The sequence below is a fragment of the Rhea pennata genome, unplaced genomic scaffold (genome assembly GCF_028389875.1).
Source record: "Rhea pennata isolate bPtePen1 unplaced genomic scaffold, bPtePen1.pri scaffold_32, whole genome shotgun sequence".
Taxonomy (NCBI): Eukaryota; Metazoa; Chordata; class Aves; order Rheiformes; family Rheidae; genus Rhea; species Rhea pennata.
The window spans coordinates 609,718-668,261 of record NW_026907679.1 but is presented as its reverse complement, the minus strand read 5'-3'; the positions used below and the strand labels follow the sequence as shown (position 1 = coordinate 668,261).

Below are 58,544 nucleotides of genomic sequence, written 5' to 3'. Positions count from 1 at the left end.
GGGGGTCCCTCACAGGAGTGGTGCCCTCCGGTGGGGCCTGGGCTCCCATCACAGAGAGGATTGGGGACGGTCTGACTGCAGTGGCAGCCAAAGCAGAGCCCCAGGAAAGGTGCAAGCTGAGCAGAAGGACCTGGGAAGGCCCCGGGGGCAGAGGAATGCCAAGGGGTGAGGACACGGCAAGTGTGGGAAGGCCATGACTTGCAGGTAGGAAGGATGTTTCTCCAGTCTCCCACCCAGAGGAACATGATGGTGACTGAGCGAGCCTGGCTTTCTGGTGGCAAGGTGTGGTGGGGAAGGAGCAACCCTCCAGGAGCACATGCTGCTGGCTGCCGTGGCTGCGTGCCAAGCACTGCCTTGAGCTGCCTTCAGTGTGCTGGGGGAAGTGGCTGAGGGGGCCAAGCAGGCCCAGAGCAGGTTTGCCTGCTGAGGTGAGGACCAACAGTGCCTTCTTCCTTCTGCCAGAGCCATGAGGAGAGCTCCGAGATACCTGTGTGGCTGGATCTTCCACCAGCTGGCAAGGCTGCTGAGCGGGGAGGACCAGTTTCGCGAGAGGCCCGCCATGGCTTTCTTTGTGGAGGTGAGCCTCATGGCAAGCGGTGCCTCTCTGGAGGTGCCGCTGAATGCTCTCTGCTCACACTGTGCGCGTGCCTGGTGGGTGATGTTGGTGAATGGAGCTGGGGCAATGCACGCGCTCTTGTTAGCAGCCCTGGCCTTGGCTCATTTCTGCTGGGCGACCACTCACAAGCACTTGCCCTTTGGGCCTCCTTTGTGGCAGCTCTCTGGGTTCAAGTGCTCCTCCAAGGGCTGAGGACAAGAGGCTGCAGAGGGCTCCGAGGCCGTGGGGCGGAGGCGAGCAGTGCGTGCAGTGTGCTGAGAGGCCCAGGACTGGGAGCAGGGCCTGCGGGTGTCTCCACAGTGGCCCCTACCCGTGGTGTGAGCCGTGTCAGGGGCTGGTGCCCTTGGCCTGAATGTTGGGTGGGACGCAGGGCTGCACGCTACAGCCAGTGCTGGTGGCTCTGCCAGTCCGTCAGTGCTGTATGCATTTCAGCTGCTGGAAGGCCTTGACCTTGCCGAGATGGATGATGCCGCGCTGCCGCTCCTCTGGCGCTACATGCAGACTGAGGGCCTGGAGCTGCGCAGACTGGTATTCAGAGGCCTCCTGAGCCTGCTGAAGAGGCCCGAGATGGTGAGCAGGGGGGCAGCTGGGTGAAGCCATGGTGGCAGGCTGGGGCTTGGCAGGTAGTGCTGGGTCATGGAGTGGCCTGGCCTTTGCTGGCACTCGGGAGGTGTGCTAGCTGCTCCCAAGTCCCCGCTGCCCTCTTGATGTGCCCCAAGTCTTTCATGGCAGCCCCTGGGCTGTGCTGCACAGGCAGAAAGGCACCAATGGCCCTCGGGAAGAGCTCCGCTGTGCCAGGCGGAGATCCAGGCCCAGCAGCATCAAGCCCCTTCCAAACGGCCTCCATTGGGGGAACGCTGCAGCCAGAGCCCTGCTGGGAGAGGGACGATGAGGCAGATCACAGGGTTGGGCTAATGCAGTCGGCTGCTGCTGGTGCTGGAGGCAGGAGCCTTGCTCCCTAGAGAAGCCCTAGTGTGCTCGGAGGCCCCTTGGAGATCTCTGCCCTGCACTGCAGCCTCTGTGCCCAAGCTGTGGCTGTGTGCAGAGCCCTGGCCCTGGCCTCTGAGCCCTGATGGGAAATCAGACCCCAGAGCACTTGTGGCCAGGGGACTCTGGCCTTGCTTCACAAAAGGAAGTTGTGTCTTTCCCACAGGCAAGGAAAATGCAGAGCCTGCTCCCAGACATGGTGGAGTGGCTGCAGGCTGCCCGCAGGGACGTGCGTGCAGGAAGCTTGCTGTTGCTGAGAAACATCCTCAGCTACCTGGACCAGAAGGGCTCCAACCCCATCGCTCTGCAGCTGGCGGAGAGGCTTCTGCCACACTTTGATGACGTAAGGCTGGTGGGAGAGGCAGGGGCTCTCTGGCGTGTGGGTGGGTCTGTAGACGTGGCTCTGGATGCTGTGTGTCCTTCTGCATGTGTACCCACTGGCCAGTGTATTGGCACCTCCACAGTTGTGCTGCCTCTGCAGAGGCTTGTCCCCAGCTCGGAGCCCTGGCCAGGGAGGGGGACAGTTGTGCCTGCAGAAGACGAGGCCTCGCAAAGGAAAACCTTCTTCTCATGCCTGGCTCCTGCAGTCGTTGCTGAGGCCTCCGCTGCTCTCCTTCCTTCCTCACGGAGCTGCAGCACAGTGCGAGAGCTCTCCATGCTGCTCTTCAAGGACCTGATGGAGATTGTGGTGGGGAAGAACAAGCAGAGGATGAAGCAGCCTGTGCAGAGGAGCCTGGTCCCACTGTTCCTGCACGTGAGTGAGCAGAACCAGAGAGCGGCCCAGGTATGGAGCAGTGCTTTGGGGAAGGGATGCTGACATGACCTGGGGGAGGCCTGAGCACCATGGCAGGGGCTGCAGACAAGTGTGCCTCTGAGTGCATGTGAGCGGGAGGTCCAATTTGCTGAGTCGCCAAGGACAAGGCAGAGATGCCGCTGCCTTCAGCAGGGAGGGGCAGCCCTGGTCCTAAGCCCCACTGTAGGCTGGGACATGCTCCAAGGCTGGCCAAGATGAGGGGGAGGCATGGTGTCTTGTCCTGGCTATGGTGGCATCTGCCGGTCTCTGCTGCTCTGCAGGCCGCTCAGAAAGCCCTTGTCAGTGCTGCACAGCTCCTCAAGTGGGAGGAGCTCAAGCAACTGGCCAGGACAGGGGAGATACGGAAGATTGGGGAGTACCTGGTAAGGACAAGGCCAAAGTCCCAGGGCCCTGACCGGACGAAGCCTGCCCCGCTGCCCAGTGTGCAGGGCACACAGCTGTGCCCCTCACCCACTGCTGCAGCCCAGAGCCCCAGCCGCCTCGGGCTCTGCTCCAGGCCCCTCTGCCCTTGCTGTCCCCCCTGGGATGCTGAAGGAGCCCCTGGCTTGGCTGTCCTTGTCAGAAGGCTTGCGGGGGGATCTCAGCATCCCTAGGCCACCAGGGGTCATGAGGAGGAAGGAAGAGAAGGCCGGTCGTGGGAGGAGGGTCAAGCCTGACTCCCCAGGGAGTCTAGGTGCCAACCCACGACCTTGCGGTGTCTCCAGGTGCTGAGGGACAGGAGCAGAGCGGAGCAATACCTGCACCAGAGCCTGCCATACTTGGAGAAGCCTGAGGCATCCTTGCGGGAGGAAGCCATGAGGTTCCTTGGTGAGCCACTACCCCAGTCGCATCCCTGACCGTGCAGGTGGGCTGAGAGGAGGTTCTGCAGTGCCTCACAGCATGCCTGCATCCTGCACCCCGGGGACCACGCTGAGGCCAGCCTTGCACAAGGGGAGGAGGATGAGTGGGCAGGCTGGCAAGGCCAGATGGGAGCTGTGCTGCTGGGGTCTTGGTGGGGAGTATGAGGGCTGACAGGAGGTGTTTGCCTAGGGCTCATGGGGCAGCAAATGAAGCAGAGGAAGGAGAAGGTGGAGCAGATCTGCAATGGTGAGAGAGAGCAGCTGTGGCAGGAGGCCCTGGCAGGGAGGAGGAGGGAGCCCAGGAAGGGAGCTCCAGTTGCTGGCCCTGCCATAAGCCAGGCAGGTGTGGTCTGCCTCTTTGGGGGAGAGGAGGTGAGTATTTGTGGGTCACCTGGGGTATTCCTTACCAGCAACTTGCAGCTGATCCCTTTGTCCCACGTGCTGCCTGCCCAGCCTGGGAAGGGCTGGGTGGGACGGGCCCTGTTTGGGCAGGATATCAGGGATGTCTGCAACTGTGGGAGTCTGTTATGTGCTGTGATCTTTTCTGTCTCAGCCCTCCAGCCCCTGGAAGCTGATGCTGAACCCTCCGTCCGTTGCCTGGTGACACAGACCGTGCTGAACCTGAGAACTGCCCGGGAGCGGTCGCCACCAAGGTTCAGCTTTGGAGCACTGGGTCACTGGCTCCAGAGAGCATGGCAGAGGTGTCACCCGTCTGCCAGGAGGTGACTCTTTTTGAGCAGCACTGCCACAGCTGTGCCAGTGCCGTGGGGCTGCGCACCGCAGACACGCAAGTGTGCTGGAAGGTCTGGGCCATGGCTGGTGTCTCCCGCAGCACAGGACAGCTCGACAACTCTAAGCACATCCTGGCCCATTAGTGTTCTACCACTTCCCCTCCTTGCTCTGCTTTCCTCAAAGATAAAGTCCTGTTTCTTCAGCCCATGTGTGTGTAATTTTTTTTGGAGCGAGAGAAAGGCAAGGGGGAAGAGGGCAGTTGCTCTGCTGGACCAGGAAAAACAAGGGCAAGAGGGAGAAGCTCTGTAGCCTCTACAGACACCCGCTGTCCTCAGGCCTTGCATCTGCTGTGCAAGGGCCGGGCTGGTGTTTGCCATGCAGCTCTCTTTCTATCACCACTGCCCACCCTGCGCCGTCCCTTGGAATTGCTTCTTTCCTCTGCTCTCCCTCTTCCCCATGACTATGTGCTTCTATTTTCCCTTGAAAGACCTCAAAAGCCAGGAGCCATCAGCTTTGATTCACTGGGGCGCCCCGTAATCCACAGCTGCTGGCGCTGGGGCCATGTGTGACCAAGTCCCTTTCAGCGAATTCAGTGCTGCAGAACAGTCCCTTCACTGTCAACCAGCCATAGGAGCTGCTCAGGGACACGGAGCAGTTCAGTCCAGCTTCCCCAGCAGCAATCCCACCACGGCCCCTGCACACTGCAGGCTCACACCGGAAGCACCTGGGTGCTGTGGAACTGTGCACCGGGTTCTCTCTTGGCCGTCCAGCCGCACTGTTAGCTGTCGACCATCCTGTTCCTGGCTGAGGCCATCTGGTCTGTTGTGTACCTGTGGTCTGGCATGGCTCGACCGGAGAGTGAATGAAGCCTGGGAAGGATGAAAGCCAGCAAGACGCACAGCTGTGGTGTGCACTCAGACTCACCACGAGCTGGCCGGTGGACCCAGCAACCCATCCAGCAGCAGGGAGGCCCCCGAGGCCAACAGCCAGGGAGAACCTCGATCACCTTGGTGCAGCTCCTCTGCTGGCACATCACAGCCATCCCCACTGTTTTCTGACTTCCATCTGCCCATATTCTTTTTGCTTTTTCCCCTCCAATTTACCCGCTTTCCTCATTTTCCATTTCGATGTTTCTCCACCTTCCACTTTCTTTTGGTGCTCTTCACCATTTTCCACAGCTTTCTGCACTTCTTGCTTTGCACCATCTCTTTTCTGCCGTGCCTGCATCATCTGTCGCTGCTCTCCCTCCTTTTCTGCCATTTCTACCATTTCTGCTTTCCCTTTTTCCATCTTTTTTCCCCCTTTCAACCTTTTTCTGTGTCCTCTTTCTTCCATTCTTTCTCTGGTTTACACTTTTTTCCTTTTTTTTTTTAATTTCCCACAGTTTTCATATAGAGATTTTTGCATTTTCCACATTTCTTTCTTTTTTATTTATATTTTTTTCCAAAGATTTCTGCTGCTGTTGGACACTTTGGGCAATTATTTTTTTTTGGGGGGGGTGTGAATTTTCCTCTATTTCTTGCGTTTTGTCCCATTTGAAGTGTTTTCAGGTTTTCCCCTTTTTTTGATTTTCTGCCACTTCTCAGTTTTTCCATTTTTTATTTTTTTGCATTTTCTGACATCTCTGGCTTAACCATTTTAACCATTTTTAACCATTTTAAGTGTATTTGGTGTTCCATTTTCTTCATGTTATCCATCCTTTCTGTTTTCTCCATCTTCTTCTGTGATTTCCACCATTTTCCTTTCCTTTTCGGAATTTTCTGCTGTTTAGTCAGTCCCTGATGCTTTCAGTTGTTCTTCGAATTTTTCACTTTTTTTTCCCTTTTCTGGTGTTTCTGTTTTCTGCCATTTTTACTCCTCTAAGTCCTTTCCATCGTGTTCTCCTTTTTTCTGCCCGTTTTCATCAACTCTTTTTCTATCACCTTCTTATTTTTGCTTTTTTTCAGCAATTCTGTGCATTTTCTTCCTTGTTTTTTTGGTACATTCTCCCCTGCTTTCCACCATTTATTCTCTTTTCCACTCAATTCCACTTGGAGTTTGTTTGTGTGTGTGTGTGTGTGTGTGTGTGTGTGTGTTTGTGTGTGTTCCTTGTTGCTTTAGGTGTTTTCCATTATTTTGGAGGCCAGGTTTTGGTAGGTTTTGCATTTTCTGCCATTCCTTGCGTATTACGATGTTTTCTGAATTTTTCTGTCATGTGCCAGCATTTTCTGCATTTTGCTTTTTTTGCATTTTTGCCTTTTTTTTGCGTTTTCAGTCATTATGCTTTCTGCAGTTTTCCAGGTATGTTTTTTTCCATCATTTTATGCTGTTTTCAACCCTTCTTTTCCCCCGCATTAACCATCTTTCTTGCATTTACCACTGTCTTATCATTCTTTAGCATTTTCTGCTCTTTTCCTCTGGTTTATGATCATTCCTTCTCTTTTTCATGTGCTTTTCACACTTGTGTTGCTTTTCTTTCCATTCTGTGTCATTGCATCCACCTTTTTTCTGTTTTTTTTAAAACATTTTCTGATCTTCTGTATGCATACTCAGCCTTCAGTTGAATATATTGGGGTTTTTAAATCTCTCTTTCTCTTTTACTTCATTTGCTATTGTTTTCTCTCAAGCTCTCTCTACTTTCACTTTTTACATTTTCAACTTTTTGGCATTCTTCTACTGTTTTCTGCTATTTGTGCATTCTCTGTGGGGTTTTTTAGTAGCTTTTATTTTGTGGGAGACATTGTGCTGAAGTTTTTTTATTTTTTTAATGGGATTTTTGGCATTTATTTTGCAGGTGATTTTGTAGTATTTTTGCATTTTCCACTGCTTTGGGGGTTTCATCCCAATTTCCATCATTTTCCCTGTTTTCTGCCTCTTTATGTATTTTTCCATTGCTTTTGCCTCGTCTTCCAATATTTTCCACCTTTTCCACTGTTCCTCACCGCTTCCTGCTGTTTTCCACAAGTTGCTGAACTCACAGAGGTAACAGCTGAAGTACGTAAAGATGGAAATCCTACCTAAACTTGGGACTGGGAATCTTGCACAATTCATGGAGAGAATACGGTCTTCTCTGGTTGGAGTCGTTCGTTCAGGATTGAGAGCCGTTGCAAACGCCCGTTTCCCCTTTTCTGCTCTCATCTGGTGCAAGTCCTGTTTGTGGAGACCTGGGCGATGGACTCCTACTTGCCTCCGTTTCCTGCAGCTGCCTTGGGCTGTTTTCTGCTGCAGCTGGTGAGGTGTGGTGGTACCACCAGTGGTCTCCTTGGGTGAACATCTCCCCGGTCCTTTGCATTTGGAGAGGACGGTCATTGCTGGCAGCTGGTGGCACGGAGAGCCCTGGGGTAGGGCAGGAGCTCTGTGGTCCCTGGCTCATCCTTTGGGATCAGCTCCACGGAGCAGCATCTCCTTCAGCCCAAGGATCTCAATGTCCCATGAAATGTCTTGGAAATGCGTTTCTTTTCTTTCCTTTCTTCTCCCTTTTTTTTTTTTTTTTTGGGGGGGGGAGGGAACCGGCTCACGTTGCCTCCAAGCTTCTTCTAGCAGCAGCCATGCCCACCAAGGGCTGCCAAGATGAAACCGCACTCAATATGCTCTCGGTCGCTGAGATGAGGTCTCCGCTAATCTGCTCATCTTCATCCCACTGCTTACATGCAAAAAAATCCCCTCGTTTAACTGCAATTTTAAATCCGATATGAAAACACTATAATGCAGCAAAGATTTGAGGAAGTTTCCATGACTCACGGTCCTTAGGATTTTGGAAAAGCACTGGTCTTACCTGAGTAGAAATGATTTATTCCCTTTTTTTTTGTTCCCACCTGCTTCGAGCTTTCCACCAAAGACCAAACACGCGTCGCAGAACGAGCTTTCCCCCATGCTTAAAAAGCAGCCTCTCACCTAGGGATTAATGTTGCATTTTAGCATTTCGCTAAATCCCCTCTAGATTAAATTAAACCGTGCTCTCCAAAGGGGAAGCAGCCACCGAGCCCTGCTGGCAGTGACCGAGAGGACGTTTCCCAGATGCGTTAGAAGGATAAAAATGATCCGTTCTCTTTTTGATCGTTGGAAGGCGCCAGTGAGGAGCAGCAAAAGTCAAGATTTCTATGGTTTTTTTTTTAAGTTTTGTTGCTAGCGATAAGGTGCCTCTTAGCTGGGAGCACAAGAAGAACCCAGAGCAGCTTCTTGTTCCACAGTTTAAGCAATAGAAACTTGTTGCCGATTCAATATTTTATTTGACATGATCAACCAGATCCAGCCACGAGTCTCAGTTCTACCACTGCCCCTTGAGGGACCCAGGCGTCCGGGTGCCCCTTCTCACTCCCCGCTCTCCCCCACACAGAGGGGACCCAGGCGTCCGGGGCTCCCACGCTGAACTCCCCTCAACCCCACTCCCCTGGATGAGTGAGGGGCCCAGGCGTCTGAGGTGCCCAGGAGTCCAGGCAACGCAAGAAGTCCAGGACAACCCAGTTCTCCAAGGGACTCAGGCGTCCGGGAGGGTCCCAGGCATCCGGGCATGCCGCCCCGCCCCTCCCCTGCACTCGTACAGAGGACCCAGGTGTCTGTGGCCAGCAGCGCCACACCCTTCCCCCCCTCCCCACACCTCCTCGGACGCTGGGCCCCCCGCTAGGCTTCCAATAATTACTTTACTTTAACATCTTTAATTACAGACAGTAAAATGGGGGCCAGGCCAGGGGGGCAGCTCCTGAGCCAGTGCCCCCTAGATGGTCCCTCCTGCCCCTCACTCCAATTGGTGGGGCGCCCCCACTGCCCCAGTGCCCCCCAGCAGTTGGGGAGGGAATAAATATAATCCAGCATATTAAAAGCCACCGGGGGAGGGGAGACACCCGAGGGGGGGGGCTGTCACCCTCCGGGAGTGTTGTGACCTCGAGGGGGTGTTGTCATCTCGGGGGGGGTGTCACATCATGCCCAGCTGCAGCAGGGTTTTGGCGTACATCATGGGTTGATGTTGGGGTGAAGCTGTGGGGGAGAGCGGCATTTGCACAGAGCGGGGGTAAATACTGCCCCCCTCCCACGGCAAACAACCATCCCTGGGGCAAATAAACACCCAGATCTCGCTGTCCTAGGGGAAGGGGGAGAAATAGGCTGCTGCCCCCCACCCCGAGTGCTGCAGGTTTGGGGGGGCCTTCTGGAGGGTTGGGGGGCTACAAAGGGGGTTTTATGGGCCCTCATGGGGGTGGTTGGGACCCTGGGGTAGGGGGGAGTTGGGTGATCCTGGGGGGGCTCCAGGGGTTTGGAGGGGGGCTCCTGGGAGGGTTTGGGGTCCCAGGGGGCTTGGTGTGGCCCGGGGAGATCTGGAAGGTCTCGGGCAGGTGGGGTCCCAAAGGGGGATCAGGTGGGCCAGGGGGTTGACAGCACCTGCGGGGGATTGGAGTTCCTGGGTGCAGGGGGTGGTGAGGTTGGGGGATCCAAGGGGGGTTTGGGGAATCCCAGTGGGGGTTTGGGGGACTCCTGGGTTCCAGGGGGGTTTGGGATCTCCTGGACTGGGGGGGGGGGAAATCCCAGGGGAAGCTGAGGGGCCCTGGGGGATGGGGAATCCCAGGGGTAGTTGAGGGGCACTGGGGGGGATCAGTGGGGGAGACTTAGGGAGTTCCCAGGTGGTTTTAGGGGCCATGGGTGCATTTGGGGGCTCAGGGGAGCATTGGGGGATCCCAGGGTGGTTTTATGGGTCCCTTGGGGGTCTGGGGGTCCCGGGGGAGGTTTTGTGGGGCCTCTTTGGGAGGCAGGGTAATTTGCAGGAGCCCCAGGGTGTTTTAGGGGTGTCCCTGGGGCAGTTTGGGGTCGCCAGGGGGCAATTTGAGGTAGGTCCCAGTCTCACCACTGCCGTGAACTGGGGGAACTGGGGCCGCAGGTTGCTGCCACGCTGGTGGATGTAGCAGCCCTTTTTGCCCATTTGGTTGCTGCGGGGACACGTCAGGGAAAGTGGGGATTCGCCGGGGGATACTGGGTGATGTGGGGACACGAGGGAGGTATGGGGACACCCGGGGCCAGCGCTCAGGGACACCTGGGGACATGGAGGACTTGTGCACGGAGACAGCTGGCGTGTCTTCTGCAGGTGGCCCTGCAGCCACATGGGGACACCGAGGCTCGGGGACACCCACGGACAGGGCGGAGGGGACTCCCAGGCACTCATGATGTGGCCCGCACCTGGCACAGGGACACTTAGGGACAGGGCTGAAGGGACCCTGAGGCACAGGGACACCAGAGACCAACACTTGCAGGCACTGGGGACCATGGCAAGGAGACATTGGCACATGGAGGACATTGAGGACAAGGGGTGACACTGACACCAAAGCTCGGGGACACTGCAGACAACAGGGGATGAGCATGGGGCAACAGAGACACCCCAGGGAGGACACTGAGCCTTGGGGATGAGCACAGTATGACACCAACACCCAGGGGTCTTTCCATTGAGTCACTACTGCCTATCCAGCCTTTCTCTCTCCATTCTGTACAAAGCTGCTACCATCTGTACATAGCTCCACATCCAGGTTCTGCAAAGGTTCATCCTTTAAATCAGGCCGGCTAGAATATACTTGCTCTATAGTGGCCAAACAGTCATGTTGTACCTCTTTTTGCTCTTCACCAGGTAGCAGAGTAAAGGATTTAAGGTCAATACCACCTTTAAGGTAATATCTCGTTCCAATAACACAGTATGATATTTTACCAGTCTGCTCGGGGAAATCCAATGATGCCCCTTTTGATTTAAAATTGCTGATATAGCATGTGCTACAAAAACAGTTAAGGGCTGTCCCAGAGTCAATTTGCGGGCCTCTTATATTAATAAGATGGTGGCTGCTACAGCCTGGAGGCAGGCCGGCCATCCTTTACTTATTTCGCCTAATTGTTTAGAAAAATATGCCACCGGTCTTTTCCAGCTCTCAGGCATTTGGGTCATTACTCCTGAGGCCACCTGCTGCTGCTCATGCACATACAATTGAAAGGGTTTAGCCATATCTGGGAGTCCCAGTGCTGGAGCTTCCATCAATTTCTTTTTTATTTCATCGAAACTAGCACGGCATTCTGGGGTCCACTCTAACCATTCTCCTGGACCCTTTAGGGCTGCATATAAAGGTTTAGTTATCAGCCCAAAATTAGGGATCCATATACGGCAAAATCCTGCCATTCCCAAGAATCCCCTCAGCTGTCTTTTTGTGCGGGGTACTGCAATTTGGCATATAGCCTCTTTTCTTTCCGCTCCTAGTGTACATTGTCCTTTTGATATTTTAGACCCAAAGGGGGTCTAGGGAGGCCTCCTCCTGGCCTCCCTCCCCTTCCACCTCTTCCTCCTCTGTTACCTCTTCTGCTTCCCCTGCCCCTGCCTTGGAATTCATTCCTCTGGACAGCTGCCAGGAGAGAAGCCTGTAGTTTCATTCCATTTTGTGTTTCTCTTGTTCTCTTTTCATCTCGATTATTCTATACCTTATGTGCTATTTCTATCAGCTGTGAAATAGACATTCCCCCAGCTCCATCCACCTTCTGTAGCTTCTTTCTAATATCCTGAGCTGACTGGCCAATGAAGAGCATATCAAACAGCCTTTGATTCGCTTCCTCATTTGGATCCAGGTCTGTCCATGTTCTGGCTGTTTCGCATAATCTTTCATAAAAGGCCGAGGGATTTTCTTCAGGCCCTTGCGTTACTTCATACAATTTTGACACATTCTTTGGTCTCGGAACCCCGTACCGAACCCCATATAAAATTAGCTGTTGATACTGCCTCAAGAGCTCCCTACCCCCGCTCCTATTTGGATCCCACTCGGGATCCTTTCTGGTGGGTAAATAGACCTCACGATCCCCCTTTCTGTCCCTTCTCTCACCCTCTTCTTTTGCCTTAGCAATTACCAGCCTCTTTTCCTCTCCTGTCAGGAAAGTATTCAACAGCGCCTGCACATCTCCCCAGTTAGGATTATGAGTTATCACAATAGTCTCCAAAAGTTGATGCAGCTTCTCAGGATTTTCCCTATATGATCCAATAGACTGCTTCCAGTTTAGTAAATCCGAGGTTGTAAAAGGAACATGTACAAATACTGGCAGCCCTCCTGGTCCCACTGCTTGTCTCAAAGGAGCCTGTATAACAGGTTGTTTCCATCTCCTAGTTTGGCCAGAAACAGGGCTGGATTCTTCACTTTCTAGCGGGGGGGCGATGCTTCAGCTGAGGTGGAATCGTTTCCACAAGAGGTGGCCACTGTCAGTACTTGTACATCCTCCTGCTCCTCTCCATTCAGAATTTGTCTGTTAGAACAATACCCGCTCTCTTCCTTCTTTCCTACTGCAACCATTACAGATTCCTCTCCACTTACAAGTTCACATTCCCTTTGAATTTCTGGGTCCTTATATAGTGACATAAAAGCCTCCACATAGGGTATTTCATCCCACTTCCCCTTCCGGCAACAAAACAGCAGTAACTGTAATATAGTGTTATGGTTCAAGGTCCCATTTTTTGGCCATTGCTCATCACATTCCAGCTTATACATTGGTCACCATTGATTACAACATCTTTTCATTCTTTTTTTTGTCATCCGATCGCCTCCAAAAATATCCCAGTGTTACAAAATACACCCCAATGGCTACAGGGAGGAATCCTGGATTGGCTTGATCCCATGTCAATTACCTAGAAATACCAACCTTATTTTTTCCCGTACCTTTATGCACACTCAGCTCTGACCCCTCTGGTCAATTTAAGGCAACCCTTGCCAAGCATCTACGGGTGACATAATCCAACATAATCTTCCACGGAAGTAAGTAAATTTTATACTCACCAATCCAAAGACTGACACACACACCCCTTTCACCCTGGCACAAATCTCTCTGGTTGGTGTTGCACCTTTGAGTCTCTTGTCGTCCCGACTTTGGAGGGAGGTGGGAGGACTCTCCGATCAACAGGTCGGTGCGCGCGGGAGCTCGATCTGATCCAGTCCGCTGTCGGGAACGGCAAGATGATCTGGGCAAGGCCTTCTGGCAAGTCCCACCTGGGTCACCAAACTATTGTCCCAAAATCTGGGTTCTGTTACCCGGTGTGCAAGCAACCAATAGACACACAGGGTCAAGATATTTGTTTATTTCATTTCTGCACAGAGATGGGTGCTAGGTGGTAAATCCACAAAGCTAGCACACCTTCTCCCCCTCTCAGTCTTGATTTATACACACTTTTCAGCTAGTATTTTATACAAATCTTTATATTGGTTACAGTTTCATTACATCAGGTAACTGCTCTGTGCTTGTGCTTTCACATTCTTGTTAATTAGCATAGGAAGCGAAGAAGAGGCGGTAACATCATTATCATGTCATTTCCATCTCATTCTTCATTTAGGGGTGTGAAGTCTAATATGTTAATAAGCCTTAATGAACCTAAGGTCACTTCTGGGTTATTCTGCTGTTTTTGTCTTACCTGCCCTTCACATTCTTCAAAGCGCTGTGGTTTCATCAAGGTTATTTAGCCGGAGCTGGTTATCCTTTGCAGTACTGTTTTTCTCTCCCCCTTGTCCTTGAGCCTTGTTAACTATTTGCAAGGTTTTTCTCACAGTATTTCTCTAACACCACCTGCTGCTCCTGCAAATTCACTCCAAGGTCAACAGCACAGACACAAAGGACTTTGGCCCCTTCTCTGCTGGAGCCCCCCTGCCCCCTCTCACAACTGCTTGATTTTGCCTGTCTTCACAGCATTTCCTGATTCTCTCTGCAGTGGACACGGAGGATTTCTTCTGCTACTCAAGACCTGTGGCAACAGTCTGGGAGCTGATGAGTCAGCAGGTGTCACCGCTTGCACGCAAGAGTGGACCTCCTGGATAGCACAGCCCCGATCCCAGCAGCATGCGCTGGTGCCTCCCACCAGTGGGCAACCTCTGGGGCGCCTACGGCTTGAGGCACCACACTGCAGGGCTGTGACGGAATGGAGTGATGAGAGATGAGATGGCACTGCAGAAACTCTCACTGCTGGTGGAACAGTGGGGAACTGAGTGATCGAAAGGAAGCCAAGGCAGTTGTAGGCAAGACTGAATCCTGACTGGATCAACAGATGATTGGGCTTGCAATTGGTTTAAGCTGTGACTTCTGGGGAGAACAACAGTGCGAACTATGAAAGATTAATGCCACCCTCCAAGGTGTGGACCCTGCTCTGGGCAGTGGGACTTCCCCCAAGATTCCACCCAGTGAGAAGTGGATGCCCGCACTGTGATTCCCCCGTGACCGATGGGGCATCTTAATTCAGCCAGCTGGGAACAGGAAATTTGTCCTTTGGCTTCTAATGGGTCTGCAATCATGTATGTGGGATGCTTCACTTATATTTCTTTATTAATCATGGACTACTGCGGCAGCAAGGTACTCCCCAATTAAGGGAGGGCCCTGTGGCAGCTTACAGGGAGTTTATACAGGATGCCTTTATCCAGAGAATGTTACTTTTTTAAAAAAATAACAACACCTACTATTTCATTAGTCAGGGACAGGAGTACATAATACTCTTACCAACTTCCCTGCTTTGGTGGCTGTAAACTATGTCTTTATTTTAAAATGTTCTCTCTGCCTAGGACCTAACATCTGTGTCTTCTTAAGAAACACCTGCTGCAGGACATGAGTTCCAACAAGGACATGCATTTTGCTCTACTAACTCATCACAAAGGTATAACCCTAGACATCCCCGTGTGCATAAAACCTGCAGAGAGAACAGAAGTTGCATTGTGCCTACAGCCCCAATCCCGTGGGGCTGCAGCAAGGAGAAACTCCAACAGGAGAACCAAACTGGCAAAGAGCTGGGCAGAGACGGGCCTGAAATGGCCCGATGCATTACCTCTACCCAGGAGAACGGATACTACTTGGGAACTACTATAGAACTACAGGAATTAACCAACCCCCCAGAGCTTTACCTTCTCTGGAGCGCTTTGTGCCTTATTTATCATATTCCTCACTTGATGGAAGCCTAAATGCTAAGCTCTTCAGAATGCTCAGACTGTTTTGTTTTTTGGTTTTTGTTTTGAGTATTGGCCTTAGTAATTGTGTAGGTGTTGGTTCAGTTTGACTCAGGCTGTGCAAACATTGTTGTGGGAAAGGAGAGAACGAGGCAGAATACAAGCAGGGGGCCGAAGAATGATGCTGAATATATTAAAGGAAGAAGGAAAGGAAGAATTGCCTGGACTAGCAGTGTCAGAATTTAATTCCTGGAGAAGAATCCTCCCTTTGAAGTGCTGGCAGCTTCAGCAGGTACCTGGAGCTACAGACCTCTGGCTTTGCTTGGTTCAGGTGGGGAAAATGTGGGGCTGTCTTCAGCCACAAATCTCCCAGGGGGCCTTTTCCAGTGAACCAGCACTCCTAAAGGAAGGGGGGAAAAAAGGCACAGTGAGAGCTGAGAAGAGCACGTGACCTCCAGAGCCATGACTTCTGCCTGGGAAGGCAACTAAGGCCTCTCTCAGCAGCTTGTTCCACCCATCAGCCAATGAGCCATGCTGCCAAAACCTCTCAGTGAGCAGGAGAGGCAAGGCCAATTCAGATTCAGCACACGTTGACCCTGGCCTCCCAGAGCTGCCTTAAGGAGCAGGGAAAGATTCCACTTCACCACCACTCTGCCAAGCAGAGATGCTGCAAAGGAGCAGCTGCAGGGCATACTGCTTCCTCACGTACCAGTCCAGCCCCGCTTGGCAGAGAGGGATCACAGCTGTCTATCTTCCTCTTGAGCAGGGCTAAGAGCACCTACCAGCTCTCACAGGACTTTGAGCACATGCCCCTGAAGCTCTTGGGTTGCTCTGTCTGGGGCTGCCTGCCACAGTACAGTGCGGCCCACCTTCTGCTACAGCAGGCTCAACTTCTGCCCAGGAAGCAACTCAAAGGCACAGGTGAGCAACTTACAGTGCTCATCTCCAGCCAAGTCTTCTCCAGCAGGTTGCCATGGTCTTCACAGGCTTGGAGGCCCTGGTTGAGGCACAGCAGGCTCTGCTCTTCATTCCCCAGCATCAGGAAAATGTAGGCTTTCAGGTGGTAGACTCTGGGGTAGAAGACGGGGCTTGTGGAGCACCGAGAGAAAACCTCTTCGGCGAGCTGCCGAGAAAACAACAGAGAGGTACATCAGGACAAGTCAGAGAGCCCAGCGATGGCTTGGCACAGAGAAGGGCGCCAAATCCCCAAAGAGGAAAACCAGCCACAAAGAAAGGAGGAGTGCACAGCTAGCAAGGCTGAGGTACCACACAGATCTCTCCTGAGCCCTAACACCTCCTATGGAGCAGGCATTTCAGCCGGGCTCACTAGCTCATGGCTGAGCAAGGCTCTTCTCCTCTCCTGTTTGGGCCAAGCAGTCCCACACGGGAATTCTCACGCGCCCAGGAAGACTGCCTTCACCTGACTGCCTTCTCGTCCCCCTCCTGCTGACACCTCTGTTACAGGAGTCTTTAGCCATGTTGCTCCCTAAGCCGCTACCCTCTGGCACTACCCTGACTCCATCCTGTTGTGGCTGCTTCTACCTGCACAGGTCAACCCACTGCTGCTAGCAACACAGCTTTCCCCAGAGGGCCCTTGCAGCATGCCCCTCCCCTTCCTCCGCATCCCTCACCCTTAGAGCCCTGCGGCAGCTCTCACGGGCCCTCCACGAGCCGTGCTCCATGTCCTTTTTCAGCACCAGGCTATGGCACTCCAGGAGCCGGCTGCACGCTTGGCTGGCCACAAGGCAGGCGCCAGTGCTCTTCAGCAGCCTCTTGGCCTTTTCAAAGGGCTTCTGGAAGTTGTCCCACTGCCCAAGCCTTGCAAACCTACATTGTCCAGAGGAAAACAGGAAACACATACAAACACACACTCAGGCACATTTTGTAGAGATGAGCAAGTAATCAAAAGGTCTCCTAGGCCATAGGCTCCAGCCCCAACCTGGCTTCCAGAGGCAATGCATCCTCTAGGACAAGGAAGCTACTGGGGGAGTGATGGTGGGCTGAACCGCAGCGTGTTGTAGCTGCTCCTGATAAGCATCACTGAGAGCACTGCATTGTAATCAGGCAGCAGTAGCTCAATTCCTTCTCTCCCGCGTGAACTTGGTGTTCTCGTCTCCCTGCTACATCACAGCTGAGAAGGAATCTACTGCTGTCCCTCCCGACAGGGTCCTCTCCGCTCCCCTTCCCTCCAGTTTGCTTGACCTGCTTATAAACGTGTGCGCATGCGTGTCTGTGAGCCAGCGGCACTCAGCACTCCCCCACAGTGATGAGCGAGACCACAGGGAAACTGCAAGGACTGGAACCCAGTCCCTTGCAGGCACCGAGGAGACACAAGCCATGCTAGGCAGGAGACTGGGACAATGGCTGTCTTCTCCCACAAACACAGCATTGCTCCAGGCCCTCATGCCCTCCCCGAGCCAAGCTCTTGCACTTAGGCACCATTCAGCCTGCATCGCTTTCCTGCGCTGAGAGAGAGCCACACCAGTCCGTCCCCAACATTCAAGGGGAAAAGGAAGGCTGTGGCTGAATGCCGCCAAGGCATCCTTCCCTGGCAGGGCTCCACAGCAGCACAACCTGGGGCTCCTTGCCACCTTGCTCATCCTGTGTGGCCCCCTGGCCCCTTTCACCACCGTGCTCCAGAAGCAGCTGCCTTGGTGGACATGGGATGGGGGCATGTGATGAACGCAGAGCTCCCCCTTTCCCGGCCACAACCACTGCCTGGGCCTCTCCCCGCTCAAAGCAAGTCTCCAACTTACCAAAGAGCCAGGGACGAATACAGTCCAAGCAGGATGCTGCTCTGCGCCTGGAGAAGGCAGTTGGCTTCGTTCTGCTCCACGAACCTCCTGCACTCTTCAAAGGACTTATACTGCCACCCTGCAATACAAATGTCTCTCAGAGAAGCAGCGAAGCAGCACCTCCCTCCCTGGCCTCACTGTGCCTCAGGCATTCAGAGTAGCAGAAAGCTCCAGCACAGGCAACAAAGTTCTTGGCAGGCAAAGCACTCACAGAGCAACAAACCTCACAGGAAGCAGGCAAGGGCTGCACTTCTACCCTAGCTCCTCAGGGCTGTTCAAGTGCACGGAACTGCCCTTGAACGCAAGGGCAGAGAGCATCAGGAAGGAAACAAGAGAACTCCCAACTCCCCTGACACCACGTCTTGCCCTTGAGAAATCTGCAGCTTTCTAGCACTGCACAAAGGCACGCTGCCACTGAGCAGCAAGGACAGCGACCCCAGAGCACAGGCTCTTAGGAGCCTCCTGCTCAGGCACATGCCAGCACTGCTAGCCCTGCTTCCTGGGGAGCCAGAGCACAGTGAGGCGGAGAAGAGCTTTCAGAAGGGGCAATCTCAAAACACAGCTAGGAAAGAGCATAACTAAAAGCACTGTCAAATTACTCTTGGCTCCCATGTTAGAAACGCAAAAGGGAAAAAAAATAACGAGGATGCAGGCGAAGAGAGAAACGCGCACAGCGGAAAGCTCTGTGGAGGAAATATAAGGATTGCTGGAGGCTCTGGGGTCATTGTTCCACCAGGAGAAAAACTGCTTTGGCCAGCACAACTGTTTCCGTGTTTCCAGAGGACAGGGAGACCTGGCAGAACTCTTGTATTGTCTACTCTAGTCTCTGGAAGTCTTGTACTGACGGTGCACTTCTGCTTGTGCTGGGAGGGCTCTGCCTGTTTACACCTTGCACAAAGCCCCCAGCTCTGGCCCACAGGTCCAGGGGGGCAGCCTTGCCTGCCCAGCAAACAGGTTCTCGGGGGCCCTCCTCACTGAGCACTTACCAGCATCAAGCAAGAGGTCTAAGCAGCAGCAGAAGAAGCATGCCTGCCCAACGATCTCATCTGCTCCAGACACCTGTTTCTCTAGCCTGCGCAGCACTACCTCACATTCCGGGTACCTGGGGAGGAACACAACGAGCCTCCAGGGAGCCTCTCCACGGGCTGGGAGCCCAGGCAGCACCTCCAGACACTTCCCACTCCCCTTCCCAGCACCTCTCTCTCCCTCGTTTTCCCTTCTTTGCTCTTCCTCCCAACTCCGTCCCACTTCCTCCAGCAGGCTTGTTCTCACCCAAAGGTCCCTGACCCCTGACACTGCGCAACCCCAACTCTCTCCAGCACCGGGATTACCTCATCTGCAGAAAGAGTGCCGTGAAGAGGGTCCTGAGAACCACGTAGCCCAGGTCAGGCTTCTGCAGCTCCATGCAGAGCCTCTCAGCACGATAGCCTGGGAAGAGGACAAGCAGACTTGCACCGGCTCTCTCGGCAGAGATGCCTTCTTGCAGGCGGCGGGGGCAGTACCTACCTACGTCGACGGACAGAGGCAGATTTCCCAGGCTGAGGGTCAGATGGGACAGGGCCTGGGCAAAGCTGGCCATGTTTAATACCCCTCCTCCAAAGAGCTGCACCTCAGCGCTAAGCTGCATGGCCGCCCGCCCGTATTGCAGCCACTCTTCCCGGCAGCCCAGGTTCTGGCAGCACAGCGCATATTCCAGGTAGGACAAGAGGACCTAGAAGGGTCCAAACACGACAATGCACACGACTGTCTCTCTAGGGCAATTCCCTGGCCTGGAGGGGACAGGCCACAACCCAGCTGCCAGCTTCTCTCTTCTCTTCCACTCTCACAGCGCGCACCCATACGACCAACTCTTCTTCCTACTGCCACTGCTAACTGCAGCCGTGCCAAGACAGGGGCCCCCGGCCTTGCACACCAGCATTATCAAGAGCCACGAGGAAACTACAGAATACACACAGTGGTGCTGCCTTAAAGCCAGAACCACCTCCATGCTCACAATTAGGACACAAATCCAACGCGAGGGACTACCAAAAGCAGCAGCAACCCACACCCTCTGGAAGTTCATCCAGAAAAGGGCAGGCACACGTCCATCTTTGGGCTCTTCTTGCCGGGGGCAGGCCCTGCTGGTACTCTTGCCAGGCCAGGGAAAAGGAGCCGTGTCAGGGATGGGTCTGCTGCTGCAGAGAGAAGGCACTCACGTGACTGGCATCCTCGGACTCCTCGGCCGTGTTCACCTTCATGAGTGCTGCCAGGCGGGAGAGCCTCCGACTGCCGGAGGCGCTCTCCAGGCTGAAGAGCTGCCGCAGTAAGGACAGGCAGTGGCTTTGCCGGAACAGCCAGGGGAGCCTCTGCCTCCTGCCACACAAGGGAAACTGCTGGGCCACAGCCACTAGGCGCACTGTGCCAAGTCCCACGGGATGGGGGAAGCAGGGGGATGGAGGAGACGGCTGCACCTCCTTGCAGAAGGGCAGCTGACGCAGGCACGGCCGCAGCGATACAAGCGGCAGAACCAAGGAGTACCACCCAGGAAACGTGACTGCAAAAGATGGTGTCTTGGCACTACAGCCTAGGCAGGCCAAGCAAAGCTGGCCACCGGGAGGAAAAGGGGCCTTGCACGGGAGGCCTGCGCCTGGCTACAGCCTCTGAGCTTCCTCCCTCTCACAGCTCATCTCCGCTTACGCCAACAGGCCCACCTCCTGCTCCTGCCAGCACACTCCCTTCCCCTCTCCACACTCTGCTCCCCACTAACACCACCTGCTCTCACCAACACCGTCTCCCATGCCAACACCCCAGTAGCTGCCCAATACAACCCACAGCTGTTCCACCCATTAGCCTCCTGCTCCCTCAGCAGCTTTCCCTCTGCCTAGAGGAGCCTTTGCTTTCCCTTCTGCTTCTTACCCTGCCTCCTGAGGAACGGAGGAGTCTCTGTTCTTCTTGTGAGAGGCATGCTCTGACTTTTCCAGCACAAGCTGCAAGGCGGCGCCAGTGGAGGTCGTGGGGAATTTCCTCTTCAGAAGGCTCAATGCCTTCCTGATCATTGTCTTCGCCAGCTCCGTTTGTCCCATATGGTAGCAGACCTGCACAGCAAAAGGGCTTTCAAGGCAGTCCCGTTTGGCACAAAAGCTCACCCCCAGTCCGTCAAGCAGCCCCAGGCACAGCTGGGAATCCTGAGCCTCCCAGCTACTGGGAACGCTAAGAACAAGGATACTGGGAAGGCTCCCAAAGGGCTCCGATTCAGCACATAACCAATTGCATGTCTCTGGTGGAATCAAGGCCAGGACCTCAGCTGGTTTGGGCCAGGGGGCAAAGGGGCCCCAGGAAAGCAGGCTGAGAGCAGTTGTAGTGAGGTGGGCCAGAGAGAGCCTGTCCCACCCCACCCTACCCCACAGGAAAGCATTCAACTCCACCCACCGGGGGAGCCCACCAAAACCACCCTGTCACCTTACCTCTCCTTTGAGGCTCAGCAAAGTGGCTTCTTCAAAGCAAGCAAGCGCGTTTCCCTTCTTAGCCACCAAGGTCCTCAGCACTTCTGCTTTCTTCAGGTTCCGGAAGGCCTTTGAACAAGCACACAGAGAGCAGCTGAGCATCGCTGCCAAGCCTGTCCCCAGCCCCAGCACTCCCAGGTGCCTCCAGCATCTTGCTGAGGAGGCCTGCACCCACCCCTGGTGATGCCCACCCAAGCATAGTCACGCTGCCTCTCACACCACGCGCACAAACACTCCTTTGCACCACCTCCTGGGAGGTGCACCTTGCACCAAGGGGCTGCTTCACGGCCCTGTCTCTCTTGCCACAGGAGAGGCAAACAGGAGGCAAACGCTGGGTCTCCCTCCCACCAATTCATCCCCAAGTCCCACAAAGGCAAGCCCCCAGGCAGGCCCTATTGCAGTGGGGAAATGTGCTTGCTCAGGGCAAGGCACTTGAGAGGACTCCACGGGCAGTGGGCTCTGGCAAGCACGGCAACTCACCAGGTAGTTGTCGGAGACGTGCAAGTAGGCAGCCGCACCCTCCAGTAGATAATAAAAGGCTCTGGCGTCATTGCCCACTGCCATGTAGTGCTGAGCCAAGGGCACAAGCACCAAGTCCACAATGGCCTTGCAGCTGCAGGAACACTCCACACCCTGCGTCCACTGGGTCTTGCTGGGCACCTTGGGCATCCATTCGGTCTTAGCCAGAAACTGCTTTGCCGCTCTGGAGACAAGATCACGGAGAAAGAAGACACCAAAGCACACACCAGCGTCACCAACACCGCTCCTTCAGCCTACGTTAAAGACACGTTCTAGCACAGCACGAGGCCACACGCACGAAGGCACCGCACGGGAGCTGTGGGTTGCACAGCCTTCCCAGGCGTGCTGAGGGAGCTCGCTCAGTCCTTCTTTCTACCCCACACAACAGTGACCTGCACCCAGAGTTCCCTGGGCCCTCACAGCTTACAACTGACACCACTGACTCCGGAGCGGGCTGCAGCCCCCCATCATTGCTATGACTTCCCCCATGCTCCTTCCTCCCTTCCGCTCTCGCCTTCTCTCCTCCCTCAAGACCTTTGGCTCTCCCCGCACGGCAAGCAAAGCCAGGACAACTCACTCACACAGCACACTTTGGCAAGATTTGTTCCCTGACACTGTGGGCACATTGACCAGTAAATGCTGGGCACTCTGAGGAGCCCTGGGGCCCCAGAGCACAGGCACAGTGGACTCAGGCAGGGCAGAACCGGCACGAGAAGCAACAGCTCCCCTTTTCAGCAATGGCAAGCCATTCCGTTGGCCATAGCTGTAACAAAGCAGCAGGAGCAGCGATCCTGTTGGTGCCTTTGCTGCCCCGGCTCTGGAGGAACACTGCTCTTTTAGGCAGGCAGGGAGACCAGCTGGCATTTCTGTCCCCTTCCACAAGCCACCCTGCCTCCAGGGGCTGCTTTGCCCCTGCACAGCTTGCAACACTGCTCTCTAACAGCTAGAAAGCCAGGGCTGCTCCACTCCAAATCACCATCAGCACTGGGATCCCACTGGTTTTCCCAAAGATACGCATCCCCATGGCCATCTCAACCCAGCTGCCTCTCACAGGCCTGCTCTTGCCAATGCTAGACTCACAACGGGCAGTTCAAGCTGGCAACTCCGCTTATCTCCTCTGCACACCCTCACCCCACTGCCCCCAAAAATCATCTTCAAAACCTTGGCTCCTCACCGAAAAATCTCCTCCAAGAAGCTCTTCTCTTTCGATACACCACTTGAAGCATCTGCAAAGAAAGCATGGCATTAAACACCTCCTCACTGCACATGCCATAGAGCTGCTTCTTGCCATTCTGTAGCACCAAGGGAGGAAGAGCAGAGCCAAAGGCACTGGCGGCAGCTCCCTCTCCAGCTCCTTCCCTGACATCTGCCTTCCATGTGGGGCTCGACTCCAGACTTAACCCAGCTTCACCAAGTGTACTAGACACACCAGTTAATACACCTCAGCCTGCTGAGCCATGCGTGCACCTCTGCCAGGAGATGGGCTGCCCTCCCGTAATTCTGGGAAAATGCAGGTGGACACGCAAGGGGAGAAAGGTGCTACGCTGTGGACACATCATCGCTCTCATTGTGGAGCTGTGCTCAGTGGAGAAATGAACTAGTCCTACAACAGTATCCGCCTTGCACTGGAAGCATCCCCACGCTTGCGTGAAACAAGTGTGCAGTAGGAGTGGGCAGGTCCCAGGCTCCAGAGCAGGGCACACAGCATACCCGTAGAGGCGGGGAGCTCGTCCGACTTCATCTCCTCGCTGGTCGCCAGGGAGGCCTCCCAGTTGCGCCAGGAGCAGTCGCTGCCATGCTCTTCTCCGCTCTCGGCCTCCTGCGTGCTGCCGAGGGCCAAGCGGTGGAAGGCAACGAAGTCGCCTCCCCCGCAGCACTGGCACTTGTGCGCGTGCCTCTCCAGGAAGGCCGCACACTTGTGGTGCAGGGCCACCCTCTGTCCCTTCGGCCACAGCTCGTACGCAGCCTCCTGCAGCAGCGGGGCGCAAAAGGCCAGCACGCCAGACTCCAGCCTCGCCCTCTGCTTGCTCTCCTCCACGGATGACTTCTGGGCATCTGAAAGGCAACGGGGCTTCCCATCAGCCAGAGCTGGGGCCAGAGCTGGGGCCAGAGCTCACGCATGCCATAGCTGCACCATGAAAGACAGGCCTTGGCGTAGGCCCTTGGCAGGAAACCAGCGCTCCTGCACTCAGAGCCTCCGGGCCAGACAGCAAAAGGGCCCACCTTGCCTTCCTCACACTAGCACGGCCAGCGCAACAGGCTGCTGGCCTGCTCTCCCTGCCAACAGGCTGTGCAGCTGCGCTCAGGCGGCAGCTGGGGATGCTGCCAGCAGCAGAAGCAAGACACAGCCAGCTCTTTCTGCCCACTCTGCAAGACACTCCCAGCCTCCTACGCTCCCCCGGCGCTAGGGGACAATAAAGATCAATGCACACTAAATCCCTCATCTGCACACAGCGGGAGGCTGGGTCAGCAGGTCTGGGCTTTCGTACTCCCTCTCGTACGTGGGCTATGAGCTGTGCTTGCAGGCAGGGCAGCAGAGGGACTCGCAGCACCTCACTGCAATATTGCCCTCCAGCACAAAGCACAAAGCACAGGCTCCTCGGAAATGGACTTGTCAGAGCTTTTAACAACCCATCCCTAACTCCCCGGGGTGCCATGAGCATTACACACCTCCTCCGGGCAGGGGGCATTCTCTGGGGAGCCCCACCAGGGACACAGACAGCGGCAGCAGCAGCCTGCAGTGCTCCCAGGCTCCCCTTACCACCTCTTACCGCTCTCCTCCTCCAGAGAGGCGCCTGACCCCTCGGTGGGAACACTGCTCTCTTCTGCCCCCTTGGCAGCATTCAGCCACTTGAGGATGTTGCATCTCACCAGGGCATTCAGCACCTTGTTCAGCTTGGCCCTGCTCCACCCGGGAAGGATGTGGAACAGCAGCTCCGTGCTGAACAGCGGCCCTAGGATGGCTGCACACTTCAGAACCATCTGCTCCGAGGGCTTCATGCTGTCCAGCTCAGCCAGCGCAATCCCTGCCAAAAGCAAGCCACACGTCTCTCCCTTGCCCACTCCCCACCATCACAGCCTGCATTAGCTGCAACACTTGAGTGGGTAGATTCTTCCCTAGGGACCCAGCCCCTTGGACAACTGCAACCCAGGGCACGTGTCTTCAAGATGCCTCTGCTCCTGCTTGACCCCCAGGAAGCAAGGATGCGGGAAAGCAGAGATGCTCAGACGAACGCTCCCCCACCACGGATGAGCAGGGCAGCATCCAGCACATGCATATGTCCGGGGATGCAGCTTGCCAGCTCTGCGCTCTATTTATGTCCACAGGGCACACAGACAGAGAGCTTTTCCTGCACCGCTGAGGCCAGCTCAGAGCTCCCCACAACCCCGCATTTCCCTTGGTCACACAAGACTTTCCCCTTCTTGGACAAAGCAGCTCCTTCAAGAAGAACACTTAGACACGGGGGACATTTCTGCCACCCGCATTCGGCCAGGGCTCGGCTCGAGGGCAGCCATGCTCATTCACAGCTTCCCATCCAGCACCCCCTAGAAATGGGGCGATTTCTGGGCCAGCCCAGAAAACAACAGGCAGAGAGATTTGCAAGACGGATTTGGTTGGGCTTCAGTGCCTTGAGGCCCCCACAAGCAGAAGAAATTACAAACAGAACAATGAGGTGCAAAGCCTAGTTCAAAGCTCAATCGGAGCCATGACAAATATCCCCTGGAAATGCATTTTCTCTTGCTGAGAACAGTCTGCTCCCAATACCTTCCTTTCTCCGCCCCCTGCCCACCCCATCCCACTCAGAGCAGACAACATGCATGTTTCTCTGCGGACAATCCCATGGCACCAAAGCAACCTGCCCAGCTTAGTCCCAGAGGGGAGAGGCTCAACTCTGCAGCACACCGAGGTCCACACTCTCCAGCTCATGCCCTGGCATAGGCACCCAGCACTGCTGCCAGCTGCCGCAGCGCGGCTCAGCCCCTCACCTTTCAACGTAGGGGGAAGTACAGTGTTCTGCAGGGTCACATCCGGCCTCATGGTGCACACCCTGCGGTCCTTCCCCGCGCTGGAGCTCCGTGCTGCTGCAGTGGTTGAAGCCTCCATCACAGAAGCTGAGCGGCACAAGGGAGCAGGGGAAAGCGATTAGCAAAGGGAGACAATTCATGTCATGACTTCCTGCTTGCAAACACTCCAAAATCCACCTCAGCGGGAACAAGGCCTGCCTCAGGTGGGCTGATGCACTTGGCCTGCACCAAACATGTTCGCTAAGACGAGCAAAGCACTTCCCTTGCATACCTTTGTTTCATAGCCCTTCCCTAACATTAGCAGTTGCCAGGCAGTTTCCCCAAACACTCCCAAATCAAAGGCTCCAGACCTCCTGACTGGGGAGGCAACGCCTCAAGGCAGAAGGCAGCAGTGTTGCCGTCATCCCAGAGGCAGGCACCTTGCCAGTGCAAATGCAAAATCGGGGGTCACTCAGGGCTGCTGCCAGAGCCATGGCAAGCTGGTTGGCATTCATCCCTAGGTCGTGTTACCACTGCCGCCTTCACTTAGTAGCACCTTTGGGGGCTTTCACACTTTGGCATTCAAGTTCCCAAGGCCTGTGCCTCGCCTCTGCTGGGTTTGATGTCACACTTCTTTGCAAGTGACCTTCTTTGCCTTTTGCCCAGGGAAATACATGCACATTCCAATGCCTCTTAAATAACACGCCTACATCGGCTAGAGAGCAGAGTTCTCCAGGGCATCCCAAGAATTTGGGCAGCGACTCAAAGGGCCAGAGAAGGGATTTTCCACAGGTCAGACAGCAGCACCTCCAACGTCCCCATGAAAATCCACCCGCGTGGGGCATGCTACAGGCAGAAGCAGCATGCCCCGCTTTGTGCCTAACCGGGGTATTGTGTTTAATCTCTCGCTCTCTTTAGCCAGAGCATGCCCAAAGCCAGCCTGCGGTCAGGCTGCTCTGCGCCTGCCTGCCCTCGCCCTGCACACTGAGCTTCGTAAGCAGCTGTGCTCAGGGACAGAAATTGCTCTTTCTCACCCCTTCAGGCAGGCTTCAAACTACGCTTTGGCCTATCAGGCAGAGGAGAAGGACGGCAGGGGCTCACAAAAGCCACAGTCCTCAGACCACCTGCTGATGAAGAAGTTTCTTCTAACCAACAAACACGGTGTCCGGCAGAACATAAAGTGCACCAATGCCATATACCCATATAGAGAAGAGCCTGACCCCAGCAGGAGCTCTCCTTGAAGCAGCAGACCAGGCATTGTGGACTCCAGGCATCCATTTGCCTTCCCTTGCCCTCAAGTGTTTTCGCTAACACACTCAACTCTTCAGGCCCTCTGTCTGGTCCTCTAAATGCCTCCCACCCAACATCCCTCAGCTCCCTCCAACCTCAACCCTTCAGCATTCACCCCTAGCAGGCCTTACAGCACCTGGCACCATGTGTCACTGACGGACTCAATCCAGCCCTGTGGCTGTGCACAAGGAACATTCCAGCCACAGGACTCACCACACTGGCCCAGAAGAAGCACCTGTGTTCCTATGAGTTCACGACAAGACCAGCACTCATCTGAGTGCAGGCAGCAGCTCTGCTCCTCCTTTGAAATTGGCTGCCATGGCACCCTTACTTGTCCTCTCAAAGACACCAGAATTCCCCTGCCTCGGCTTGGGCTGTCCCAGCAGCAAGGCCTGTACAAACCCACACCTGATCCACACCATGCTCTGTATGGCTGCAAGAGCTGACAGTGCCAAGTTCACAGGGGAAGCCTCAGGCAAGAATGCGCTGGGGAAAATGCACCACAGCAACTAGGCAGTTGGCCACAAAGGTGCTTACTGAAGAGGCTCTCCCACTTGTCCTCTCGTTTCTCATCCTTCCCCAGTGGGTGGAACAAGAGCATGTCGTGGCCAAGAAGGTAGTGCAGCAGTTCCTCACAGTAATAGGGGATGCCGTAGCTTCTTTGCGTCAGCAACCTGCAAAGGAGCACATCCAGCACTCACTGACACAGGCAAAGGCAGGCGCACACGCACACGTTTCAGGTGGGTGCTGAGCCACTCAGGCAGAGCACAGAAACCAACGTCTTCACCACAGCTCCACCTCACTTCTGAAAGGGCCACGACTCCCACGGGCTTTGGGGCCTGAGTCACCCGGAAGATACAGCCTTTGCTGGAATCCTCGGGAAAAGCAGTGCAGATAGAGCCCCAAGCAAGCCTTGTCTTTCGTGTGCCCAACAGCCTCGATGCTCTCCGGCACCGGTGAGAACCTTTGCCCCCGTGAATCACCCCTCAAAGCCTCACCACGCAGACTAATGCCTTTGCCACCCCTGAGACATGCCAGCGTGCAGGACCACTTCCTTCCTGCCTTCCAGTGCAACACAGAAGGCTGGACACCTCCTGTGCTCTGTGCCTAGGCAGCTGCCCACTTGCAGCTCACAACTGCCAGGATGTCCCACTGGCTAGAGGCACTGGCCCTCCTAGAAGCTCTGCACTGCCTTTTCTAGGGCTTCACTCCCTTTGGCTCTCTGCACAGCTTCAAGCCCTCAGCAAGAGCTCACAGGCCCTGCCTGTGACTTACGTCTCTAGATCCTGGGGCAGGCTGACAACTCCAAGCTCCTGGCAGGCTTTCTGCACTACAGCGGAAGGCTTCAGCTCTCCCAGACGAACACAGCTGGTTTTCGGCAACTTCAGGATGTCTACGGCAGCTTGGCAAAGCCTCTGTCTTCTGCAGTGACTGGCAGTGAAGCTCATCACCATGAAGATCGAGACATCCCTGAGCACGCTCCACATCAGACTCCAGGAGGGAGAGTCGATGCAGTGGGCATTGTCGATGACAAATACAACGCCATCTTCTTCAACAGTCTGAAACAAACAGCTTGCTCTGCGGGGATTCTGATGGGTTCTCAAGTAGCTTCCATAGCATCAACTTTGGCCTCTTTCTCTCCCTCTCCAGACAGAGAGGGAGAGAGAGAGACGGAGAGAACGCTCTGAAGCCTCTTTCCTCTCCCCAGCTACTTAGGCATCCAGAATCTTACTGACTTGTACTTTCTCTGAGACTTTAAGGCCTCTTGTGCAAAGTAGGACAGAAGAACCTTGTTGCTCCTCCCGAGCACGTGCCCACCAACTTTATGGGAGGAAAGGTATCGGGGGTATGGGCAGGGGTGCTTGGGCTCTGAAGGGTAAGGACTCAGGTACATCGTCCTCCCGCCAGCTCCCACCACTCTCCTCCTGAAGCCTCCGCCTGTGGCATTGGTGTCTTCTTCTGACCCACGAGGGAGAGGAGAGCTCACCTTCTGGAGCACTTTCTTCAAAACCAACTCCAGCTCCATTTGCCTTTGAGTGCCACTCATCTGGGAAACTGCCGTCGAGAGGGGAAACTGCCCAGAAAAGCACAGTCATAGAGAAACAGCCTTCCAGGGCTTGCAGCACACCTACCCACCACACAACACCAACCCAGCAAAATGCCTCTCCTGGCCTCACCATCAGCCCTCTCCCCAACACAGCTGCAAGGAGACAACGCAGTGCAGATACCCCCGGGAGCTGAGAACAGAAGCCCTCTGCTTGTTTGCTTGTGATGGCAGCCCCGGGAGGCAGCAGACCACTCACACAGCACTCAGCTCAACACAAGGTCATCAGCCCCATCTCCAAGCTGCTCTTCAGTGCCTTTTGCCCACTGCGCTCAGGAACAGAAGCCTGCGCTATATGCCCCTGCTCTTCCCTCCAGGGAGCCAAGCGACTCCCCACCAGAGCCTCCAAACTACAAAAGCTCACAAGCAGCCCTTTGCCAGGGCCAGAGAGGGCCTCGCTCTCACCTTAACGAGGAAGACGTCGTTGAGGAGGCAGTAGCTGCTCTCTGCCATCAGCCCTTGGAGCTTTGCCTGCAGCACAAGCTGTCTGGCACTGCACGATTGACATGCCTGCAGGCCCAGGGCCATGGCCAGCACCATACGGAGGGCAGAGTAGACCTGCTTCAGGTTTAGCTCTGTCAGTTCCACGGCCACTACCCTGCCACGCAAAAGCAAAAGGGACCGAGATTCAGAGAGCAACGCAAAGAGCTGCAGACTTCCAAGGCAAAACTGTCAGAGAAGAGACACATCATCCAGGGCTGTCTGCAAGGGAGCTCTGGACATACAGCCCCAGACGGACTCTTCTTCCGCACACCTCCAAGTGCTTCACAGAGGGCCAAGCTTTTCCCCGCTTCTTACAGGGAAAAGCCACAGAGGGGCAATTGCTGCCAAGCCCCTGGCAGAGCCACCACCACACCCGGTGTCTCCACAGCTCTCAGCACCTCCCACTGCATAGCAACTTGCCAGCTGAAGAAGCAAGGACTGAGCAAGTTGGGCCTTTGTGTTTGAATGCCACAGCTTTGCCATCTGCCTCCTATACTACGGGAAGCCATGGCTGCCGCAGTGGCCTTTGGGGATAAAAGCCCAAGGGCAAGCAGCCTTTCTCTGGCAGCTCCACCACACCACTCCCGCCTCCCCCAGCATTTTCCTTCTCCTTACTCTCCAGCTGCATGAAAAGCACGCAGCTTGGGCTCTTGCCAGCCCTTGCAGCCTGGCCTAAGTTTGCAAGAGCAACAGCCCTGGCTCCACAAGCCATTTCCAGCTCCCGCAAGACGTAGTAGGAGAGCGTGCAGCTGCTCCATACCAGCGGCTCCAGGAGGCTTTTCAGGGATGCTGCAGGCCAACGGCCAGCAGCACTAGCAGAGGGGCTCGAGGATGCCACGAACATCAGTGGATGGGCAAGGGAAGTGTCCCACAGGTAGCGCTCCAAAACACTCACCTGTGGCCAGCAGCCTGGCCTAAAGATGCCAGCTCAGTGAGTAAATGGCTCTTTCCAGAGCCAAGCACACCCTCAAACGCTAGGATGCTGCTTTCGCGACAAGTCCCGTAGGCTTTCAAGGCACTTTCAAAGAGGGTAATCTCCTCCTCGCGACCTGTGAAGGCAGACAAAAAGCAAGCTGCTGTAGCAAGCTCAAAAGCCAACAACCTTGGGCAGCCTTCCCTCTTGCTGCCACTGCACCTTCCCTCCACCGCACCTGCGAGCCTGCCCGCACCCAGGGCTCCTTCCCACCCTAAGAGCTACAATTCTGCAGCTAGGCCTGCCTTAGGGTACTCACAGCCCCACCTTCCTGCTGGAGCCTGGGAGCAACTGCGTTCTTGAAAGCTCCTGACACGCAAACGGTGCAGGAAGGCAGGAAGCACTAGGCGTCTCACTCTGATTCCCACCTCCACTGCTGGCCCATCTCCAACCTTACGAACGAGCTATGAGCCCAAACCTGATGGGCACTGCAGGCAACACCATCCCTTGCAAAAGCATCTCCATTCCCAGGCTGGTACTAGCAGCTACCAAGGGCAAGAAATGGGTATACACAAGAGCAAGGCATTCACCTACCGAGCAAGGGGCCGTACTCTGACCTCTCCTCCATAAGATCCAGGCCAAATGTGCTAGCGGGGGAGAGAAAAACAAAAGTCAGTGAAGGAGGCAGAAGCTGGAGGACAGAGAGTCATGCGTGCAGCTGAGGACACACTCTTGCCTACCCGCTCTTCTTTTGAGCATAATGGCAGCCTGCCCACGCTCCCACCACCAAAGTTCACGCTCATTCAGGAGAGAGTGCAAACACCAAACAAGCACAGCAAAAACTGCCAGCACATGGAAGCCCAAGGGCTTCTGACCACACTGGCACAGCACACGCTATCAACATGCAAGCAACAGAGGCCAAAACATCATCCAAAGAGAACCTACAAGCCTGGCCCAGAGGAACAGCTCCAGTTTCACCAGCAAGCGAGCAGGAAGACAGGCCCGGCCACCCACACTTTCCCAGGGGACCAGCATGGAGCAAAGTGCTTTCCAAGAGCTTCCTGCTCAGAAGCTGCCAAGATAATACCCCCTGGGTGGGTCACAATTGCCACTGCATTGCCACTTGTGTGCCAGCAAGCAAGCACAGGGCAGAAAGCAGAGTTGCAGGCCCTCTGGGCAGGGGCTGACAGGCCCCTCTGGGCCTACGGACTCCCGAGAGCCCTCTCCACCCCTACGCCATCACTCCTACTTTCCCAACAGCAACAGGCACCAAGGTGAACAGGCAAAAAGCACGGCCGTGCTATGGCTTTCCCTCTTCCCAGCCACAGTGGTGGGAGGCCTGGGGAGGGCAGCAGCTTGGCCTCTTTCTGCACAGCTCCTCTTTTTGCCCAAAGCTGCACCCTGGGTGCCTCCACGCCCCCAGGCAGCCTGCTCAAAGAGCACACTCACAGCTTCTGCGACATCCCCAGGTACTGATAGACAGTGCCAGGATCGCCAACCCCCTTCATCTGGGCCTTCGGCAGCTCCTTGAAGTAAGACCGGGGCAGCCGGGACGCTGCGTAGGTCGCCGCATCGCAGGACACCAGCCCCGGGTAGTGCTCCATCAGCCGGGCAGCCAGGTTCACCTTCTGGCCCATGACTGCCACAGAGAGAGAGCACGCGCTGACGTACTCAGGAGAGCAACCCGCACCACCCTTCCAGGCTGCCGGCTGCATCCCCTGCAGCACAGGCCAGCACAAAACCCTGCTGAGCACGAGCGAGAGCAACAAGGAGGCTCACAGCCTGTCCCCCGTCGTACGGCGGGACCCGCTCCGCCTCCGCCGGTCCCGACGCGCTGCCGCAGGCCAAGCCCTCGTCCTGGCCCGGTGCCCAGGGCCCACAGCTTCTTCCCCGACACTCTGCCTCTTCCTGTCAGAGACGCGGCCCGGGCACCCGCTCCGCAGACGGACACCTCGTACCTGTGTACTCGTGCCTGACGCGGTGGCCGACGACTCCGCAGAACGCCGTCCCGCTGGTGACCCCCACGGACACTGCCCTGAGGCGCAGGCAGAGCAGCAGGGACTCAGCAGTGCCCGTGCGCAGTCCTGCCTGCCCACCGCTGCCCCTTCCCCACGTCCCCGCGCTCTGCCGTCTGCCCCGGCAGCGCAGGCCTCGGGGACCGGCAGAGCCCGGCAGCGGACACGCCAGCTTGAGCGGGCTGCACGTGCAGAGCAGCCAGGCGCTCTGGCACCCCTCCGCACCCCCCGCCCCAGGCCGTCCCAGGCAGCACGCCTCCCCACTCACTCGATTTTCCCCAGCCTCCCGGAGCAGGCGGTGGAGATTTTAATCGCGCTTTCCAAGGCGCAAACGCTCTCGCAGGGCAGCTTTCCTCCAGGGAGGCCAAACACACACAGCAGCGTGCAGCCCTGCCGAGGACAGACGCAGCACACCTTGCCGCAACGCCTGCACCAAACCCTTCCCGCCCTGAGACTCCAGCCTCCGCCGACGGCAGCAGAGCTTCAGGGCAGCCCCAGGACACAGGGTACCGCTCCCAACGCCGAGGCAGAGCTGCTTCCCCTCTCCCCACCATGCGAGAGACAGAGCCGCTTCCCTCCTCTCCACCACCACCCTCGCCCTCATGCACAGGCACTGCTCCTCCACGCTCACCTTATCAAACATGGAGATTTTGTTGATTTCGCCCTTGTGAGGACGGAGGATCTCCGAAATCAGCACGCTGCTGTCCTGGATTGCCTTGCAGATTTGCGTTAGGTTGACCTTGGCAGCAAACTGCAGCTTCACAAAGAGGCAGGTGACCGGCCGCAGCTCGGATAGGCACGCCAGGGGCTGTCTGTCGTCAATCTGGAAGACAGCAGCGGGCCACCTCCACCAGCCAGCTCGCCCTGGGCGCTTCCTGCCTGCAGCAGATACCAAGCCACAGCGCACAGAGCGGCAGCAGCGGGCGCTCTCAGAGGAATGCAGAAAGCCTCCTCGCAGCGCAAAGCAGTCGTCAGCCTGCGCGAGGCAGACCTACAACAGTGTAAGAAGGCACTGGGCATGGATGGACACAAGGGGCCACCCTCAGCAACGCTGTCACCGCTCCGGAGGCATCCCTCTCTTACCCCGGGGCCATGGCCAGAACAACATCAGTGGAAAATGCAGAGGGCAATCCACCCCGCCCTCACCCTCCGCGCTCTCTGCAGGAGCACACAGTCGGCAGGTTTCTGGCCCCTGCAGCACTCCTTTCCCAGGTTTTTGCATACAGGGGCATTTTCTTTGCCTTACCTGCTGTCTGGAGAACTGCCGCTCTGCAACACACATCTCCTTCTCCCCTCCCTCTACCCCAAAAGGCACCTCCCAGCACTCGTGGCCATACCTTGCGCAGGACACTGGCTGGGATGTACTTCCTCAGCACCTTCCCCTGAGCACGATGAGGGGCCAAGGTAACAGCAGGCCTCAGGACGCCTACGCAAGGAAAACACACGCGGTCACTGGCAGCAGGGCGCTACGAGCCTGGCTACGGGGGCCTCGCAAAGCAGGGGCTGGCACTGCAACTCGGGGAGCAAGATCCTCCGCCCTTTGCCCGTGTGTTCCTCTGGCAGGTGCTCAGCCACAGCAGTCCCCTGGAAGCAGCAGGAAGCAGCCAGTGCCTCTGCTGCAGCGCAGCTGCGCCCCAAGCCCAACCACTAACTAACTGCAAGGGGGAGAGGGCAGAGGCCAGGCCCCAGCGGCCCCTCCGCAAGCCAGTCCCCATCTTTCTGGGCAGGCACAGCACAAGGCAAAGCCGGGGCACTCACCTGGCATTTCCAGAGAACGGCAGTTCAGCTGTGCTCGTGTGAACTTGGAGAAAAGGTCTTCGTGCTCCGACACAGACATCCGCTGCACGCCTGTAACCTGGAGGCACACGCAGCAGAAGCACTGCCATCGGCCTCCCCAGGAGTCCCAGGGCATGCTTCCTACCCTCCCTCCATCCCGCCCTCGCTTCCCAGAGAAGAGGAGGAGATCTCCGTGTAGCAAAGCCACCTTGCTGGATTTGCACTGGGACAAACGCTGGCATCAGCAGCACATGAGCTGTGCAGCCATCAGCCACGCACCCCCGACGTCTACAGAACACCGCCACGACTCCAGCAGGACCAAACCCTGACACTCCCTCCTGACCCCACCGCAAACCCAGCAAGCACAATCCACAGCTAGCCCTCGGCTGGAAGGGCAACAGCTACAGCTCTCCACCTCTGCTTTACAGCTACAACTCCCACAACGCCCATCTCCTCAGCCTTCGCATACCTTCCTCCCTCACCCCCAGCTCCAGGTGCCCCAAACAGCTCTAGAGGCCATCTCACCCACCTTCACAGCTCCTTGGCCTTTCACTCTCTTGCTCTTCACCTGGCTCTGGTTACAGAGCTCCCAGCAGCTGGCTGACAGGATAATATCACTTGCACTTGCAAGGTTTTGCGCCTGCCAGACTTCACCCACGGCCTTGCCAAGGATCAGGAAGTGCTGCTCCTTGCGGTCTCCCACAGTCAGCAGCGACATGTGCCCTGCAGAGATCCCTGGGGAAAGACAAGCACAACTGAGGCGCAGAGCACTTGCACCTCCACAGCCTCCCGCAGCGGCAACTCTCCACAGGCTCCGTTTCAAGCTCAACCCTGGAGACAGGCTCCTCCTCTCAGCTGCTTCAGCTGGAGGCACCCGTCCTTCATTACGGAGTCCAGCTGGAGTGTCGATGGGGAGGGGGTACAAAGTGGGGCCTGCCAACAGAGGGGCCTGAAACGGGTGCCAAGAAATAGGCACATGAAGCTGACACTGACAAAGTCTTCACAGCCACAGCACCCCAGAGGCCCAGCACACCAGCACCTTTGCTGGCCATCTGCTCAGGGTGCGTGCAGGCAGCTTGTAAGCGGCTACCTAAGAGCACACAACAGCCTTCCAGGCAGAAGGTTTCGACTGGCCCCACGAGGGATCACCACCTCTCCCCCAGGTGGAAAAGCACCCTGTGGCCCTGCACAGGGCCATGGAGCCACACACGGCACGGCTAGTCCAGCACACCCCGTACCTATCTTCAGTCGGAGCTTCAGGCCCACGTCTGTGTCACGGACGCTGTACTTCTCCTGGATTTGCCGGCAGCACTGCAGCACCAGGCTGATGGTGTCTCTCAGCTGTGTTTCCCTCACTCTCCACAGCACCAGTACAGCATCCCCTGCAGAAAGCAGGGGAACGGGGGAAGGCTCTCGTGAGACCTGACGCTCCCTGAGCTGCACCCCCCTGCACGGACAGCAGGAACCGGCAGGCGTGCTGAGGAAGATGCACTCGTCGGAAGGCCTCCTCCTCAACTACAGCTCTCTGGGCACAGGGATGCCTTCCCCTCCCCCAGGCCAGCTACAACAGCAGCCATGCCCACAGAGGATGAAGGTGCACAGTGTGGCTACAGGAACACGGGCACCCCCGCAGCCGGTCCCACTCAGGGCAGAGATGAGAGGCCTCTCTCATCCCCTCCTTCCTACCATGCTGCCTCAACCCCCAAGCTCCCAGGCTGCCTCCCCAACACCTCCACACCAGCCCTGTCCCACTGCAGTTTCCCGCTTGGGGCCCGCGATGGCAGCTCCCCAGGAGCACCTGCGTGCCAACAGAGCCTCCCCTCTGGGCTTTGCCAGCTCACAGCTCACTCTGTCCTCTCCCCTAGCACGCCTCTGCAGTGGCAGCAGACAGAGAGAAGTTTCACTTAGAAATACGTACCTGCAAACTTCAAGATGTCTCCTCCAAAGCCCAGCAGCTCTGCAGGCGAAAGAAAGCAAGAGAAGAGTTGCCTCTGCACCTTCTTCAAGCAAGCCACAGAAGCAGCCACTCTGCTGCCTGAGCAGCACAAGGGCAGTGGTGCCTGGTGGGGCACCATTCAGGAAGGCACAGCTCCAGCCCTGCCTCTACACTGCTCACAGGCACCACAGCACTGGTGCCTACGGTACTGGGCACTGCCCAAAGGAGCTAGTGAAGATAACACACCCATTTCTCAGCACCAGTGTCCCCCAGCACAAGAGCCCAGCTGCTCTCGGTGGCCCTCAGCGCCCACAGAAACCCCCAGCACGCGCAAGGAGGCTGCCTAGCGCACCTCTCTGCTCTCCCAAAGAGCAGCCTCATGGCACCGTCCCAGACAGTCCTGCAGAACGGCACTTACCCTCCACAATGTCGCCCATGTAGTCATTGAGCGTTTGCGTTAGCTCGTCCGCACCCCGCTCGAGGCTGACGCTCTGGCTAAACTTCTCTGTCAGAGCAGTGAAACCTCAAAGAGGCACAAACAGGCACAGAGGAATCAGCAGGTGCCTACATGGCCGCCAGCTTCACGCTCCCACCTCAGAGAGCGTGCGCATTACATCGTGCCCTGACCTGGCTTGTGACAACGAGCCTGTACCACCCAAGAGAAACCACCACTCTCGCATTGGCCACTGCTCCTGGCAGCGTGCCTTCTCCCACACCACACAGCCTGGAGCAGGGGCCCCTGGCCCACGTGCTCTTGCAGCCCGTGGAGGAGTGCCTAGCACTGGGTACCTCTGCTGAGCCCAACTAGCCGACTCCCGGCCTCTTCCAGGCCTCTCCTCTTTTGGAGCCCCTTGTTCCTCCTGACGTCAGCCACCTCTGAGCTCTGCTTCCCCCAAAGTGGAAGATGGCAGCAGCAAAGAGGCCTCCTCTGATGCAGTCTCCACCAGAGGTGGCACCGGGGCTCCCAAAGGTCCAGAAAGTCCCAATGCCTCGTGTCTCTGACTTCTTCTCAACCCCCGCCCTTCACAAGCCTTGGACCCACCTGAGACGTCCGCAAAGAGCAGTACTCCATGAAAATTCTGAACGCAACGGGCTTCGTGCCTCAAGTCCTCAGATAAAATGAGGTCGGGGACGTAAGCAGCTACTTCCCCCAGTTCTGAGCAGTGCTTGGACCTTCTCTCCCAGACACAAGACATCGTCAGCGCCCTTGGGGTACACAGGGTACCTCAGGAGAAGACGACCGTGCCCAACCGGGAGCAGGCTAGCACAGCACCGCTCAGGGTTGCGCAATAGCCCGGGGCCTTGGGAGGGGCTGCTGGCCCCCTGCCACCAAGGGGCAGGTCACAATCAGCCGGCAGTGACATCAGCCACACGTCGTCGATTGCCCCTGTGCTGTCATCAGACAAGTGAGCCAGCTAACAGGGACAGCTTCTGCACGTCATCGCTCCCCTAGCAACTGCAGCATGCAGCGGGGCACGTCCTAGGTTGTTCTGTTGTGAAGAGCAAGTGGGTCTTTTCCAGGGGGTGGGGGACAGAGCAAACCTCCAGCCACACGGCTCCTTGGAGGCCAGGAGGAGATGGACAGGGCTGCACCAGCAGCACAGCGGACGGGCATATCAGAGAGGGGGAGAAAAAGCTGAAAGACGCGGCAGGAGGCAGCTCCAGCCCCCTGCTCTGCGGGAGAGAGCTGTGTAAAGCTTCCACGCCGCAGGGACATCCCCTCATGCTGGGCACCCCAGCTCACAGGCAGCCCAAGGCTCACTGCACCCTACGGGAAGGTGAGCCGGGGCTGAGGCTGACACCCTCGCAGGCGGTGCCCTTGCCACAGGGCGCAGTCCCATGGAGGCTGAACACGGCATGCACAGCTGGGTGCTGGCCTCTAGCCAGGCAAATTACAGCTGGCGGCTCCGACTTGCTTGTTTTCTGATCTGTTTTTCCTGGTTTCTCTTTTGCAAATAAACTCAAGAATCCCAGCTCCCTGTGCGTGCAGAGGGCACGAGCTGGGAGCCCCTGGGCTCTAGGGGCCAGCTCCTGCAGAGATTGCATGCCTAAGGCCAGAATGTGAAAGCGCAAGCGCAGAGCGGTTACCTGAGGTAGTGAAATTGTAACCAATAGAAAGATTTGTATAAAATACTCCCTGGAAAGTGTGTATAAATGAAGAACGAGAGTTGGAGAAGGTGTGCTAGCTTTGTGGATTTACCACCTAGCCCCCATCTCTGCGCAGAAATGAAATAAACAAATATCTCGAACCTGTGTGTCTGTTGGTTGCTTGCACACCGGGTAACAGAACCCAGATTTTGGAACAACAAAACCCTCCCAGGAGCCCCCCTCCAAACCCCTGGAGCCCCCCCAGGATCTCCCAACTCCCCCCTACCCCAGGGTCCCAACCAACCCCAGGAGGGCCCATAAAACTCCCTTTGTAGCCCCCCAACCCTCCAGAAGGCCCCCCCAAACCTGCAGCACTCAGGGTGGAGGGCAGCAGCCTATTTCTACCCCTTCCCCTAGGACAGGGAGATCTGGGTGTTTATTTGCCCCAGGGATGGTTGTTTGCCATGGGGGGGGGGGCGGTATTTACCCCCCCTCCGCACCCAATGCCACTCTCCCCCACAGCCTCACCCCAACATCAACCCATGATGTACGCCAAAACCCTGCTGCAGCTGGGCATGATGTGACCCCCCCCCCCGAGATGACACGACCCCCTCGAGGTCTCAACACCCCTGGGGGTGACACCTTCCCTCCCCCCCCGGGTGTCTCCCCTCCCCTGATGGCTTTTAATACGCTGGATTGTATTTATTCCCTAACCATCTTCTGGGGGGGGGGCGCTAGGGGGGGCGCTGGGGGGGCGGGTGGGGGCGCCCCACCAATGGAGGGGAGGGGCAGGGGGGACCATCTAGGGGGCACTGGCTCAGGAGCTGCCCCGCTGGCCTGGCCCCCACTTTACTGTCTGTAATTAAAGATGTTAAAATAAAGTAATTATTGGAAGCCTCGCGGGGGGCCCAGCGTCCGAGGAGGTGTGGGGACGGGGGAGGGTGTGGCGCTGCTGGCCACAGACACCTGGGTCCTCTGTACGAGTGCAGGGGAGGGGCGGGGCGGCATGCCCGGATGCCTGGGACCCTCCCAGACACCTGAGTCCCTTGGAGAACTGGGTTGTCCTGGACTTCTTGCGTTGCCTGGACTCCTGGGCACCTCGGACGCCTGGGCCCCTCGCTCACCCAGGGGAGTGGGGTTGGGGGGGTTCAGCATGGGAGCCCTGGACGCCTGGGTCCCCTCTATGTGGGGGAGAGCGGGGGGTGAGAAGGGGCACCCGGACGCCTGGGTCCCCCAAGGGGCAGTGGTAGAACTGAGACTCGTGGCTGGATCTGGTTGATCTTGTCAAATAAAATATTGAATCAGCAACAAGTTTTATTGTTTAAACCGTGGAACAAAAGGCTGCTCTGGGTCCTTCTTGTGCTCCCAGCCAAGAGGCACCTTATCGATAGCAACAAAACTTAAAAAAAAAAAAAGAAATCATAGAAATCTTGACTTTTGCTGCTCCTCACTGGCGCCTTCCAACGATCAAAAAGAGAACGGATCATTTTTATCCTTCCAATGCATCCGGGAAACATCCTCTCGGTCACTGACGGCAGGGCTCGGCGGCTGCTTCCCCTTTGGAGAGCGCGGTTTAATTTAATCTAGAGGGGATTTAGCGAAATGCTAAATGCGACATTGATCTCTAGGCGAGAGGCTGCTTTTTAAGCGTGGGGGAAAGCTCGTTCTCCAATGCGTGTTTGTCTTTGGTGGAAAGCTCTAAGCAGGTGGGAACAAAAGAAAAAAGGGAATAAAACATTTTTCCTCACGTTAGACCAGTGCTTTTCCAAAATCCTAAGGACTGTGAGTCATGGAAACTTCCTCAAATCTTTGCTGCATTGTAGTGTTTTCATATCGGATTTAAAATTGCAGTTAAACGAGGGGATTTTTTTGCATGTAAGCAGTGGGATGAAGATGAGCAGATCAGCGGAGACCTCCTCTCAGCGACCGTGAGCGTGTTGAGTGCGGTTTCATCTTGGCAGCCCTTGGTGGGCATGGCTGCTGCTAGAAGCTTGGAGGCAACGTGAGTCGGTTCCACCCCCCCCCCAAAAAAAAAAAAAAGGAGGGAGAAGAAAGGAAAGAGAAGACAAACATTTCCAAGACATTTCATGGGACGTTGAGATCCTCAGGCTGAAGGAGGTGCTGCTCCGTGGTGTTGATCCCAAAGGATGAGCCAGGGACCGCAGAGCTCCTGCCCTACCCCAGGGCTCTCCGTGCCACCAGCTGCTGGCAATGACCGTCCTCTCCAAATGCAAAGGACCGGGGAGATGTTCACCCAAGGAGACCACCGGTGGTACCACCACACCTCACCAGCTGCAGCAGAAAACAGCCCAAGGCAGCTGCAGGAAACGGAGGCAAGTAGGAGTCCATCGCCCAGGTCTCCACAAACAGGACTTGCACCAGATGAGAGCAGAAGAGGGGAAACGGGCGTTTGCAACGGCTCTCAATCCTGAACGAACGACTCCAACCAGAGAAGACCGTATTCTCTCCATGAATTGTGCAAGATTCCCAGTCCCAAGTTGAGGTAGGATTTCCATCTTTACGTACTTCAGCCGTAACCTCCGTGAGTTCAGCAATTTGTGGAAAATGGCAGGAAGCGGCGAGGAACAGTGGAAAGGGTGGAAAATATTGGAAGACGAGGCAAAAGCAATGGAAAAATGCATAGAGGCAGAAAACAGGGAAAATGATGGAAATTGGGATGAAACCCCCAAAGCGGTGGAAAACACAAAAATACTACAAAATCACCTGCAAAATAAATGCCAAATATCCCATTAAAAAAATAAAAAAACTTCAGCACAATGTCTCCCACAAAATAAAAGCTACTAAAAAACCCCACAGAGAATGCACAAATAGCAGAAAACAGTAGAAGAATGCCAAAAAGTTGGAAATGTAAAAAGTGAAAGTAGAGAGAGCTTGAGAGAAAACAATAGCAAATGAAGTAAAAGAAAAAGAGAGATTAAAAAACCCCAATATATTCAACGGAAGGCTGAGCATGCATACAGAAGATCAGAAAATGTTTTATAAAAACACAAAAAAGGTGGATGCAATGACACAGAATGGAAAGAAAAGCAACACAAGTGTGAAAAGCACATGAAAAAGAAAAGGAATGATCATAAAGCAGAGGAAAAGAGCAGAAAATGCTAAAGAATGTGAAGACAGTGGAAAATGCAAGAAAGATGGTTAATGCGGGGGAAAAGAAGGGTTGAAAACAGCAGAAAATGATGGAAAAAAACATACCTGGAAAACTGCAGAAAGCATAATGACTGAAAACGCAAAAAAAAAAGGCAAAAATGCAAAAAAAAAAGAAAAAAAAAGAAAAATGCAGAAAATGCTAGCACATGACAGAAAAATTCAGAAAACATCGTAATACGCAAGGAATGGCAGAAAATGCAAAACCTACCAAAACCTGGCCTCCAAAATAATGGAAAACACCTAAAGCAACAAGGAACACACACACACACAGACACAAACAAACTCCACACAGAAACAAACTCCAAGTGGAATTGAGTGGAAAAGAGAATAAATGGTGGAAAGCAGGGGAGATATTGTACCAAAAAAACAAGGAAGAAAATGCACAGAATTGCTGAAAAAATCAAAAATAAGAAGGTGGTAGAACAAGTAGGAGTTGATGAAAATGGGCAGAAAAAAGCAGAACATGGTGGGAAGGACTTAGAGGAGTAAAAATGGCAGAAAACAGAAACACCAGAAAAGGCAAAAAAAAAAAAAAAAAAGTGAAAAATTCGAAGAACAACTGAAAGCATCAGGGACTGACTAAAGAGCAGAAAATTCTGAAAAGGAAAGGAAAATGGTGGAAATCACAGAAGAAGATGGAGAAAACAGAAAGGATGGATAACATGAAGAAAATGGAACACCAAGTACACTTAAAATGGTTAAAAATGGTTAAAATGGTTAAGCCAGAGATGTCAGAAAATGCAAAAAAAAAAAAGTAAAAAAAAAGTGGAAAAACTGAGAAGTGGCAGAAAATCAAAAAAAAAGGGAAAACCTGAAAACACTTCAAATGGGACAAAATGCAAGAAATAGAGGAAAATTCACACCCCCCTCAAAAAAAATAATTGCCCAAAGTGTCCAACAGCAGCAGAAATCTTTGGAAAGAATATAAATAAAAAAGAAAGAAATGTGGAAAATGCAAAAAGCTCTATATGAAAACTGTGGGAAATGCAAAAAAAAGGAAAAAAAGTGTAAAACAGAGAAAGAATGGAAAAAGAGGACACAAAAAACGTTGAAAGGGGGAAAAAAGATGGAAAAGGGGAAAGCAGAAATGGTAGAAATGGCAGAAAAGGAGGGAGAGCAGCGACAGATGATGCAGGCACGGCAGAAAAGAGATGGTGCAAAGCAAGAAGTGCAGAAAGCTGTGGAAAATAGTGAAGAGCACCAAAAGAAAGTGGAAGCTGGAGAAACATCGAAATGGAAAATGAGGAAAGCGGGTAAATTGGAGGGGAAAAAGCTAAAAGAATATGGGCAGATGGAGGTCAGAAAACAGTGGGGATGGCCGTGATGTGCCAGCAGAGGAGCTGCACCAAGGTGATCGAGGTTCTCCCTGGCTCTTGGCCTCGGGGGCCTCCCTGCTGCTGGATGGGTTGCTGGGTCCACCGGCCAGCTCGTGGTGAGTCTGAGTGCACACCAGAGCTGTGCGTCTTGCTGGCTTTCATCCTTCCCGGGCTTCATTCACTCTCCGGTCGAGCCATGCCAGACCACAGGTACACAACAGACCAGATGGCCTCAGCCAGGAACAGGATGGTCGACAGCTAACAGTGCGGCTGGACGGCCAAGAGAGAACCCGGTGCACAGTTCCACAGCACCCAGGTGCTTCCGGTGTGAGCCTGCAGCGTGCAGGGGCCGTGGTGGGATTGCTGCTGGGGAAGCTGGACTGAACTGCTCCGTGTCCCTGAGCAGCTCCTATGGCTGGTTGATAGTGAAGGGACTGTTCTGCAGCACTGAATTCGCTGAAAGGGACTTGGTCACACACGGCCCCAGCGCCAGCAGCTCCGGATTACGGGGCGCCCCAGGGAATCAAAGCTGATGGCTCCTGGCTTTTGAGGTCTTTCAAGGGAAAACAGAAGCACATAGTCATGGGGAAGAGGGAGAGCAGAGGAAAGAAGCAATTCCCAGGATCGGCGCAGGGTGGGCATTGGTGATAGAAAGAGAGCTGCATGGCAAACCCCAGCTTGGCCCTTGCACAGCAGATGCAAGGCCTGAGGACAGCGGGTGTCTGTAGAGGCTACAGAGCTTCTCCCTCTTGCCCTTGTGTTTCCTGGTCCAGCAGAGCAACTGCCCTCTTCCCCCTTGCCTTTCTCTCGCTCCAAAAAAAATTACACACACATGGGCTGAAGAAACAGGACTTTATCTTTGAGGAAAGCAGAGCAAGGGGAGGAAGTGGTAGAACACTAATGGGACAGGATGCGCTTAGAGTTGTTGAGCTGTCCTGTGCTGCGGGAGACACCAGCCATGGCCCAGACCTTCCAGCACACCTGCGTGTCTGCGGTGTGCAGCCCCACGGCATTGGCACAGCTGTGGCAGTGCTGCTCAGAGTCACCTCCTGGCAGAAGGGTGACACCTCTGCCATGCTCTCTGGAGCCAGTGACCCAGTGCTCCAAAGCTGAACCTTGGTGGTGACCGCTCCCGGGCAGTTCTCAGTTCAGCACGGTCTGTGTCACCAGGCAACAGACGGAGGGTTCGGCATCAGCTTCCAGGGGCTGGAGGGCTGAGACAGAAAAGATCACAGCACATAACAGACTCCCACAGTTGCAGACCTCCTTGATATCCTGCCCAAACAGGGCCCGTCCCACCCAGCCCTTCCCAGGCCGGGCAGGCAGCACGTGGGACAAAAGGATCAGCTGCAAGTTGCTGGTCAGGAATACCCCGGGTGACCCACAAATACTCACCTCCTCTCCCCCAAAGAGGCAGACCACACCTGCCTGGCTTATGGCAGGGCCAGCAACTGGAGCTCCCTTCCAGGGCTCCCTCCTCCTCCCTGCCAGGGCCTCCTGCCACAGCTGCTCTCACTCACCATTGCAGATCTGCTCCACCTTCTCCTTCCTCTGCTTCATTTGCTGCCTCATGAGCCCTAGGCAAACACCTCCTGTCAGCCCTCATACTCCCCACCAAGACCCCAGCAGCACAGCTCCCATCTGGCTGTGCCAGCCTGGCCACTCATCCTCTTCCCCTTGTGCAAGGCTGGCCTCAGCGTGGTCCCCAGGGTGCAGGATGCAGGCATGCTGTGAGGCACTGCAGAACCTCCTCTTAGCCCACCTGCACGGTCAGGGATGCGACTGGGGTAGTGGCTCACCAAGGAACCTCACGGCTGCCTCCTGCAAGGATGCCTCAGGCTTCTCCAAGTATGGCAGGCTCTGGTGCAAGTATTGCTCCGCTCTGCTCCTGTCCCTCAGCACCTGGAGACACCGCAAGGCCGTGGGTTGGCACCGAGACTCCCTGGGGAGCCAGGCTTGACCCTCCTCCCACGACCGGCCTCCTCTTCCTTCCTCCTCATGACCCCCGGTGGCCTAGGGATGCTGAGATCCCCCCCAAGCCTTCTGACAAGGACAGCCAAGCCAGGGGCTCCTTCAGCATCCCAGGGGGGACAGCAAGGGCAGAGGGGCCTGGAGCAGAACCCGAGGCGGCTGGGGCTCTGGGCTGCAGCAGTGGGTGAGGGGCACAGCTGTGCGCCCTGCACGCTGGGCAGCGGGGCAGGCTTCGTCCGGTCAGGGCCCCGGGACTTTGGCCTTGTCCTTACCAGGTACTCCCCAATCTTGGCCAGCGTTGGAGCATGTCCCAGCCCACAGTGGGGCTTAGGACCAGGGCTGCCCCTCCCTGCTGAAGGCAGCGGCACCTCTGCCTTGTCCTTGGCGACTCAGCAAATTGGACCTCCCGCTGGCACGCACTCAGAGGCACACTTGTCAGCAGCCCCTGCCATGGTGCTCAGGCCTCCCCCAGGTCATGTCAGCATCCCTTCCCCAAAGCACTGCTCCATACCTGGGCCGCTCTCTGGTTCTGCTCGCTCATTTGCAGGAAGAGTGGCACCAGGCTCCTCTGCACGGGCTGCATCATCCTCTGCTTGTTCTTCCCCACCACAATCTCCATCAGGTCCTTGAAGAGCAGCATGGAGAGCTCTCGCACTGTGCTGCAGCTCTGTGAGGAAGGAAGGAGAGCAGGGGAGGCCTCAGCAATGACTCCAGGAGCCAGGCATGAGAAGAAGGTTTTCCTTTGCGAGGCCTCGTCTTCTGCAGGCACAACTCTCCCCCTCCCTGGCCAGGGCTCCGAGCTGGGGACAAGCCTCTGCAGAGGCAGCACAACTGTGGCAGGAGGTGCCAATACACTGGCCAGTGGGCACACGTGCAGAAGGACACACAGCATCCAGAGCCACGTCTACAGACCCACCCACACGCCAGAGAGCCCCTGGCTCTCCCACCAGCCTTACGTCATCAAAGCGTGGCAGAAGCCTCTCCGCCAGCTGCAGAGCGATGGGGTTGGAGCCCTTCTGGTCCAGGTAGCTGAGGATGTTTCTCAGCAACAGCAAGCTTCCTGCACGCACGTCCCTGCGGGCATCCTGCAGCCACTCCACCATGTCTGGGAGCAGGCTCTGCATTTTCCTTGCCTGTGGCAAAGACACAACTTCCTTTTGTCAAGCAAGGCCAGAGCCCCCTGGCCACGAGTGCTCTGGGGGCTGATTTCCCATCAGGGCTCAGGGGCCACGGCCAGGGCTCTGCACACAGCCACGGCTGGGGCACAGAGGCTGCAGTGCAGGGCAGAGATCTCCAAGGGGGCTCCAAGCACCCTAGGGCTTCTCTAGGGAGCAAGGCTCCTGCCTCCAGCACCAGCAGCAGCCGACTGCATTAGCCCAACCCTGTGATCTGCCTCATCGTCCCTCTCCCAGCAGGACTCTGGCCGCAGCATTCGCACAATGGAGGCCATTTGGAAGTGGCTTGTTGCTGCTGGGCCTGGATCTCCGCCTGGCACAGCGGAGCTCTTCCCGAGGGCCATTGGTGCCTTTCTGCCTGTGCAGCACAGCCCAGGGGCTGCCATGAAAGACTTGGGGCACATCAAGAGGGCAGCGGGGACGTGGGAGCAGCTAGCACACCTCCTGAGGCCCAGCAAAGGCCAGGCCACTCTGTGACCCAGCACCACCTGCCAAGCCCCAGCCTGCCACCATGGCTTCATCCAGCTGCCCCCCTGCTCACCATCTTCAGCAGGCTCAGGAGACCTCTGAATGCCAGTCTGCGCAGCTCCAGGCCCTCAGCCTGAATGCAGCGCCAGAGGAGTGGCAGCGCGGCATCGTCCATCTCGGCAAGGTCAAGGCCATCCAGCAGCTGAAATGCACACAGCACTGACGGACTGGCAGAGCCACCAGCACTGCCTGCAGCGTGCAGCCCTGCGTCCCACCCACCATTCAGGCCAAGGGCACCAGCCCCTGACACGGCTCACGCCACGGGTAGGGGCCACTGTGGAGACACCCGCAGGCCCTGCTCCCAGCCCTGGGGCTCACAGCACACTGCACGCACTGCTCGCCTCCGCCCCACGGCCTCGGAGCCCTCTGCAGCCTCTTGTCCTCAGCCCTTGGAGGAGCACTTGAACCCAGAGAGCTGCCGCAAAGGAGGCCCAAAAGGCAAGTGCTTGCGAGCGGTCACCCAGCAGAAATGAGCCAAGGCCAGGGCTGCTAACAAGAGCGCGTGCATTGCCCCAGCTCCATTCACCAACGTCACCCACCAGGCACGCGCACAATACGAGCAGAGAGCATTCAGCGGCACCTCCAGAGAGGCACTGCTTGCCATGAGGCTCACCTCCACAAAGAAAGCCATGGCGGGCCTCTGGCGAAACTGGTCCTCCCCGCTCAGCAGCCTTGCCAGCTGGTGGAAGATCCAGCGACACAGGTGTCTCGGAGCTCTCCTCATGGCTCTGGCAGAAGGAAGAAGGCACTGTTGGTCCTCAGCTGAGCAGGTAAGCCTGCTCTGGGCCTGCTTGCCCCCTCAGCCACTTCCCCCCAGCACACTGAAGGCAGCTCAAGGCAGTGCTTGGCACGCAGCCACGGCAGCCAGCAGCATGTGCTCCTGCAGGGCCGCTCTTTCCCCACCACACCTTGCCATCAGAAAGCCAGGCTCAGTCACCATTATGTTCCTCTGGGTGGGAGACTAGAGAAACACCCTTCCTACCTGCAAGCCATGGCCTTCCCACACATGCCGTGTCCTCACCCCTTGGCATTCCTCTGCCCCGGGGGCCTTCCCAGGTCCTTCTGCTCAGCTTGCACCTTTCCTGGGGCTCGGCTTTGGCTGCCACTGCAGCCAGACCCTCCCCAATCCTCTCTGTGATGGGAGCCCAGGCCCCACCGGAGGGCACTCCGGCGCTTTGGGAGGGCACCACTCCTGTGAGGGAACTTCTCGCACTACTCCTAACACCAACTACTCCCCCAACAGCTCTCAAAGCTGGGCAGTAGAGGGTCAGGGAGCTCCCATGGCCATTTTGCTGTGTGAGCCCTTGCCACAAGTGGGGAGGCTGCAGCCCCTTTCTTGGAGTAGGGCCCATGCAGGCTGGACAGCACCAGGGTGAAGTGCCTTGTGGGGAAGGCAGGGAGCATGGCCGCTGCCTGCTGAAAGCAGGCTCCCTTGCTCAGCTCTGCCTTCTGCAGAGCTACTTGATGCATGGGGACTGAGCAGTGGTCAGACAGACAGAGGACCCTGCCCTGCAGGCGTGTCCTGGGAGTCTCCTTGGGTCTGGCCCCCTTTGGGCCATTCTCCCCATCTGCGATGAGCCCTCGAGCCTGACGGGCCCCATACCTGTTGCAGAGCGGGGAGCAGTAGAGCAGGCTCACGGTCACCTCGTCAGGGTTCGAGCAGCACAGCTGGCAAAGGATGTTGTTCAGGGTGACCCGGGCCAACAACTCCCTGACGTACCTCAGGTTCCTGTAGAGGCACCTTATCATCCGTGGCACCTGGAAGACCCATGGGTGAGAGTGGGGCTGCTACCAGAGAGCAGCCATTATCCCACCTCCCACTGACATCCCCTTCCTTCTCCATGGCTCCCAGTGCTCCTTGCTGCCTTCCAAGGCTCTTGGGTACCCCAGACCCCTGCCGCTGGCAAGATAAGACCATATCCCAGAGGGCTCCTGCCCCACGCACGCCACTTGCAGCCTGCTTACATCTTCCAGTGAAGAGACAGCGCCCACCACAAACATGTTCAGCATGTGGGTAGCCACCACCGTGCTGTAATTGCTGCAGTTCCTCATGCCCTCGATGGCTGTGGCAATGATGTCTATGCCCTCGGAGGGCTGAAGGTTTTTCACAAACAGCTTATGGGAGAATGGAGGTGAGGGAAGAAATGTCACGCTCTGTGCCACATTAATGGTGCTTAGCTGAGCAGTGGACGTGGCTCGGGAGAGGGGGCGGGGTAATGCTGGCACTGTGGTCCCAGCAGAGCCAGGGGCGGCTGTTGGGTTGTGCAGCGGCAGCGTGGGGCACGTGGACACAGGGCCATCAGGGCAAGGGAGGATGGTCACGGTCAGGGTCACAGCGCACTGGCTCTGCAGGCAAGCACAGCTTGACAGTGGCCCTCAAGGCTGCAGCTGCTGCTGGGACTCTTGGAGTGAAGCCCCTGCCCACTCCCCACTCAGGCACAGTGGAAGCGGCACCGGGGGAGAGCTGGGCTGCTACCAGAGTGCAGCCTTACACAAGGGGCCACTGAGAGCTGCTTCCCTCTCCACCACGCGCCCTGCCCACTCTGCATGAACCGCGATACCCCCTCAGCCCTGCTCATTAGGCAGCCCTCTGCTCATCCAAGTCCCCTGATGACCCCATGGCCAAGATTCCCAGCAGGGGAGGTGCTCCTCACATGCATGATGACACTGCGGTTGCTGGTCCATGACACGCAGAGCTCGTCGTCAGCTTCCCACTCCTTTGGATTCTAGGCATGCCCTTGATTATCCAAAGCCCTGAAGCCAAGAGTCTGCCCAGGCATGCATGCCAGGTGAGTCAAAGCTCCGGAGGGCCCTGCAGGCCTGGCCTCCCAAACCAGCAAGGCAGCACTGCCACACCTCGCCTCACATCGTGCTCCCTGCACACTCCTGCCCTGCACACAGCTGGGGCACAGCTGGGGCCTCAGAAAAAAACGCCTGCAGAGAGAAGCTCATGGCAAGAGGAACAAAGAGCTTTTGCCTCAGGGCAGGGCCTTGCTGAGCGCTTTGACCTCTGGCCAGGCTTCCCTCAGAGGCACCCCGGAGCTGAAGGCTGCTCTGGTCTGCAGGCAAGGGGCAAAGGGGTGGCTGGGAGGTGCCTGCCTCCTTACCTCCAGCGAGGAATAGTTGGACAGCACATTGCTCAGCCTCCCAATCCTCCCCACGGCCCTCTCACGCACAGCTGCTCTCTCCGAGTTGGTGAAGGGCAACAGGAGCTGGGAGGACAAAGCCTACTGGTCTGCCTGGGGAGCTGACACCTGCTCCAGCAGGAGCAGCTCTCCTCAGCCCCTGGCTGCACTGATACAGTTCAGGAAGGCAGGTAACCGCACACCCCCTGCACAGGCACCCTTCCCACACACCCCCTCCAGAACATCGCCCTGCATGCAGAACATTCCCTGGTGGTCTGCTTGGGGAGGTTTGGCTATGGCCTCCTGGATGGCAAAAGAACCAACCTTCTCAGCTGGGCTCCCCTTGCAGGATGGGCGGGTCCTAGCAGGGCCCTGCCCCAGTCAGATCTGGAGAGCAAAGGACAAGAGACAGGGGGCAGGCAGGGGGATCGCAGCAGTAGGTGCCATCTGTGTGGTGCTGAGAGAAAAAGGACACAATTCCTCCCTCCACATCTTTGGTGCAGGAAAGGCTTTGAGGGCAGAGTTGGCCCTGGAGTGCAGCGGGCAAGGCTTTCTCATGACCTAGGAGGAATCTCTGGAAGGAGAAGGGACTTGGGCTGCAGCCAGCGCACCCCAGTATCACTGCACAGGCACCTCCCGGTCACCTAAGGGAGGTGGGCTCCCTCCCTGCACTCTGCAGCCTCCACATGGCACTGAGATAGGAAATGGCCACTTGAGGGTATCGCTTCCCCCTGAGCTGAGGAACAGTCCCTGTGAAGCCCACTCTTTGCAAATGCCACACCTGCAAGATATTCTGCAGCTCCAGGAGGCTGGAAGTGGCAGAGTTGAGCACCAGCACCTCCAGCATGTTATCCATGCTGTCCAGGGTCTGCAAGGAGCACAGAGGGTTGTGACACTCTTTCACCCCTCCCTGGCACACACCAGCCTCTGGGCTTTGCCCGTGGCCACACCCAGAGGAAGGGGTAGAAGGGAGGAGGGTGGGAAAGCAAAGCTGAGATCGGGCCCTGCCTGTGATCTTACAGTCATCTCTCAGCACAGGCCGGGCAGGGGCAAGAGCAGAGGGGCTGACAGGCTCCCCGTCGCTCCCCCAGTGCATACCTTGGAATAGAGGCAAGTGTCCAGGTTCTTCATGTCTTCTTTGGCGGGAAGCAAGAAGACACTCCTGAAGCAGGTGTGCAGGAGGATGCTCTTTTTGCCCTCCAGAACCGGCTCCACGGCACTGCAAAGACAGAGAGGTGCTTGCTCAACACTGCCGCTGGCAGCACTGCCTTGATGCCCTGGCAAGGTGGATGTGGACCTCTGGGGCAGGAGTCCTCGGGCTGGTCCCGAGAGTAGCTGGGGCAGCCCTGCGGGGGTTGAGGGTGCTCCTTGCTTCCATGACACTGCTCCTGGGACAGAGGACAGTCCTGGTTGGTAGGCCTCATGCCTCCTCAACCATCTGCCTCCCCTTCTCTGGTGAAGGCCAAGGTGCCCTGGGCCCTGCTGCATGTGCCCTCACCTTGATATGCTCGGCCAGGTCGTACATGCAGCAGAAAACATCCAGGCCCCACGACAAGGCCTTGGAGCTGCTGCCTCGGCAGAGGGTGCAGACGCACTCCAGGAACTTGAGCTTCTGCACCTCTTCCTGATGCACGGGGAAGAGAGACAGAGTGAGCGTGAAGGGCAGGGGAAAGAGCAGCAGGAGCAGAGCAGCGAGGGGGCTACAGCGGTGCGCATGTCCCCCGGCTGGGAGCAGCTCTGCACAGCCAGCAGCCCCCCCGCAGCCTGGCAGCAGAGCTGGCGCGACCCGCAGGGAGACTCAGGCCCGGCCTGGCCGGACGTGGCTGCAGCTATTTTCTGTGTGCCGCTCACAAAGGCCTGGATGAACTCCAGGGCTTCCTCATCCTCTCTCGACAGGTCTGACCAGCTGCAGATGGAAAACTTGGCCCCTGCAACAGCCAGAGAGCCAGGAGGCCTGGAGACACTGAGCGCACTGAGCTCGGCCTCCGTGCCACCGCCCCGGGCACCCCAGCGCCAGGGTGCGGGAAGACGGGAGCCCCGCGCAGAGCAGGACGCGCTCCCTGGCCCCGGCCCGGCCCAGCCCCACGCGGCCCCTCACTCCCTGCTCCGCGGGCTCCGCGACGCCTGGGCCCTGCAGAACTCGGAGGACGCCTGGGGAGAGCTGCTGCCCTGGGGAGTCCCGTCCCGTTCCTGGGGTGCCCGGGGGCTGTGCGCGCGACCGCCCTCCTTCTCCCAGGCCGCCCGGGGGTGGCTGAGGGGTCTCTCCTCCATCCTGCGGGGCAGAGGCCAAAGGGGAGAGTTTTTCAGGCAGTGCTGGGCAGGTCCCCGCGGGGGGGGTGGCAGCGCTGCGGCGTCCCCTCGCCCGCCTTGGCCCTGGCGCCAGCTCTCCTGCCCCACAGCCCCTTCCGCAAGGCTCTGCCCCGCCACAGCCGAGGGCCCCCGCGGCCCCCCCACGCTGCCCAGCCCCATCCCCAGCCCCGTGGCTCCCACCCGGCACGGGAGGTGGGAAGGCCTCGGGAAACGCCTCGGTTCCGCGGGGCTGCCGGTGCGGCAGGGAAAGTCGCGGCTGCGCTCTGCGGCTCCTGCCTGAGCCCCGCGCGCTCCTGCCCTCTCCCGGCGCCATCCTCCCGGACACTGCGGGGCCACGGCGGGTCACCAGGCAGGTCCCAGCGGCCCCGTGCGTGGCGGTGCTGAGGTCACCTCTGCTGCCCGCAGCGGCTCCACGAGCAGCAGCCGCCGCCGCCGCGGCCCCAGGGCCCGAGCGCGGCCGCCCTGCGGAGGACAGAGCTGCCGGAGGCAGCGGGAGGCAGCTCCAGGGGCAGCGCGGGGCTACGCACGGCCACCTCCCTCCCGCTTCAGCCCCGACGGACCAGGCGCTGCAGCCACTCACCTACCGCGCACCAACCGCTAACCCCAAGCCCTGCTCCTGAACCAGCCCTGGCCCCGACTCCAACCTCTCAGCCCAAACCCCACCGCTGAGCCAAGACACACACCTCTCACCCCCTTCCCTGGCGCTCACCACACCCTCACCCTCACCCCCACCCTCAGCCCCAGCATCACCACGCCAACCTTCCCCCAGCCCTCACCTCCAACCATCACCCAGTCCCCCACAAAGCTCGCCCACGCTCACCACAAGCACCAGCACCCCGAAGCACCGCAGCAGAACCTCCCCCCAATCCTCCCCCCGGCCCCACCCAGTACAGCCACCCCCCGTCCCCGGCTCCACCCGCAACACCAACCCCCAAGCAGAAACCCCAAGGAGCGGCCTCGACCCTAACTGCTAACACAACCCCCTTCCCCGCGAGCCCCACCCGCGCACTCACCACCCAACCTGCCACCCCTCGGCCCACGCGCGTGCTGGGCTCCCGCCGACCCCACGAGGCAGTGGCAGCGCAGGGACTGGGAGGGGCCGGAGCAGCCGAGCTTGGCAGGGACCTGGGGAGCTGGTCTGGTCCAGCCCCGCGGATCAAGCAGGGACCCCTGGAGCAGGCTGCCCTGGAGCAGGAGGGGCCGGTCTGGAGTCTCTCCCGGAGCGGAGACTCCGCAGCCTCTCGGGGAACCTCTGCCCGCCTTCGGCCCCTTCACAGTGAACAGGCGATTTCCTGCGCTCCGGCAGAATTTCCTGCTCTGCCATCCTGTGCCGCCGCCTCTCCTGCTCCCTCTGCGCACAGCAGGCCGCTCCCGCGCGGCCGTGGGGCAGAGGCCCCCGCCGCCCCCCACCCGCCCACGGGCCCGGCCCGGGCGAGCCCTGGCCCAGGCACAGGAGGCGGCGGGCAGGGGGCGCTGCGCCCCGCCGGCCCCGCGCCTGGCAGCAGGGAGAGCCCCGCCGGGGCACGCCATTGGGCGGCCGGCACGTCGCTCAGGGCAAAGCCCGCCCCCCAGGCCCCATTGGCTCGCGGCCTCCCCTCGCGAGCTGATTGGCCAGACGCGGGCGCCAGCCCTGAGGGCGGGCAGGCTCGGTGCCGCCCTGAGGCCGGCGCAGCCGCCCCGCGCCCGGCCCCGCCGCTGCTGCCGCCCTGCTCCGCCCGCGGAGTCCCCGCAGCTCTCGGCCCTTCCCCGCTCGCGCCCAGCCCTTGCCCCCTGCTCCAGCCCCGCAGCCCTCGCCCGCAGCCCCACGCCCCCCCCACAGCCAGCCCCGGCCCGCGCCGCTCCCCAGGGACCCCGAGCAGAGCCGCAGCCCTCCCCGGAGCCTCCCCGACCCCAGCCCTCCACAGGGAGCTCCGACCCGGAGCCCGGGCCGCACCGGCCACGCCATCTGGATTCAAGAAGTCGTTTTCCCCACTCGCTCCTGACCAGAGACAGTTTCGCTTTCTTCTCTGTCTCAGCCAAACTATGAAATGCAGCGTTAAACTCGGAGCAGGTGGAAGTGGTTATTTCTGGAGCCCGGGACTTCAGGCTGGCAGTGTGCTTCCATACCACCAAAACGCCTTGACTGCGTGCTCCGTGGCAGGAGCGTCTCCGTTACCAAGCTGCGATGAAACAACGCAACACAACATGAAAACGTGCCGCACAGAATCGCAGCTCTGCCAGGTCCTTCCTAGGAACATCTGCAGGAACTGCTCAGTCCAAACAGAAACCAGAGCTCTCTTCTTTGAAGAAGCGCAGGCCACAAACAGCCACTCGCTCTGCACAGTGCTCCCCAAATGCAGGCAGTATTATCCCACCGGTAATCTGTTCCCCTGTGTCTGCTGGAGAGATTTTTGCCCTCTGGAGCTCTGCGGGAGACGCTGAAGGCAAACAAGTTCACCAGACGTGACGTGTGCTCACGATGGGCAAGACCTGGGTGTCTCCTCTTGCAGGGACATGGGGTGTTACCTTCTCACCGGAGGCACACTGACAACTGCAACAGATACCCCAAACCTGTCTTGAACAGCTTCTGCCTTCTGCTGTTGCCCCTGGCACAACACGGGTATTGAAGCTTGGTCACAGCCCCTCTTTAAAACTGCAGTTAGCGGAGGAGTGCCGCCTGCAGCAGCACGAGGTCAGGGACTGGCAGTGGGCAATCAAGTCACACTAACCCTAAGATGGAAACTTAATCTAAATGTAACTCTGTGTAGTAATGGCAGAGTGAGATGGGTACTACAGCCACGTAAGGCAAGGCTGTCGTTGCAGTGCGACCTCTGCTTTGGACCAAATCCGCACACAGGGGCCTGGGTCAGAGGCCGTTTTTTCTGTGGTTGCTGGTCAGTGCTGCCAGCACTGCAGCTGCAGTGGACATTGGTGATTGGTGTGGGACAGCAGGAGCTGTGACTGGGTCTTTGGACAGGCAAGGGACAGAAAGGAAGGGACAGGAAAACGCGGTGCCGTTGCAGAAACTGGTGCCATGCCACAGAGCTCCCCAGGAGCGGACACCTGACTGCTGGGCTGCAGTGCTCCTCAGCTGGAGCACTCTGCTTGCAGCCCATCCTCCCAGAGCTGGGATGGTGTCTCAAAGCAATTTCCTGGCGGTGAGTGAAAGCGATAGTTTCAGAGACCTGATGCAGTGGTTTGCAGAGAAGGGTGTGCAGAAGGGGCCGGCAGCTCGACGACGGAGATGTGCCGCAGGGCACGGGCCGCTGCTGCTCTCCCCGCCCGGCACCAGCAATACTGCCAGGGCAGACCTGGGGCGGGTCACGCACGGCCGTGCGGTCCCGAGGGTGCCGGGGAAGGGCTTGTGGGCCGTGACCGCGAGGCGGGCAGGAGAGGCGGGCCTGCCGCTGCAGGCCCCGGGCACACGAGCACCCGCCGGGCAGCAGCGTCGCTCCGGGCTCCCTGCGCAGCCACCGCCAACGCCCGTTGCTGCCGCAGCTGCTGCTCGGCAGCCGCAGAGCGGAGCCGCGGTGGGGCCCGGTGGGGGCGGGGCCAGCGGGCCCAGGGGCGGGGCCATGGACACACAGGCCCCACCCCCATCTGCAGCAGTGACACCTCCCTCGCTGTGACCCCTCCCACCCCAAGCTCCTCCATTGGCTCCTTTGGGGTGGGGCGGGGACTCCTGGGGCAGGACCTGGGAGAGAGGGGCAGGAGGGGGCAGCAGTGAGCATGCGCTGTGCGGAGCTGGGGCAGGCAGGGCAGCCGAGGGGCGGGGCCCCGAGGGTCAGGAGGGGCGGGGCAGGGCGGAGCATGCGCACTGGGGCTGAGGAGGCGGCTGAGGGGCGGGGGGGGGCCGGGGCTGCCCGGGCCCTGCGGGCAGGGAGGGGACAAGAGGCGGCTGCTGCCGCGGGGCAGCGTCTCCCGCCCCGGGGGCGCCCGGAGCCTTTAGCCGCAGTGCTGGGAGCTGCCGCCCCGGCCACTGGGCCGAGGGCTGGGCAGAGCGAGCGGCCATGTGCACGGGGGCGGCAGTAGCCGCTGCGGCCCGGCCGTGTGCCAGCAGCGGCCCCCTGGATCTTGCGCCCCTTCTCCTGGTGGCCCTGCGGCTTGGAGCCACCTGCAGTGACCATTTCTCAGCACCGTCCCCGCTGTTAGAGCAGGGCGCGGGCCCAGCACTGCTGTGCGTGGGCAGAGTGTGGGCGAAGGCACTTTCGGAGCTGCCTCGCAGACCTGCTGGTCTCTCCATGGACTTCGGAGTCTGGGACTCCTGTCTAGCCTGGGCAGCTCCTTCTCCCTTCCCTACACCCCACGGGCAGAGACCTGAAAGCAGAGACTCGGGGAAGTGCCTTGCCTTTGGTGTCGTCCCTGCCGGAGCTTCCTCCTGAGACGCCCCGGGCAGTGTCCTGGGGGCGAGCGGGAGCTCTGAGCAGCCCTGCCCCATGCAGCCCCCTGTGCATGGGGAACGGCCCTGCCCTGCCAGGGCCGATCCTTCGTCCAGAGCTTCCCCAGGCCCTGTTCACCCTGCTTGTAGGTATCCCTGGACATCACCTGGAGAAGGCTGGGTTGTGCCTTGTGTCTGCTGGGACACCGATGCTGGCGAGGTGTGACTGAAGTGTCAGCTTGAAGTGTGTCTCTGGCTGAAAGCTGAGCAGGAAGACGCGGGCGTTTTCTGTCATCGTGAGCTTTACCTTCTGCAATACCAGTGTGTGCTGAATGCAAATGCATTTTTAGAGGAAGGGCTCTGCATTTAACATGCACCCCCCACTGCTTTGTGTGTGACCTGAGTAGCGTATGGACAGCAGCTCTTCCGTGTGTTCTATAAAAGGGGGAGTCAAGGATATCAGTTATGTTGAAAGAAGGTTTTCTGCTCCTGACAGAAGAGGGAGATTGTCCGGTAGGGTCGGGTACGGCTGGGCTTGGGAGCATAGCAGTGGAAAGGGAATGATTTTGTTGAAGAAACACCAAAGTATCCTTACCGTGTCTCCTGTCCTTGGGGAAAGGAAATGGAAAAGCAAGAAAACCCCTGCTTTCAGCGTCTGCTCCTGAAGCAGAAGTTTTCACAAGCCTTCCTCTTTGTTTTATCTGATCTAAGAGTTTGGCTCTTGCCTTCTGCTTCGTTTGGGAAGTGTGCAGCTGAGAATCTTTGGAAGAGCCAGTTGCTGAGCCCTGCGTGAGCAGTAGGTTCTTTCCTACTGTGTGTGTTTGAGTTGCTTTCCCATCTTGCATTTCCTCACCTGCTTAGACATTTCTACCCTAGCACTGAGCATGTTCAAAGCAGAGGTTTGTGGAAGACCCCTGAGTGTCTCCTGTTTCTTGCAGGGGGTCCTTATGGCATTTCTGTGAAACCTGCAGATGTCGTGTTTAGGCCGATGCCAAGTCCCCGCAGCTGCTCCCTCCCTCTGCATGGCTCAGCCACACGCCTGGCTTCAGGGTCCGTGCGCTCCTTCAGCTCTGCTGGTGTAAGTGTCTGTGGGCCTGGTGTGAGGAGGCCACTAGCTGGGGCAGGCGTGAGAGCAGTGCAGCCAGAGCGGGAGGCTGGACGGGGTGGGGAGCTGCAGCCAGAGCAAAGACTGATGCTCCCCTCTGGCTCAGGTGCCAGTGTAGCTGCCAGGACTGCTGCATGCCAGTGCTGATGCTGCCCCTGCCATCCCAGGGCACCCTGGGCAGAAGTCCCTGCCGCCAGGGTCACTGCTGGCCTCGCAGTGGGGATCGCTCACCCGAGATCCTGGTGGTGGGAGGAGCTGGAGCTGCTCCGGCAGCCGTGCAGAGCCTGGGCATGCAGGGATCCCTTGCGGGGAGACTCGTCATGCAGGGGAGACCCCGGGGGATGCCCTGAGCCCGCAGACTGCCATGGGCACGGCCCCATCCTCTCGCTGGGTACAAATCCACTGCCAACAATCCCTAGGAGGTCGGCCGCCCACACAGCTCCCGGGCACCCCAGGAGCGGGACGGGACTCCCCAGGGCAGCAGCTCTCCCCAGGCATCCTCCAAGAGCTGCAGGGCCCAGGCGTCACAGAGCCTGTGGAGCAGTGAGTGAGGGGCCCCGTGGGGCTGGGCCGGGCCAGGGCCGGGGAGCGTGCCCTGCTCTGCGTGGGGCTCCCGTCTGCCCGCACCCTGGCACTGGGGTGCCCGGGGCGGTGGCATGGAGGCCGAGCTCGGTGCGCTCGTCTCTGCTGCCTGCGCTCAGTGTCTCCAGGCCTCCTGGCTCTCTGGCTGTTGCAGGGGCCAAGTTTTCCATCTGCAGCTGGTCGGAGCTGTCGAGAGAGGATGAGGAAGCCCTGGAGTTCATCCAGGCCTTTGTGAGCGGCACACAGAAGGTAGCTGCAGCCACGTCCGGCCGGGCCGGGCCTGAGTCTCCCTGCGGGTCGCGCCGCCTCTGCGGCCTGCTGCCAGGCTGCGGGGGGGCTGCTGGCTGTGCAGAGCTGCTCCCGGCCAGGGGACACGCGCACCGCTGCAGCCCCCTCACTTCTCTGCTCCTGCTGGTCTTTCCCCCACCCTTCACGCTCACTCCGTCTCTCTTCCCTGTGCGTCAGGAAGAGGTGCAGAAGCTCAAGTTCCTGGAGTGCGTCTGCACCCTCTGCAGAGGCAGCAGCTCCAAGGCCTTGTCGTGGGGCCTGGATGTTTTCTGCTGCACGTACGACCTGGCCGAGCATATCAAGGTGAGGGCACATGCAGCAGCTGTG

The 58,544-nt window shown here is 57.5% G+C and overlaps 1 protein-coding gene across 1 annotated transcript; it reads right to left on the bottom strand.

Moving 5' to 3' along the window:
* Positions 1–8,917: 8,917 nt before the first annotated feature.
* Positions 8,918–56,537, bottom strand: LOC134154502 (adenylate cyclase type 10-like). The gene is made up of 45 exons (XM_062601175.1): positions 56,410–56,537; positions 55,504–55,558; positions 54,399–54,470; positions 51,674–51,847; positions 51,074–51,199; positions 48,416–48,796; positions 48,054–48,208; positions 47,064–47,178; positions 46,464–46,592; positions 45,704–45,880; positions 42,807–42,898; positions 37,244–37,407; positions 36,620–36,724; positions 36,184–36,222; positions 35,504–35,647; positions 34,795–35,000; positions 34,248–34,344; positions 33,827–33,915; positions 33,121–33,312; positions 32,758–32,879; positions 32,433–32,509; positions 31,924–32,113; positions 31,069–31,121; positions 30,457–30,610; positions 29,484–29,676; positions 28,962–29,048; positions 28,250–28,533; positions 27,512–27,648; positions 25,667–25,792; positions 24,451–24,705; positions 23,390–23,734; positions 22,854–22,905; positions 21,641–21,863; positions 21,122–21,229; positions 20,574–20,752; positions 19,874–20,030; positions 19,185–19,389; positions 19,010–19,106; positions 18,665–18,780; positions 17,640–17,757; positions 16,515–16,710; positions 15,818–16,006; positions 15,180–15,283; positions 9,801–9,882; positions 8,918–8,941 (listed from the first exon to the last, which is right to left on the bottom strand). Exons 1-45 carry the CDS (start codon positions 56,535–56,537, stop codon positions 8,918–8,920), a joined length of 6,513 nt encoding a protein of 2,170 aa, XP_062457159.1.
* Positions 56,538–58,544: the final 2,007 nt, after the last annotated feature.

Bases quoted from the DNA above. Each gene is read 5' to 3' on its own strand.
- LOC134154502 (XM_062601175.1), bottom strand. From the start codon at position 56,537: ATGACAGAAAACGCCCGCGTCTTCCTGCTCAGCTTTCAGCCAGAGACA. The intron at 29,049-29,483 runs GTGAGAGCGAGG...TTTTCTGGGCAG, and splicing joins ACGACGTCTTCCTCGTTAAG to TTTCCCCTCTCGACGGCAGT. The intron at 21,864-22,853 runs GTGAGGAGCCAA...TCTTGTCTCCAG, and splicing joins TTCTTGGAGGAGATTTTTCG to AGCGGCAAAGCAGTTTCTGG.